The sequence below is a fragment of the Lissotriton vulgaris genome, unplaced genomic scaffold (genome assembly GCF_964263255.1).
Source record: "Lissotriton vulgaris unplaced genomic scaffold, aLisVul1.2 SCAFFOLD_4263, whole genome shotgun sequence".
Lineage (NCBI taxonomy): Eukaryota > Metazoa > Chordata > Amphibia > Caudata > Salamandridae > Lissotriton > Lissotriton vulgaris.
In genome coordinates this window covers 58,204-130,292 of record NW_028242583.1, presented here as the reverse complement: position 1 = coordinate 130,292, position 72,089 = coordinate 58,204, and the positions used below count along the sequence as shown (strand labels likewise).

At 49.9% G+C, this 72,089-nt stretch overlaps 2 pseudogenes across 1 annotated transcript; both read right to left on the bottom strand.

The window, feature by feature from the left end:
- Positions 1 to 37,546: 37,546 nt before the first annotated feature.
- Positions 37,547 to 69,721, bottom strand: LOC147668901 (lysyl oxidase homolog 3B pseudogene; annotated as a pseudogene). The gene is made up of 3 exons (XR_015303782.1): positions 69,384 to 69,721; positions 41,147 to 41,310; positions 37,547 to 37,762 (listed from the first exon to the last, which is right to left on the bottom strand). The product of XR_015303782.1 is annotated as a lysyl oxidase homolog 3B pseudogene (transcript).
- LOC147668902 (uncharacterized) lies at positions 48,635 to 49,946 on the bottom strand (annotated as a pseudogene).
- Positions 69,722 to 72,089: the final 2,368 nt, after the last annotated feature.

The following is a 72,089-nucleotide window of genomic DNA, read 5'->3' as shown; positions in this document are numbered from 1 at the left end:
ATATTCCGGGTTCTCAGGGTATAAACTAAACAGAGATAAGTCAGAATGCAAACCACTAAATATTCACTGCACAAGAGACATCCTGGGGGTGTCGGGCCTAGCCTGGCAAGTAGGCTACATCAAATACCTAGGTATACATTTTGGTAGCGACTTAATTGACACGCTACATCAGAATGACAAACTACTACTAGAAAAGATTAAGAAACTTCTGGACTCCTGTGGGCCGATTCACAGAACTAACTTAAGACAAAATCCTAAACTTACTACTTTTGGTATTCACAGAAGTTAGGATTTTGTCTTAAGTTTGTCTTAAGACAGACTTAAGAGAGACTTAAGACAAAATCCTAACTTAAGTCTGTCTTAAGAAAAACTTAAGACAAAATCCTAACTTCTGTGAATACCAAAAGTAGTAAGTTTAGGATTTTGTCTTAAGTTAGTTCTGTGAATCGGGCCTCTGGTCTCCAAAATTCATAACGTGGTGGGGTAGAATTGAAAGTATTAAAATGGTGATCACCCCAATGATGAACTATCTGATCAGTATGCTTCCGCTCCTCCTCACAGGTGAATTCCACCGCAAAGTTGACATGCTGATCTCTAAATTCCTCTGGCGAGGGAAGAAAGCACGGATAAGTATCAAAAAATTAAGACTAGATAAAAACCAAGGAGGGATAAATCTAGCAGACTTCAGAATATTCCAGCTAGCCTGTCTGGCAAAACAAGGCTCATATTGGATATCACCCCATAGCGGCTAAACGCCGGTGTCCTACAGGTAGAGAGGGCCATCCTGAATAGCCTAAGCCCCCTGGCTCTACTAACAGCAAATAGACCATACCCCCACACCTCCAAGTCCATCTTTAAAAATACAAAAATCGCGCTACCGAAGGCAGATAAGAAGCTGGCGAATAGCATCGAAGGTTCTAAAATGGAATCACTCCCGGCCAATAGAAAGATTTTGTATAAAGTGAAAAGCCTAGCCTTCGATACATGGATTGAGAAAGGTATCCACTACCCTTACCAACTAGAAAACAAAACATACCCTATTACATTCACAGACCTCAAGTCAAGATATTATCCAGCTGACATTGAATTCTATAATTTTTTGAAAATCAGACCGGCCCTGTCAAAAGCCAAATCATATGCCTCGCAGCCCTCAATCTCCCGATTTGTGTCGAACATTAATAAATTGGGGCACCAGGTCTCACAGCTCTACAAACTCCTCCGCCCAAAATCCTCTAAACTTAATGACAAGACTGTTGCCTATTGGGCTAAACAAGTAAAAGCCACACATAAAGAACAAGAAGGCTCCACCCTATGGGGCTCGGCCTCACGTAATAAGATCTCCCCGTGCTCTCACAAACAAAATGCTGGCTGCGACACAAGGCTGTTTGGACCCCGGCCCGTTCATTCTCATGAGACCTCAGGGATGGCGAGCTATGTTGGAACGGTAACAAGGAAACAGGGGATTTCGCACATCTGATCTTTCATTGCCCAATACTCAAAACATTCTGGGAGAAAATGTTTGTTTTTATAAATGGTTTGTTTGACTGTACGCTACCAAAAGAATTTTCCACCCTAACCATGGCATTTATGTGCACAGACTTGAGATCTGAACCCGATAAAGACCTACTAGACCTGCTTCTGACAGCAGCAGTGAGAATGGTCCTCGCCATTTGGAAAGACACAAGTAAGACTTCTTACAAAGGCTGGATCAACTGGATCGCCCATCTCAGAGGAGTGGACAACATCGCACTGCAGAACTCACCCTGGAAACCGGCATCCAGAAGGATGTGGACACCTCTTGACACGTACCTTACGAACCTCCATGAAAATAAGATATACCGGCGGTACACAACCTGGTACCCCCCTATGGACGCACCACAGAGATTGTACTTAACTGGTCGCAACCAATGTCGCCCTCTCGGGCCTGCCGCAAGGGGGAACCCTACCAACAACGGCCTACATGAGTGCCAACATCCCACAGAATGTCAGATGTCATTGACAAGAAATGTAACTCTTCTTGCCTGTCTCCTGCCTCTTCTTTCCCCCTTTGTTTTCTGCCTTTTTCTGCCTGTCTATCGTCATGTGGGGTTAGCTAAACAAACATGACATCATTTTTCAATACACTGATGTACAAGCTGCACATGGTACAACCTATACTAACCCTGTAACAGAACTGCTAATGTGTTCTAGTATAAAAAATAAATTAAATATGTTGAAATTGTCATGGACATGACACTACTGTACAGGATGGACTGTGCACTGGTACTGGTGAACATTCAATGCTGTGCACCCTGAAGTGAGCTGAGGGTACACACACCTTGACCTGCTCTGGGGTGAATTTAAAGCACAGTAGTACAGACAGCACACACACGAGATAGGGACATCTGCTTGCTGTATGCACCCCAGATTAGCATAATCAGACATTTGTACACCCACAGCAGTATGCACAACGCCTGCAGTGCACGGATCAGGGGAGTTAACAACATCAGTTTATCGCTGCACTGTGTACAATCCCCCATATCAGTGTCTGGACACCCCACGGGTGATAAGTCGCGCTCTACAAATCCATATAACATAACCCAAGCATCACATCTCGATGCAACAACTCTCACGGCACCACTGTGTGTCACACGATATCGGCTCCCTTCTCACAGTCACCCAGGATCACACGGCACTACCGAATATCATAAGATATTGGCTCCCTTCAATCAATCAATGAATCAACCAATCAATCAGGGGTTTATAGAGCGTACTACTCACCTGTGAGGGTCTCAAGGCGCTGATGGGGAGTTTGGGAAGCTATGGGGTCATCCAAAAAGCCAGGTCTTGAGGTCCTTTCTGAACCGATGCAGTCTAAGACTTCGTCTGATGCTGAGGGGGAGTTTGTTCCAGGTCTTGGCCGTGATGTAGGAGAAGGATCTTCTCCCGTTCTGGCTCTGTGGATGCGGCGAACCGAGGCTAGGTCAGCAGAGCGGCGGTTTCTCTTGGGGGCGTGGAAGGAGATTCTTTCATTGAGGTAATGGGGTCTGGTATATGAAGGACATTGTAGGCGTGTGTGAGCAGTTTGGTTATTCTCTTTTCGACGGGGAGCCAGTGGAAGTCACGGAGGTGCTGGGTTACGTGGTCATGTGGAGGTATGCTGAGGACAAGTCTGGCTGCAGCGTTCTGAACGGTCTGGAGTTTGCGAAGGAGTGTTTTGTTGATTCCGCCATAGTCCAGCCTGCTGGTGATGTGTGCGGGGATGATGGTCTTCCTGGAGTCGGGGGATCCGTTTGAAGGTCTTGAGGAGTATGCAGAGGGTGTTGAAGCACGTGGAGGACACAGCGTTGATCTGGCAGTTGATGGTGGGTGAGGAGTCAAGTATGATGCCAAGGTTGTGGGTGTGGTCCCTGAGATTGCGTGGATTTCCGAGGGCAGGGGGCCACCAGGTGTTGTCTCATGCGGAGGAGGAGGATCCGAGGATGAGGACTTCCATTTTCTCTGAGTCAGGCTTCAGGCGCTGCTGCTCATCCTGGATGCAACGTCCTTCATTCCTTCCAGGAAGCTGTGTCTGGTGATGTTGGGTTCGTTGGTGAGGGAGAGGATGAGCTGGGTGTCGTCGGCTAGGATGCTATGCTGAGTCCGTGTTTTCTGATGATGGTTGCGAGGAGGGCCATGCAGATGTTGAAGAGCGTGGGGCAGAGTGAGGATCCTTGGGGTACTCTGCGTCAAATCTCGGTGGGTTCGGAGAGAAATGGCGGGAGTCTTATTCTTTGTGTTCTGCCTGGGAGGAAAGATCGAATCCAGTCTAAAGTCTTTCCTTGGATGCCGGCGTCGTGGAGTCTGGCGGCTAGTGTGCCCAGAGCTTCCGGAATCCGCCACCACGGGTGAGCCACTGTGACCATGGTAAAGATGTGTGCTGCCAGGACATGTCGTGAGACTCCTGCAGCCTGCCAGAACTCCCAGAATCTTTCACTACAGGTGTGGCAGTGTGACCAAGGTGAAGATGTGTGCTGCCACGATGTGTGGTAAGACACCTGCCTCCTGCCCAGAGCTCCCGGAATCTGCCACTACATGTGGGCCACTGACTGTGATTTGTAAGAAAGGTGGTCGAGAGTGACCCCAAGAGACAGATTCACTTAGAAAATTCCTCTGATTGGTGCTGCACAAGAAATGCCACCTCGTTGAATGGTTGAATTAATGTCAGCCACAGGTAATAATTACTCGGGCCGCATCCCAATCCATTGTTATTCTGGACAGCATGCCACCTTTGGACCCAGCCTTATGCAAATAACTCTAGATCATCTGTAATAGGAACAGTCCAGCCCGAACTGACAAGCGAGGCTCTCCCTGACCGGAACACTAAACTAAAATACCATGATGATGATGAGCAAAACAATGATGGGTTGGGTTGCTACTGTGGGCGAGAGTAAAAACAACAGTTGATGGACAGAATGCAGAACAATGTCATACATTCACCCCAGTACAGAGATCTGGGCCGAAATCCATCGTTCTTTTGCTCACCATGCCATTCCAGTTTGAACACAGCCATATGCAAATCAGTCTGACCCTGTGCCTCATGGGAACAGTCCAGTCCGAGCTGCCAAGCCAGGTCCTCCCTGGACTGGAAACAAGCTTCCAAGGACCAGTTTCGGGGTTTCACCCCCTCCAGCCAGGCTAGCTTGACTCCAATGGCAAAGTGAGCAAGGGATCCACGTCTGGGCATTTCCGTCCTACTCGGGGTGACAAATGCAAAAACCACAGGTGATGGACAGAATGCAGAACAATGTCATACATTCACCCCAGTACAGAGATCTGTACTGGGGTGAACAAATCCATTGTTTTTTTGCTCGCCATGCCATTCCAGTTTGGACCCAGCCATATGCAAATTAGTCTTGACCCTGCTTGGGAGGGAGGACCTGGCTTGGCAGTTCGGGCTAGACTGTTCCCATGAGGCACAGGGTCAAGACTGATTTGCATATGGCTGGGTCCAAACTGGGGTGATGTGGTGAGCAAAAGAATGATGGATTAAACCCAGATCTGTGTGACCGGGGGTGAGTGTTTGCATTGTCCAGCATTCCGTCCATCAATTGTTTCTTTTGCATATGTCGCCCTAAGTCGGAAGGGTATGCCCAGACATGGGTCTCGTGCTCACTACACCACTGGATTCAAGATAGCCTGGCTGAAGAGGGGTGTTACCCCGAAACCGGCCCTGTTTCAGTCCGGGGAGGACCTGGCCTGGCAGCGGGGCTGGGCTGATCCACAAGGAACAGGGTCAAACTGTGGTGGTGTGGCGAGGAAAAGAATGTGGATTAAACCCAGATCTTTGTGAATGTGGTGAATGTTTGCATTGACCGGCATTGCGGGCGATTGCCAGTTGCTGGACACATTTCAAGAAGTCTTTCCATCGCCTTTTGTGTGTTCCATGTGAGTGGCACTTGCGCCGCCATTTAAGTGCTGTAGATATTCTGTGTGTGGGTGAAGTTCCCGTGCTTGTGCTGACCCTGTCTCTTCGTGTGTGTGAAGCTGTCACTGCTGCCGCGTGTCACACCTCTATCCTGTGATGCAACAGTGCACGGCGGGTGTCAGAGCTCTGCCTGTTCTGTGCACAGTGATGACGTGGCCTGGTCGTGCGTGTTTTGGTTTTGAGTGCAGGCCAGGGTACTGCAGTCATTGAAGTGTGAGTGTAAGGCACTGGAAGGGTTCCCGGGGATACACACACCCCATAATCCAAGGCAGGGCCAAAGGTGTCCAGAGGTGTCCACAGATACAAGTCTGATCTCAGTTCTCGCTCTTACGCCCGGTGTGATCCTGGGCACATTTCCTGACTCTCCCACGCTTTGGCCTCCGCAGCCGCCCCTGGATCCGTGCTGGCCGGCGGCAGCTCAGGGCTCCATGAAAGGAGGATACCCCCCTGGGGTGGGGTGGGGGGGGGGGCGTCCGTTCTTGGTCTGAAGCACAACTGACAAGACACTGTCAAAATCAACATCCCCTGAGCGTGCGAGGTCACCCCAGTTCACCCCAGGCCCTGACGTCAGCACCTGCCCTGGGGGCGAGCACCACGTGGGGGTCTGTCTGCCGGGCCTTGGCTGCCCTCCCCCTCCCTAACCCCCCCCCCCCCCCCCCACCTCGGCAAACACCAGAGTCTGTGCTCCCTGCTCTGCACAGGCCTCAGCCATCCTGTCCTACCAAGATTGAGGGTGTGTGTGTGGGGGGGAGTGATGTTTATTTTATTTAATTTTTTTATTTTTATTAAATGGGCTTTTATATAGCGCGGACTTTACCCGAAGGCGTCAGAGGCTTCACAACAGGAACAGTAATGATACAAGAGATTCTGTTGCCGACCCTGCATGAAGCACCTCTCACCTGAGTGAGGAAGCCAGTGACCTTGCTGCAGCCGCTACCCCTCGCCGGACCCGCTGCGCGGGTCCCGCTTCGCGGCGTGCAGCACTTTCTCCAGTCAGCGAAGGGGCATCGTTCCAGAGCAACCGGCAGGGCTACGAGCACAGCGGTGGACTCCGAGGACCAGGAGTCCCCGCGAGCCCCTACTCCAGCTGGGCTGCTCTCCCTGCCGGCCACGCCCCCTGGTAGCTGGTTGGATACCTACATAAAGGAACCATCACTCCCGCCGCGCGGGAGCGCGCGGGAGAAGCCCGGGACAAGGGCGGGACCGTCTGTGGCCGTCCGGGGACGCCCGAGGACGGGATAGGCCACCCCTCTATCATCTTCAGTCCCAGAGCGTAAGGTAGGCCCTCTTCCATGGCGGCTAACTTTGAGAACTCTGGCACAGCAGGAACTAGTAAAAGGACACTTGACAATTACTTTACTAGGGGTGTTGTGGATTCGGAGAAGGATGACTCACTATCCGAACGCAGGATTGAACGACGCCGCTCCATTGAGTCATTAAAAAATAGACCTTTAATTGACTTGGCCTCCCCACCTATTTTGCCTACCACTATTACTGATACACCACTGGATGATCCTCTGTCACTGGACGGATTTCCACTATTGCTTAGAAGCACTCCACTATCAACGGTTCATCTCTCAACTGCTCCTCCACTTACTCCCATAGCTTTGCTTCCACCCGCCTCTAGTTCGTCCCCAAATGTGGTCAATGTATCTTGTAAACTACCCAAGGAGCAGCCGAAAAGGCAATGTAGACCATGCGTTACCCCTAAAACATTCGGCCCTCCGCCCACAAAAAAAAGGAGGGGGTTAGGAGTACCCCAAAGGGGTAAGCTTAGTCATACAGAGTTTGGCAAGACATCTAAACTTAAGACCTCTGGTGTACTTGCACCCAAAATTTCGGCACTGACTGATACAGTACCTATAGTGGTACCAACCCCAGACTCTGCCAGTTTACATCTTGGTAATACTCGAGGGAAGCAAGTAGAGGCCGTTACTACTTCAAGCCTAGTGACTATTCCCCCCATTATCACGGAGCAGAATACAGTCGAGCAGTTGCTTAGGTCCTTTATGCTCCCCATTTTGGATATTCTAAAAAGGGTTGAGCACCGACTAGGCAACTTGGAGGCTCTGTTTAATGCCAAATTAAGTGCTCCTATCACCTCTTTAATACCTACCCCTGTGCCGACTATTCTACCACAGCCTATAGCAGCTTCTGTATCTAATACTTTGGCCCCAAACGCTTCCAATAGTGGCAACAACAGAGCTGTTAAAGATCTTGCTAGTAAAAAACAGGTTATTGTAGATATGCCAACGATTTCTGCTCAGACAACTACTGTAATCAGTAAGTCCTTGAACAATAACCAGCAGAAAAACTTGGCTTCTCAACAGGCCCAGGTTCCTAGTCAAATAGTAACAAAATCCGCTGACCAGGTTCCAATAGAAGCGCAGATGAGAAAGGCTACTCCTAGTACTAAGACCAAGTACCCGAACAGGGGGAGGTTTTTAAGGCCCACTAACGGTACTCCCTATGGACCCAATGTAGAATTGCCCCCAGAGTCGCTACCTTTTGTAGTTGTACTTACAGGTGTCCCCCCACTAGAGGCGGGCAGGAAGGAGGGCCATCCCCAACTTAAGAACAAGATCCTACATTGGTTGGGGCAAAATAGACCACTCCCATACTACATCGATGGGGAGATTGTCCACGTTAGACGCCTGCCTTGGCTGGGCTCAAGGGAAAAGAACATTGAGGGTGATATAGTTGTTGTTAATTTTAGGAACCCAGTAGCTGTTGGGGCTATATTAACAGGCCCCCCCTATGAATTCGAACACCGCTATCGTCCCATACGACCTAACTTACTTCTATCCAAGGTCGCATGTGACTCCTGCTCTTTTCTCAGGGGGGGTCCCAGATCCCAATGGCATTAGGAACATCCATTTGCCTCCAAACAACAACTACACGTGCCACCCGCAGATGCCTCTCCCTCCTAGGAATAATTTAGCGTGGAATTTAGTCCCTTCCAACGGACGCAACCAACATCCTGTGGGGCATGAGTTTTTCCAGCGGAATAGAAATATGGACCACTTGATTCCTTTTACTCCTCTGGAAACCTCGAATAGATATGGAGCCATCTCTGGCCTTGATGGCTGCGATTGACTCCCAGCAAAGGTACCTGCCAAAGATTCCAGTGTTGGGGGTGGGGGTCTATTGGAGGAGAATGCACAGAGTAGGATGAGCTGCACATTTACAGTTCCTCAATGTGGTGGTTCTCCCTCTAGTACAGATGATGATAATTGCGCTGTAACCAACTATGTGATCCCGAAGAAACAGATGAGTCTAGAAGTGGGTGATTCCAATGTGGAACTTGTTATACCTTCAGGCAAGCCAGCTGATCAACTGTGTTCCAATAATGAAAATTTGTCATTGTTATCTTGGAATGTGGCGGGGTTGGTGGTGAAACTAGAGAACCTGGAGTGGTGCGAGTATGTGGACAATCATGGTATTTGTTTATTTCAAGAGACATGGGCTAGGACTATTCAGCACGGGCTGGGCTTTGTAACTTATGCCGAGCCCGCAACCAAAGGCCCTAGGGGCAGACCATCCGGTGGATTGACCATATGGGTGGCTGTTCATCTTGGGTTCTTGGCCAAAAGAATTAACACCAATTCTTGTGATATTCTGTGTATTCTTTTGACCCGTAGAAACACACCCAAAATAGCGATTATTAACATCTATTTACGTCCGGTTTTGGGTGGTACAGTTTCTCATGTCCTAGAGTCCTTAACTGCCCTACTAAATAGCTTTTCAACTGATACCAAGGTGATAATAGGCGGGGATTTTAATTGCCATTTCGAACCACTCATGGGTGTCCCACAGCTAACAGCAGACGAGGATGACGCCTGCCGGATTCCACCCCCAAACATCTATCCAGTTAAAAACTGGACTTCAATGGCCATGCAGCTCACCTCACTGACATATACCTTCTCACTTAGAGCTTGCAACGGCCGCTTTCCGGGGGATAGCCCTGGCAAAAGTACCTATAATGGAATGGGTCACTCGTCAACAATAGATTATTTGTTGGTTAGTATGTCTGTATGGCATCTGATTCGATGTTTCCACATCTCGGATCGCGTCGAAAGCGATCACTATCCATTGGTTGCGGAATTGGATGTCCCAAATTATGATGGGGAGCAACAAGCGGCTAATTTGGTCTCTGGTGCGATTAGGATCACACAGGGCGGTAAAAAAATCCGTTGGTCTTCTATTAAGTCGTCCCCAGATAACCTGGCATCACTGTATAAAAGCGTAATTCCCCAGTTTGAGCATCTAAATTTATTGTATGAAAATGCTTCCAATCCTGACAATGATGTTAAATGTCTAGCTATACATAAAGAACTGATGCTGACCCTAGCAGCTAGTTTTTCTAAACCTGTAAAATGTATTAATGGACAGGCACGTACCACAAATTCCTGGTACAATCAGTCTTGCAGGAAGGCGAAGACCACCCTAGTTTCTGCCATCAAATCAGGCCATAGGGCTAATATTTTGGCCGCAAGGAATTTTTATAAGAATCTCCTTTCTCATGCAAAATCTGAATGGGAAGCAGAGAAATGGAAGGCCATTAAACAAGCGTTAATAGCGAAAGACGCCCGAACCTTTTGGAACTTGGTCCATACAGGGAAAGCAGAAGGGAAGGTAAAACTTGATCCCAATATAGCCGAGGAAGCTTGGTGTGCATATTTTGGTGATCTCTATTCTAACACCGCTTCCGCCCATAATCTGTCCCCTATAACGCTTTTGAGACCGAGTCTAGAATGCCCCACCCCTCCCTTTACTATGTCGGAAGTGACCCTTGCAGTTCAAGGGTTAAAAAGTAATAAGGCCCCTGGGCTGGACAAGATCCCTGGTGATCTTTTTAGAGATGAGCCGAAGATCTGGGTTCCCTACTTGACCGTCATATTTAATGCCATTCTTGACGGCCAAGAGCTTCCTAGCACATGGCTGGGGGCCGAAATAATTCCGATTTACAAAAAGGGTTCTCCGCTGGCCCCGTCAAATTATAGACCAATTAGTCTAATTGACGTTACTCAAAAAATCTATGCCAAACTGCTTTTGCAACGCTTGCAAGATTGGATTAGTGAGAACAACATCCTCTCCCACTTGCAAGCAGGGTTCCGTGCCAAAACCTCGACCATTGACCAACTACTACGGCTCCAGGTTCTTTACTGGAAGCATGTGGTGATGGAAGGGGGGAGCCTCTACCTGACATTTGTGGACTTAAAATCCGCATTTGATATGGTGGACAGAAATCAACTTTGGAGCATATTAACAACAATGGGGTACCACCCTATCTATGTCTCCAATTCAAAAGACTCCATGACGGCACCTATGCAAAAGTTCGCTATGGCAAAAATGGCCAGCTAACAAGAGATTTTCCCATTGAGAAGGGAGTTAGGCAGGGATGTGTACTGGCCCCTACGCTATTTTCCCTCTTTTTAAATGGCCTTGTTGATGACTTAACTAGTGTCCAAAACAGTGATGCTCCTAACTTAGCTGGTGGTAAATTTCCTGCACTGATGTTTGCAGACGACACCCTGCTACTCTCAAAAACACCTATGGGGATGCAGCGGGTGTTAGATCAATTTACCAAATTCTGTAGGGACAGGAATCTGGTAATAAACATAGACAAAACTAAGTACATGGTGTTTAATGGCATTACAACTAATTGCCCTTGTCCAACTATGGATGGACGAGCCCTGGAAAGGGTAAACCATTTTACCTATCTAGGACTGACATTAAATGATAGAATGAGTTGGGAAACCCAAATGACTAAGGCTAATCTGACCCTCTCTCAGTCTATGGGGGGTATCCTTAAAGTGCAGAAATCTTGTGTTCACAAGCTGGTCAGTGTACCGCTGGAAATATACAAGGTACAAACCAGATCTTCTACCCTTTATGGGGCAGAACTCTGGGGCCATTGTCCAGCGAACGAGATTAGTATAACAGAGAACAAATTCCTTAGACAACTGCTCTCCTTACCCACTAACACCCCCCTAGTTCCACTAAGGCTGGATACAAATCTGAGGCCAATTGCAGAAGTAATTGCCTCACGCCCGCTTCTTTACTGGCGTAGACTGTGGAGTGTCCCGGAGCTTGAGTGTTATAGAGAAGAACTAAAAATAGTCATGGCTCGCCCGGGTGTGGGGAGGATAAAGTGGTTATCTTTTATAAGGGGGCATGCGTCCAAGATCGGCATGGAGAATCTCTGGTCTAATCCGGAGGACACATGCAAATCTATCTCAAAGAGAACCCTGGCTGAGTCTATAAAACATCATAACCTTGAAGAGGTCTTTCGAACAGCCAGGCCATCTAGTCTCACCGACAGTTTCTTGCACTTTAAGAATGTTTACAGTTTTGAGAAAGAGTTAGATGCTATAGAACCTGTCTTAGCAAAAAAATTGTTTCTACAATTCAGATATGGTACATTACCCCTCTATTCCTATTCTGATAAATGGAAATTGGGTTTAGCTCGTCCTTGTCCAGGTTGTAATGATCCGAATGAATCTCTAATCCATGTAATTTTGTTTTGTCCTGCTTATTCTGTCAGCAGGAAAAAATGGATTATACAGTTATGTGTTAACCTAGGACTGAGGAACTATATAGACTATTTTAGAATTTTAAAAACTGATACTGATGCATTGATAGTTACTGCTATTTCCAAATTCTTGTTCTCGATGTGGTTAACTAGACGAAGACTGATCCATGTGTAGTAACCCGCTTATTGTGGGTGGATGCCTCTGTCTTAGTAATAATTAGCTTTTTATCTGTTTTAAAGGAAATTTCTTAGTTTTTGTATCCTATTGTTATGTTCTTATTGTTATATTATAACCGCACGTCAACCGATTACTGTAAATATGCTAATTGAGATCTACAATGCATTGGATGAGTTGTAAATGTATTCCTTTTTTTTAACTGTTATGTACTTTTATGGTTCATTAACAAACCGAAATAAAGTTGACTTGATGATGATGATACAAGAGAACATTACAAGTGAACAAATTACAAAAGCAAACGTTACGTTACATGAGGCAAAAGTGACAATCGTGAGCAAACAAATACAAGAGGAGCAAACGGTGCATTACAGGAGGAAAAAGTGACAAGTGTGCAGGTTACAAAAGCGTACAAAGTATAAGTAGAGGTTTAATGCTCCAATAAATGGAGGACACTCAAACACAAGAACAAACGTTACATTGGCAATGGTGGCACTTGTGCAAGTATCGAAAGCAAACGAAATGTAAGAGGAGCAAACAGTTTGTTACAAGAGAAAAGTGACGTGTGCATGTTACAAAACAGTACCAAACACAGGTACACTGATAATACTGCAATAAATGGCAAACACTCCAACCACAAGAACACACTGGGAAGGCACTTCCATAGACATGGAGAATAGAGTTTTCAATAATGGGAGGTCTTCCTTCAGATAATAGAGAGGGCGTGAAATTACTTTTGGAGGTGTCTTTGGAGGAGGAGAACTTTGAGGTCCATTTTGAAGGCCTGGGAGGAGGCGGTGGTCCGGAGCTGAGGCGGAAGTGAGTTCCAGATTCTCACTGCGTTGGGTGAAAAGGATTGGGCCTTCGATCTTTCCTTCTTGAAAGTGGGAGGTTCAAGCAGTAAATTTTCCGCATTTCGTGATGGTCTAGAGCCTCCAGAGAGTTTCAGTTTATTCGCCAGGTAGCGCGGAGAGGAGGAGTGCAAGGCTTTGTGGGTGATACAAGCAGTCTTGTAGATGGCTCTAGCCTCGATGGGAAGCCAGCGGAGGGTGGATAACATCGGTGTGATGTGATCGCTTCTTTTGGCCCCATAAATGAAACGAGCTGCTGAATGGAGAACAGATCTAAGGGGGACAAGTGGGATTTGGGGAGGCCAGTAAGAAGAGAGTTGCAGTAGTCCAGTCTGGAGAGGACCAGCGATTGGACCAGGGTTTTAAGGTCATGCTCCGGGAAGAAGCGACGAATCCCCCCAAGAAGGCGCAATTGGTAACGAGCAGACTTTGCAATGGAATTGATGTGGGAGATTAGATTGAGTTTTTTGTTGAGTATGACACCCAGGGATTTTGCGCTGTCGACAATGATGGGTTTATTGTTAAGAAGATTCAACTGATCCATCCATGATTGAACCGGGGGAGGAGAGAGTGGGGAAGAGAGGAGGAGGAATTCGGTTTTGGAGGGATTCAGAATCAGTTGATGAGTTGACATCCAGTTGAGCTAAGGATAGCGAGATCATGGGTGGAGGCAACCTTGAGGTAAATTTGAGTGTCATCTGCATAGAGATGATAGTGAATCCCGGATTTGCTTAGGAGGTTTCCCAGTGGTTCTAAATAGAGATTGAACAATGTGGGTGCAAGTATAGAGCCTTGAGGAACACCTTGACCTACCGCCGAAGGAGATGAAAGACTGTTCGCTATTTTGATCATTTGGGATCTATCAGAGAGAAAGGAAGCAAACAATTTAAGCACAGTGCCCTCCATGCCCATTCACTGTTGAAGAGTGTTAACGAGAGTGTTGTGATTGACAGTGTCAAAGGCTGCAGAAAGGCCAAGGAGAATTAGAAGACAAGACCCTCCCGAATCGAGGATCCTCAGCACGTCATCAATCACTTGCAGCAGGGCTGTTTCAGTGCTGCAGTGTGGGGGTATGTGTGTGTGGGTATGTATGTGTGTTTGGGGGTATGTGTGTGGGGGGTATGAGTGTGTGTGTGGGGGTATGTGTTGGTAGGGGTTATGTATGTGTGTATGGGGGTATGCGTGTGTGTGGGGGTATGTTTGTGTGTGGGGTATGTGTGTGGGGGTATGTGTGTGTGGGTATGTATGTGTGTTTGTGGGTATGTGTGTGGGGGTATGTGTGTGGGGGTGTGTGTGTGTGGGGGGTATGTGTGTGTGGGGGTATGTGTGTGTGTGTGGGGGGTACGTGTGTGGGGGTATGTGTGTGGGGGTATGTGTGTTTCGGTGGGGTATGTGTGTGTGGGAGGTATGAGTGTGGGAGGTATGTGTGTGGGGGGTATGTGTGTGTGGGGTTTGTGTGTGGGGGTATGTGTGTGTGGGTATGTATGTGTGTTTGGGGGGATATGTGTGTGGGGGTATGAGTGTGTGTGTGGGGGTATGTGTTAGTAGGGGGTATGCATGTGTATATGGGGGTATGTGTGTGTGGGGGGGTATGTGTGTGTGTATGGGGTATGTGTGTGTGTGGGGGAGGTTGGTCAACACGTTCAATATTCATTCCTCTGAGTCCATGCTTCCTTCCCTCACCAGGGGTCCCAGTCCCCCCTCTACCCCAACAACTGGCTGTTGAAGGCGGGCTCACCCCAGCAAGTCATAGACCCCCTTCTGACAACTGCAAACCTCATGACACTGCTGGGGTTCACTGCATCAAAGCCAGTCTGGATGCTGTGCAGCCCCCCACACGAGTACCCTCCCTTCAGCACCAACCCCCAGAGTCGAGAGTTTGGGATATTCGTGTTTCAGCCTTTGGCCTGGATTTCAGTTTAGATAACTCTGAGGCTGCTGGGACTGGTCTCTTAGGGCCGATTCACAGAACTAACTTACGACAAAATACTAAACTTACTACTTTTGGTATTCACAGAAGGCATTAGTAGTCTTAAATTAGGATTTTGTCTTAAATTAGGATTTTGTCCTGAATTAGGATTTTGTTTTAAGGTAGGATTTTGTCTTAAGTTAAACTTACCAATCAAGCTGCCACTTCTGCAGGATCGACAGCCACAGCAGGAGGGCAGGGTCCTGCATCTGCGCGCGCAGAGATTGAGGGGTGTCTGTTGATTTCACATGAACTTCGTCCTGAAGCTGCTGTTGTCATCTTGGCAGCCAGGCCTCCTTCTGCACTGGGACTCATCTGTGGCTTGGTTCAGGACCCGCCAGATAGACCAGACCCTCTGCAAGCCAATGTCTGAGATGTTATTGTTTGTTTTGTCTCTGGTGTAACAAAAGCCCCCGCAGCTCCCATGGTGAGGGGGCCGAGATCTGGGGGGCCCCTTTGCTCTGGCCGGTCCCTGGCCTGAGAACTCTAAGCTGGATCCGGAGCGGCAGGGCCCCTCTGCATGTACTTTGCAGAGGGGGCCCTAATGTTTCTTATGCCACTGGTCTCTGGCCCCGCGTGGAGGTGCGCTGGGCGCCATTAAAGTCTATTTCTCTGCTCTTTCTTCTTTTTTGGGGTTGATGGATGTTAGACGGGAAACCTGAGGGTCGGCCGAGCAAGGGGGGAGAGGCCTCCTGGCGAGGGTCCTCTCCTTAGATCGTACGGACGAGCAACCACCCCCCCCCACAGATGGACACCACACAGAGATAGGTTCTTAACTCTTTTATCAGTATTCTTTGGCAGGTTATCGTAACGATACAGTAGAAATGGGATTCTAGGATCCCCTTGAACTTAGTCTTTGTGGGAAGGGAGTAGCGGGACAGTCTTGGTACCGGTCTGGTACAGGGATATCTTGCGGACAGCTCTCAATCCTCGAGCTGGAGGGTTCTCTGGTAGGGGCCGCGGCAGCGCCAGCAGGACCCCAAGATGGTTCACGAAGATGAGCCGCGGCAGCGCCAGCAGGACTCCAAGGATGGTTCACGAAGATGAGCCGGGCAGCGCCAGCAGGACTCCAAGGATGGTTCACGAATATGAGCCGTGGCAGCGCCAGCAGGACTCCAAGGATGAGTTCGTCTCGGTGTCTCTCGACTCCAGGATACACCTGCCTTCCTGCTCCGGAGCTGCCCCAGTTATGGGTCTGGTGCCCTTTGATGTCCGGACCCTCGCACTTGGAGGTCGGGGGGTCCGGGATGTACGAGTCCAGACACCCAGCAGGGGGGTGGAGCCAGCGCCCAGGGAGGCTGTGGGCGATCGAAACTAGGCGGATGGGGGACCATCGAAACTCCTTCCCCCATTGACTCGCCAAGTGGTCTCTTTACCCCCTGGTCGGATCGTGGTGCCTCGATGTCGGGGCTTTGCTGGGCCTGCGGCTGGGGTCGGGCCGAGGCCATGAGGCCTGGTCGTGGAGGGTCCAAGATGGCGGCTGGGCCGGAGACAATGTTTCGGGAAATGGTCCGGGCCAGCCGGGAGAGTTGAGGAGAGGAGGGCGAGTTCCGTCGGGGGAGAGCTGGGGGTGGCCCGGAGGGGCGGCACTCGTGGAAGGTGGAAGGTGCCGCTCTTGGTCGTAGAACAGGGGTCGAGGTAGTCCGGGACCCGCCATGCGGGAGGAGTGGGGCCACGCCACGAGTCCCTGTCCAACAATGGATCAGACTTCTTTGTTTAAATTACCTGCTGTGATGAGATTTTTGAAAGGGTGAAACACTCTGTTCCACCAAAGCCCTTCGTGATGCCGCATTGGGACTTGAATTTGGTTCGTACCTTTATAATGTGTACATCTTTTGAGTCAATGCACAGCTGTCCATTGGACCCGTTGACCTTGCAAACAGCCCTTCTGATTGCCATCACGTCAGCTCGGTGTGTGTGCGAGCTGCGGGCTCTTTCTGTACTTTATACAACATTCTCCCCAGATAAGCTGGCGTTGAGGGCCTGAGCTTCCCTTTCTGATGACAGTGGTAGCAGCCTTTCACCCGGGCAGGCTATCGCCTTTCCGGCATTCTTTGCACTATCCCATACATTGGACGAGGAGGGGAGACTCCATCGTTTGGATCCCATGAGAGAGCTCTGTTTCTACATTGATCGCACCTAGGAGCATCAGGTGTTTTTTTTAAAGAGCTATTTGTTGGATCCACAACGTCCACAGCATCAGCCAGGACGTTCTCCGTCCCCTGGTGTGCAGCGGAGGAGCATCGGGACGGACGGCTTTCGGGGAGAGACAAGGCATCATGAAGACACCGTCCTGCACCTGGCATGTCACTGACGGGCATCACAAGGGGAGAGCACGGGTAAGTCATGTGGGTTACAGAGAAGAATGCAAGTAAGCACTGGAAACCAAGATATCCACCTCCAGGGAGGACTAGACAAATAACTAAATAAAAAAATACAGAAAAATATGTTCCATGACATCAGCAAGAGAGGCGAGTCCCTAGCCAATGAAAAGCAAGCTTAAAGAAGCTATCCTCCAGGGAAGAGACCAGAGTGGAAAGCCAGCAGGGATCAGAAGGAAAAATACTCTATCATCGTCAGATTTAATTTCCCAACACCATTCTTACCAGCTCCCGGCTCCACCCCCTAATACTTTGCACATAGATAACACTCAGAAATTGTCCTTTATCCAACCCATCCCTTCCAATACCTCTAGAGCTACTAGACACATTTGCAGCGGTATTGTTGAAAACGAGGCCTGTTTACTAATCCTGCTTGACCTATCCTCAGCCTTTGACACAGTCAAACACGACAATTTACTTGACCTCTTGAAACACAGAATGGGACTATCGGGAACAGTTCTGAACTGGTTCACTTCCTTCCTTCAAAATATAACCCAAAGATTCCAGATCAATCAATCTCTATCCAAGTCCACCCCAGTCTCTTTGGGAATACCTCAGGGATCCTCTGTCTCCCCGACACTCTTCAATCTGTTTATGGAACCACTCACAGAGATTCTTAACTCCTCAAACGTCCACTACCACATGTACGCTGACAACACTTAACCATACATTAAGGGCCACTCACTTGAGGACATCAAATCCCTCAACTCAACGCTACAAAAAACGCAGACCTGGCTGGCCAAAAACCACTTAAAACTCAACACTCTCAAGACTGAATTTCTCCTAATCGCCCCCCCCAACCAAACTACCATCATACGTGAGTGGATGAAGCATCTAACAGGACTCGACGGTCAGCCTCTCATTATTGACTGCAAAATCACTAGGGATTACTCTAGACAGTAAGCTTAACATGCAAAATCACATCAGCGCTGCAACTAAAGGAGCCAATTTCCAGAGGAACACCCTGAGACGAATGAAACCCTTCATACCCGCAAATGACTTCAAACAGGCAGTTCAAGCTCTAGTAACCCCCAGAGTGGATTTTGGGAGTGTCGCTCTCTGCGGCCTTCCCAGATCGACAACGGCCCTTCTAAGAGCCTCAATCAATGCAGCCGCCAGACTCATCACAGGTTCTAAAAGGAACTCTCACATCTCTCTGGACCTTCGTGCCCTCAACTGGCTTCCTTTTGCGGCCAGAATCCATCTGAAAATCGCCTGTATGACACACAAGGCATTCCATCACAATACCCCGAGATACCTAGCGGAGAAATTAGAACTATCGGGTGGCAGCAGAACCACTAGCAGCTCCTCCGGTCTTCCACTGAAACCTCAACGATTTACTAAGAAGAAAACTTCCAACAGTACCTTCTCAGGAATGGCTCCGAGGATTTGGAATGCCTTACCCGTAGAAACGAGACAGAACCCATCCACGGCATTCTTCAAAAAGAAGTGAAAGTGATTTTCATGGCCAACTTCACTTGAACTCTTCACAGAGACTCGTACATATTTGTCAGCTTGCAAATTATAGTATTCTCATGTATATGTTTTATCTTATAACCCACACTCAAATTTTTCTTTTAAATAGTTGCATATAAATCTGCCATCCTGTAACTGCATCATAATAGTTTCCAATTATGTACTAGTACACCTTATATGATTTCTTTGTTTATATCCATCACCTACAATTTCCTTGTAAAGCGCTCTGATACCCGCAAGGGTCTTGTTCGTGCTATACAAAACCTTCAAAATAAATAAATAAAGTCATAAGCAGGGAACCGAGATTGACAAGAAAGGCATCGAATCATGAGCAGGGGTTGACTGCGTGCGGTATCGTATACAATACTGCCCCTGACAGGCTTCTGGGGTATCTGTAGCGAGACCACAATAAAGATGGCCGCAACACGCGCTGAGTCTACATCAGCAAACCACTTTCCTGTTTTTGTTGAATTCTTTGTTCATTCTTCTTATGTTTTTGTCAATTGTACGACTTTTGTTTTAAAATTATGTTTTTATTTTTGAGGCCCATAATTGTATCACTAACCCAAATGATTTTTTGATAAAAATCTTAACAACTTTGTGGAAAGGAATTATCCTTAATTAACGGTTTCTCGAAAAAGTTTTTCATAAGAATGGGACTGTCAGTCTGAGGTTTTCCATCTTGGAGTTTTCGCAAAAGTATGTAGCTGCATTTTGCACAAAAGAACTGGGGACACAGAACACGCAAACAGGGGCGTAGCTTCAGGGGGGTGTTCGGGAGTTACACCCCACAAAAAAAATTCTTTTATAATAAATAGTTGGGTACAAGTGCTTTCAGACAGGTATGGTGAGGTGTCTGTCGGATTTCAGCAGAGATTTTTACATCCACACAAAGGCGCGCACATACTCTCTTACTTGAAATCCTTAACAAATGTTGGTTATTTTTTACAAAATCTTGTGTTTTCTTGCATTTATTAACCCTACCAATCCACAATCCTCTCTCTTTCCACTGCCCCATAAGTCACTCTCATGTACCCTCCTGGTCATGTAATGTATGTTAACATCATATGCCAGCGTGATTGTCAGAAACCTTGAGGCTCGCCCCCACATCCCCCCCAATCTCAATGACCAGGCCCCACCCCAGCAGCCGCATGCAGAATTATTGAAGTGACAATAAAAACAATAAAAAAACCTAGCCCGCAGACTTCCGAACATCACCCGTCTAGCAGATTTCAAACACCAGTGAGATTAGTGAAAAAACTAGTTGACACCATCAGCTCTCCAGTGGGAGAGGATGTGGCTTTAAGGCCAGAGCTGCCGACTTTGGAACTGGGGAACCAGGCTTGAGTCTCTGCATCAGCTCAACATCCAATGATTCTGGGAAAATCACTTTGCCCAGATTTGCAAAGCTGTTGTCTCGCCGCATGAGGCACGACAACACCAGGGCTTCAGGGAGATTTACGAAGCCCACGGGTCTTGCCGCGTGGCGCACGACAACACCAGGGCTTCAGTGAGTGTTATGTAGCCCTTGTCTCGCCACGTGGCACACGGCACAAGGGCTTCAGTTAGATTTACGAAGTCCATGTCTCGCCGCGTGGCACATGGCACAAGGGCTTCAGTGAGATTTACGAAGCCCATGTCTCTCCATTGCATGACGCATGGCACAAGGGCTTCAGTGAGATTTACGAAGCCCATGTCTCTCCATTGCATGACGCATGGCACAAGGGCTTCAGTGAGATTTACGAAGCCCATGTCTCTCCATTGCATGACGCATGGCACAAGGGCTTCAGTGAGATTTACGAAGCCCATGTCTCGCCGCGTGGCACATGGCACAAGGGCTTCAGTGAGATTTACGAAGCCCATGTCTCGCCGCGTGGCACACGGCACAAGGGCTTCAGTGAGATTTACGAAGCCCATGTCTCGCCGCGTGGCACATGGCACAAGGGCTTCAGTGAGATTTACGAAGCCCATGTCTCGCCGCGTGGCACACGGCAAAAGGGCTTCAGTGAGATTTACGAAGCCCATGTCTCGCCGCGTGGCACATGGCACAAGGGCTTCAGTGAGATTTACGAAGCCCATGTCTTGCCGCGTGGCACACAGCACAAGGGCTTCAGTGAGATTTACGAAGCCCATGTCTCGCCGCGTGGCACATGGCACAAGGGCTTCAGTGAGATTTACGAAGCCCATGTCTCGCCGCGTGGCACACGGCACAAGGGCTTCAGTGAGATTTACAAAGCTCTCGTCTCGCCGCAAGAGGCACGACAACACCAGGGTTTCAGTGACATTTACGAAGCCCTCGTCTCGCCATGTGACGCACGGCAAAACCAGGGCTTCAGTGAGATTTACGAAGCCCTAGTCTCGCCGCGTGGCACACGGCACAAGGGCTTCAGTGAGATTTACGTAGCCCATGTCTCGCCGCAAGAGGCACGACAACACCAGGGTTTCAGTGAAATTTACGTAGCTCTTGTCTCGCCGCGTGGCACACGGCACAAGGGCTTCAGTGAGATTTACGAAGTCTAGTCTCGCCGCGTGGCACACGGCATAAGGGCTTCAGTGAGATTTACGTAGCCCATGTCTCGCCGCGTGGCGCACGACAACACCAGGGTTTCAGTGAGATTTACGAAGCCCTTATCTCGCCGCGTGGCGCACGACAACACCAGGGTTTCAGTGAGATTTACGAAGCCCTCGTCTCGCCGCGTGGCACACGCCACAAGGGCTTCAGTGAGATTTACGAAGCCCTTGTCTTGCCGCGTGGCACACAGCACAAGGGCTTCAGTAAGATTTACGAAGCCCTCGTCTCGCTGCATGGCACACGGCACAAGGGCTTTAGTGAGATTTACGAAGCCACCTTGTGGTCTGCGCGGCCTTGGTCACATGGCCCAGGTCATTTGAAGTGGGGTAAGTCACTGCCTTGCGTTTCTCTGCCCTGAGGAGGCGTCCCGTGGGCGCTCCCACACCTTGGTTTTTGGTGCACTCTCAGATTTACTAACAGTAGTAAACCTTCGAATGCATCAAAACGTGAGGTGCGGCGTGACGAGAAGTACGATGTTTATTTCTCCTCGTTACTCCCTCATTCTAGGCTCGCTGCATTCTGCGCACAAATACAGGAAAACACCTTAGAGGACTATTTTTGTGGAGGAAAGTCCCCCTACCTGCAGAAAATCAATCCTGTTGTAACGCAGATGCCCTTGCACCTCGGTGTAGGGGGCCTGCGTTGGCCCTGGGGTGCACTCAGCAGGAGTGTGTAATATCTTAGTACATCTGGCGCATTCCTGCTCTCTCCTGTCACACCAAGTTGCGCATTACGTTTTCGTGCTGCATTGCGTGACTTTTTAGTAAATCTGACCCTAACCCCTCTGGGGGAGATTTTTTAAAAAGTGGTGTAATGTAGCGCAGTCCCCCCGCGAGGCTGCGCCGCGTTGCGTGACAGGAAGGGAGCAGGAGAGTGCTATATCTTCAGAGATACGGGGCTGCGCCGCCTTGCGTGACAGGGAGGGAGCAGGAGAGTGCTATATCTTCAGAGATACGAGGCTGCGCCGCGTCGCGTGACAGGGAGGGAGCAGGAGAGTGCTATATCTTCAGAGATACGAGGCTGCGCCGCGTTGATTGACAGGGAGGGAGCAGGAGAGTGCTATATCTTCAGAGATACGAGGCTGCGCCGCGTTGCGTGACAGGGAGGGAGCAGGAGAGCGCTATATCTTCAGAGATACGAGGCTGCGCCGCGTTGCGTGACAGGAAGGGAGCAGGAGAGTGCTATATCTTCAGAGATACGGGGCTGCGCCGCCTTGCGTGACAGGGAGAGAGCAGGAGAGTGCTATATCTTCAGAGATACGAGGCTGCGCCGCGTCGCGTGACAGGGAGGGAGCAGGAGAGTGCTATATCTTCAGAGATACGAGGCTGCGCCGCGTTGATTGACAGGGAGGGAGCAGGAGAGTGCTATATCTTCAGAGATACGAGGCTGCGCCGCGTTGCGTGACAGGGAGGGAGCAGGAGAGTGCTATATCTTCAGAGATACGAGGCTGCGCCGCGTCGCGTGACAGGGAGGGAGCAGGAGAGTGCTATATCTTCAGAGATACGAGGCTGCGCCGCGTTGCGTGACAGGGAGGGAGCAGGAGAGTGCTATATCTTCAGAGATACGAGGCTGCGCCGCGTTGCGGGACAGGGAGGGAGCAGGAGAGTGCTATATCTTCAGAGATACGAGGCTGCGCCCCGTTGCGTGACAGGGAGGGAGCAGGAGAGCGCTATATCTTCAGAGATACGAGGCTGCGCCGCGTCGTGTGACAGGGAGGGAGCAGGAGAGTGCTATATCTTCAGAGATACGAGGCTGTGCCGCGTCGCGTGACAGGGAGGGAGCAGGAGAGTGCTATATCTTCAGAGATACGAGGCTGCGCAGCGTCGCGTGACAGGGAGGGAGCAGGAGAGTGCTATATCTTCAGAGATACGAGGCTGCGCGCGTTGCGTGACAGGGAGGGAGCAGGAGAGTGCTATATCTTCAGAGATACGAGGCTGCGCCGCGTTGCATGACAGGGAGGGAGCAGGAGAGTGCTATATCTTCAGAGATACGAGGCTGCGCCTCGTTGCGTGACAGGGAGGGAGCAGGAGAGTGCTATATCTTCAGAGATACGAGGCTGCGCCGCGTTGCGTGACAGGGAGGGAGCAGGAGAGTGCTATATCTTCAGAGATATGAGGCTGCGCCGCGTTGCGGGACAGGGAGGGAGCAGGAGAGTGCTATATCTTCAGAGATACGAGGCTGCGCCCCGTTGCGTGACAGGGAGGGAGCAGGAGAGCGCTATATCTTCAGAGATACGAGGCTGCGCCGCGTCGCGTGACAGGGAGGGAGCAGGAGAGTGCTATGTCTTCAGAGATATGAGGCTGCGCCGCGTTGCATGACAGGGAGGGAGCAGGAGAGTGCTATATCTTCAGTGATACGAGGCTGTGCCGCATTGCGTGACAGGGAGGGAGCAGAAGAGTGCTATATCTTCAGAGATACGAGGCTGCGCCGCGTTGCGTGACAGGGAGGGAGCAGGTGAGCGCTATATCTTCAGAGATACGAGGCTGTGCCGCGTTGCGTGACAGGGAGGGAGCAGGAGAGTGCTATATCTGCAGAGATACGAGGCTGCGCCGCGTTGCATGACAGGGAGGGAGCAGGAGAGTGCTATATCTTCAGAGATGTGGCACTCTCCTCCCCTTTCCCTTGCGGCAGCGCTGATTTCAGCGGCTGTGCACCATGGACACACCTTAGCGCCGCAGTGCTCGGGTGTGTGCATGAGTGTAGCATAAGGTACCCTTCCTGTACAAAACTCTATGCAAGGCACAATGCAAAGATTTTCCCACTTTGCATACATGCTGCACCGTGCAGCACGAATGGAAAGTCGGTAAAGCACATAGAAATGAAAGCATTTCTCCTGTTAGCACCGCCTTTGTAACGCCCACTTGGTGCAAAGTAACGCAAGGCAGTGCTTCACGCTACAAAACAAGTTTTGCGATGGAAAGAAAATAGCAACAACATAAAAAATTGCTAAACCAGTGCAAAAGTTTTGAAAATCTCCCCCTCTGTGTCTAAAAACAAAAACATGAATGTTACCTTATGTAAGGTAAGTGGTGCTCATGCAAAGTGCGCTAATACCTGCGGCTCGAGTTTGTGCCACACAAAACTGCAAAACAAAGTTGCATTATTGAAGCGAAGTTGCCCCTAGGAGTTATAAAAGGGCGCAGAGAGTGGGACACAGACCCAACAGAAACTCTGTTCCTACAGGTTTAAAAACACGTGCCCAGTACCACAATCATGGGGGTGGGGAGGGACTGAAACAGGTGGGTAGTTGTCCCAGTGGCTAAATCTTGAGAAGTGCCTATTTCCGTTCTATCGCCGCATAGACGAGGAAGAGCAACAGTGCATAACATCCGGTAACTGAAAGAACCAGCGTCAGACTGATTTACACCCTCTACCATCGTTTGTTCCACAGCGAGCTGCTGCACCCTTGTTGGTACGAAAACCAGTCACTTGATCAATAAGAACCACGTGAGCCAACCAATGGCGATTCAAGAACGGTCACCATCATCTGTTGCGTGCTTATCTAGGTTCCTGATCGATACTGTGACCTTATGCCCCTATTCGGCTATAAATCCATTTATTCCCTATATTGGCATAACCGTTCAAGTGCGATTTTCTGAAAAGTCATCTCTGGCCTCACACGAACAGAGCCACATTCCAGCATGACTCTCTGCTACTTCCTTTGCGACCAATTAGTGCAATGACAGAGCAGTAGTCACTATCTGATATTCCTAGATAACACTCCGAGTTCTTCAACAAGATAAAAACTTAGCAAACCTGGAAATCCCCGCTTGCTATGTTTTGATTAGTAATGGAACTCTAATGAGCAACTGATAACTGTCACTTCCTAGTGACATCTTTAATTGACGTCTTATGTCCAGCAAACTTGCGTCAAACCCGGCACCTGTCAGGTATAAATATTACCAACGTTGCCTTAAGCAATGGAGCGAACCTGTTGCTGATGCCAGCTGCCTGCATGACCCTGTGTTGGTAAAAACTAGCACTCTGTCGCTGCAGCCTGCTATCCTGTGGTGGTGAAGCTGCTGATTACCATTATCGCCGCTACAGCGCGAACTATGGTGCAGTACGCTTAAGGAGCTGAACAGCCGTCCTCTGCGAAGACATCCAGCCCAGCTGCCCGCGGACGCTGTCACCCCTCCTTCCTCGACGCGCTGAGAGAAGCCGCTGCCTTTCTCGTGCAGAGAAATCCAGTCCCGGCGCTTCTGGTTTACCCTCGCGGGTGACTGGGATATCGAGAGAGACCCCTGAAGGAGATACCAATCCTCCATCATTCTATTCAGAGGTATGGTGTTGACTAAACCCTTAGACGAGAATTCTTGAAACAAACCTTGGCAAAACCAACTTAACTTAAGCTACTTACTTACTCCCCTTCTCACGTGTTAGGCTTAGGTCAGGCACACTGGGGTAGGCTTAGTTAGAAGCACCAGTTGAGTATGTTAGCCTAATGTATATATGACTGTATATATGCTTTATTACTTTTAAACCATTGTATGGCTAAGAAACCATATCAATGCTTTTACAGTTCTATTTCGCAATACTTATCTTACTGTACGTACTTTTTATAATAACAGTTATTGCAATTGTGGCAATACATTTCTCTTGTACGAGAAGAAAGACTGTTCAATAAATGTTAACCCTTTATTGATAAACGCCCGTCTCTCTATTCTCTACATACTGTGAAAGTAAACTGCACTAGACTGACTGAGTGAAATCTATGTCTATTGTTTCACACGACCCTAGAGATCGACTCTTGATCTGAGGAGCAAAGTTGTCATGTTGCACGGTTGTTGGAAAACTGAATCCCTTCTTGTCTGTGCCAAGGAAGCTGATCACTTCCTATGCAGAGAAGAAAGTTTCCAGTGACCTCTGAGCTAGTTGGTAACACAACCCAATTAAGTTTAGCATAGTCAGTGGAGGCCTGGAATATAAGCAGTTCCACGTCGATACTACTGTTTATGTTATTCCAATGTGCAGGGCCTAGTGGGAAACTAGGAACTACACTACATGGCGCCCTAACGTTTGGTAAGGCGATAAACTAACGTAAGACTTATAGAGTAACTCAGTCGTGCATATTTCACACCCCTTTCTCCCGTAAATACTCCAATAGACGTCTGGAGTGGGTGAAAGGTTAAAATCCGCCCGACCTTAGTAGGAAGAGATTCCTATGTAAAGCTCTGGTTTATTCAACGTTGAAGGATACAGTGTTCCAAAATATTGTGCATCTAATCTTTGTCCTACTCTGCAAACCTCGCATTTTTTACAATGCCAGGAGAAAACGGAGCCCCTGGGGCCGCAGCAGATGCGACTCAGCAAGGTCCCGAATACACAGACCCGGGTGCTATTATCATCCCGGTCCAGTTAAGAAGATCTATAACTTTAAAACTTATAGAAAACGGACTGCCACCTCAAGGTGGTACAGTAATTTTCGTGATAGAGGCTCACGAGTATCGGCAGACAGAGGTATTCTATTCATGGATAAACTTTCCAGCGGTAAACGCTATAACACAAGAGTTTCACTATTACAAAATAGAGGAACCTCCGGATGAGTACGCCCCTTTCGAGGAGGTTGAAATTCCACTTAAATTTCAAGAGCACCTGCTCTGGTTTAATGGCGCCCTAAAACACAATGATCACATAACTAGGCTCGGTCCACTAGGTAGACCAGGAGCCACGTGGCCGGTTCTAGTCAGCTACACACCACATCCTGACATTGCAAAGATGTCTAGAGAAGAGCTGTTAGCACAGCTAAACACATTAATAAAAATACATAGGCAATTAGTCCAATATGTAATACGGACTGCAACAGTCCAGCCAGCTGTTAATACGCCACAGCTGACCCCTCATCAGGGGAACACAAATAAAATTACACCACAGAACATACAGTCATGTCTTGGTAAAACACCCGTAAAACGGGAACAAATTCCTTTCTGGTTAGCCCAGAAAATCACTCAAATAGAGGCAGTATTTCCTGATACTACCCCTATTGAGAAACACAGAATCTTGACCATCTGCCTTCCTATGGGAATCACAACACACGTGGAGGACTGTGACACTTGGGGTACAGTCTTTGCTTCCATTTACACAAAAACACACGGTGTTCCGTCTATGGCGGTAATACCAGAAGTGCTAAAACAGATTCAAAATGAATTCGGTCCAGAACCCGCTTTAAATCTAGGTATGAAATTACTGAAAGATTTCAAGCAGGTCACGGCTATATTATTAGCCAACGTAAAGGGAGAAGCAGCATCTGTGGCGATTCGCCAGAAGTTGAAGGAAACAGATATAAAAGATCCTGTTGAGCTAGCAAAAATCATAGAGAAATGCTATGAAGAATTAGGTAGAGACAGCTTGGGTGGAAAACCAGTTAAGCCCCAACTGCTCGAAAATCCTGAAAAATTATTTATTAAAAATAATTTAAATACTCCTAAAAAGAGCTGGGATGGAAATAAACAATCCACTCCCAAGGAAAAAGTTTTCCAGTCCAGAGGAAGGTCTCCTCGACGGAGGGAAAGAACTCCGACTCGAGAACGCCAGTCTCCCCAACGGGAACCCTCTGAGAAAAGATATAACCTTAGAAATAGGGATAATCTGAAAAAACCTGATAGATATCAAAGTATTGATACACGTCCCTCTCGATCTCTTCCACAGAATTCGGAAAGAAGAGGACGGTCAGACCCAGGAGAGCACACCAAGTCCAAAGACAAGGAACCTGCTCAAAATAAGAAATCTCAATTTCAGAAAAAGAAGGTAGCCAGTATTAGAGTAATCAACCATGCCGAAAATACTGAGGACACAGTTGAGAAACGGGGAGTGGGCATTGACAATGCTGGACAGTGCAGCAGAAATCAGTATAGCGCGCAAGATCTTGATGAGTCATCTGGAGACAGTGGACACGAATGAATACATTCAGGTTGAAACTGCCGACGCCAGACTTAGCGAGCCCCATAAAATATACGAAATAACATTGCGTATAGAGGGTGATAAGACTAGGAAAATTAAGGGTCTATTTTGGGATAAGCTCTCAAAAGGCTATGATATTCTGTTAGCTGAAAAAGATTGGCCCCCAGAGTTTGTCAGGGAGTGCCCTCGTGGCGAAGAAGTGATTATGCCTGCCTTCTCGAATCACATACCGATTCACAAAAAATATACATATGCAAGGAAATGGGCAGTGGCCCAGGCACCTGCATTGTATAAAAATCATGTAGGATGGGATGAGGATTCACCGCCTCACAAAATCCAACTAAAAAGTGAACCAACTGCCCAACGGCAGTATCCCATAAAGCAAGAAGCTAAAAAACAAGTCAGGGAGATCTTAGATCAACTTGAATACCAGGGGGTGATTGAAACATGCACCTCTCAAATGAACAATCCTTTGTTTCCTGTCTCCAAGCCAGACAATTCATATCGTCTACTTTTGGACTACAGACACCTTAATACATGTTGCAAAACTTTTGCAGTACAAAACTCGCATAGTGCAGCCCTAATGAATAACATAGTTAGGAAAAAATATAAAACGACATTAGACATATCTAATGGTTTCTTTTGTCAAAACATTGCACCAGAAAGCAGATATTTGACCGCTTTCTCCGCATTTGGGTCACAGAAAAAATTCTGTCGACTCCCACAGGGGTTCAAGAACAGCCCAGGACTATTCTCAGCTAGGGTAACAGAGTTACTACAAATCTATGATGATGAAGCATTGTCTTACGTAGATGATATTTATCTCACAGACGACGACTTGGATACTCACTTGAAAAGAGTGAACACCATTATACTTGGGTTCGCAGCAGAGGGTTACAAATTCAACTTTAAAAAGTCCCGAATTGCCCATCTGACAGTACTATTTTTAGGGTACGAATTATCAAGTGAAGGGAAAAGCCTAGCGGACAACTTCTTAGAGAAGTGCGCTGTACTCCAAGCTCCAAAAACGCTGAAGAATTTACAATCCATACTAGGTTTTCTGAATTTCGGAAGAACTTACATACTAAATTACGCAGAGAGGGTTAAACCTCTCTACGAACTAATAAAACCTGATTTAAAACAAATCAATTGGACTCAAAAACACACAGAAATTTTGAGATCACTGCAAACAGACATGTTAGCAAAAACTAAATTAGATACACGTGACAACACACGTGATCTTGTAATCCGAGTCATCCCAGGAAGATGCGGATTCACGTACCTAACCTCTAATGAGGGAGAAAAGGTACCAATAGCTTACAAATCACATTTGTACACAAAGGCTGAAATAAAATTCAGTTCAACTGAGAAAATTCTAACTGCGGTTCAGACTGCTGTAGCGAAAGAAAGGCCCCTAGCACAAGGTAAACGAATAATAATCGTAACACCAATTCCGGCTTTAGAAGCGGTAACTAAAGCAAGCATTCCTAATGCTAAAGCTTTGCATCCGAGATGGATTCAGTGGGTTAATTCTCTTGCTGCAACAGACGTAGTTTACGAATTTGATCCTAACTTAAAAACACAGGAATTTTTACAATATGAATACGAATGTCCTCTGCCAATTGAAATCCTGCCTCTCGAAGAATACGGAAGTATTATATATACTGACGGATCAGCACAACCCGCAGTTGGGGGTAAGCAAGCTTACAGTGCTGCGTGCGCGATTGTTAAAGGTCGCTGGCACAAAGGAAAATTTAGACCATTGGTCACTAAAACACAATCTCTAGGAGATTGCTCGGCTCAACGAGCTGAATTAGTAGCATTTAAGATGGCGCTAGAAAATACAGATCGCGAATTCCCCACACTAATAGTGTGCGATTCATTTTATTGCGTACAATCTTATAATGAATACTTGCAGAATTGGGTGGAAAATGGTTTCAAAGATGCAAAAGGTGGCACAATAAAGCATAAAATGCTTTGGGAACAGGTAGTTCTTTTACAAAAAGAACTACAAAAGACTCACGTGATACATACACTGAGTCATCAACGTGATGGCGTTCACGTTGCAGGGAATTCATTGGCTGATGAAGCCGCGAAGGCAGCTGTGCAAACGGCTTCCGTAGCTGCGATAACTCGGTCACAAACAAAAATAGACAGCGATATTCTACAAGCTGTCAGTACGTCAGTAAAAGATGATAAGAAAACACTCCCAAAAGGCTTTCCTAAAAAGTACTTGTACTTAACGGATACAAATAATGTTCCTTTTGCTCGAATCCCTGGAGTGGGGGATAGAGTAATTCCAAACAGGGAACACAGACTAGGACTAATAAAAGCGGCACACGAAGGGCTTGCTTCTGCACACGCTGGCGTTTCCGCAACAATATCACTATTAAAACAGAGATATTGGTGGCCTCGCTTGAGAATACAAACTAAAAAGTATGTATTAGAATGCGACATATGCCAAAGGATAAAAGTATCAACAGTGAAACGACCAGCGCAGACACCCCTTCTCATCTCGGATAAACCATTTGCATGCGTTTACCTGGACCACTGTGGTCCCCTACAAAGGGACGGCAACTATAGATATATCATGGTAGCAGTGGATTCCTGTACGAGGTTCATATGGATGTGGCCCCAGCGCTCGGCTGACGCTAGAACGGTTATAAAAGATTTGCGAGTCTTTATCGGCACATACGCAATTACCACGTTCCATTCTGACCAGGGTCCTGCTTTCAGCTCTCGAGCCTATAAGGAGGCCATGGCCAGCATGGGAATTGGGTTGCGGTATTCTTGTCCGTCGCATCCCGAAGGGAATAGTGTGGTAGAAAGAAAAAACCGGGACATAAAGCAATCTATAACAGCGAAGGTATTAGGTTCAGGCGCTGGGTGGGTCAAACATTTAATAAGTGTCCAGACTAGTCTTAACAACATGCCAAGAAATTCTCTAAAAGGTTTCAGCCCATACGAACTATTGTTCGGAATTAGAATGAACGTTCAGGACCTCGATAGTCAAATGTCAGTGGTACAAGAAGAAACAAAGCAGTTTGAAGTAAAAGACCGTTTGGCTGTTTTACAGGAACTGAATGAAACAAGAAAATCATTAAGCAACATAAAGTTAAAGCAACAGCCAAGTACCACTGACGAGGCACCACCCGCAACAGCACCAGCAAGGCCTGTCTGGATTCCAAAGATTGGGGATCTAGTCAGAGAAAAGATCGCGGTTAAGAAGGAATTTGGGCCTTCTTACAGAAAAGCAGTACCTGTCTTAGCAGTCACCGGAACAAGATCAGTTGTGCTACCGCCCCTTGCTGGTAAAAAGGAGAACAGAGTCGTGTCTATCGATCTGGTAAAACCACAAGCATGTGGCCTATAATCAACAGTAGGCCCAGTGGACTCCCAAGAAACAACAGAATACCCAAACTTGCAACAATCCAAGAGGTTCAAACTGAAAGACTAATCACATTCGATCAGCCTGCAGTGCACAATGAAGGACTATGCAATAATGCCATGGAACTCGTGCCTCTTGAAACACAGCTTGAAACAGTTCGTCAAGAAACAACACCAGTCTACACTAATGTGGCATCAGAAAGTGCTACCGAGAGACAGATTGAAAGAACAATCCCATCAATTGACAGAACTGCCTCTGGTTATTTCATCAACTTCGACAACTTCTCTGAAGATCAAAACGACCCCGAAGTGATGCCAGAAACAAAAAAGTCTTGTAAAGAAAAAGCAACGGAACTCTTTCATCAACTGAAGGAAATCTACCTAATTTCCCCTTGGCTAGAGTTCTGGTTCGGTCTAGGTATATTTTTCCTCCTGCTTTGGCTCATCATGGTACTGTGTTTGGGAAAATTCATTGAAGGAAAATATATTACAATGGACACAGCAAGTCAGAACATCAACCTAGTCCTGAAACCACACAGATCATCCCACGTGAAGAAAAGAGAACTGTCAACAGTAAATGTCACAGCAATTCCAATACCTGGTGGGGTAGTATGGGAGAAAACAGACTATGAGATCTATGGTCCGGTCGAAATCCTGAAGTATCCTCATCAACTAAAGGTTTCCTTAAGTGACTTTGTGACACCAAGTACATTCTCTGATGATTGGGACTTTAACAGTATTAATGACATGATGTCTGATTTAGTAATGTCAGCTAGATTCACAGATCATGATTATTTACAAGGTTCATCTAGTTATGAGCAGTTATTCTGTTACACCCACTATGGGGATCATTACCTGCATAAATCTGCACAGCCTAGAAATGTTTTTATGTATAATCAATGGGAACATTGTTCTACACCACCTAAAAGCAGTTCTAAAGCATTTTTTGAGAAATTCAAATACTTCTCAGGGTTTAACACCAGTGATGCAGAAACGTTTTATTACAAACTGTTAGATAAAACAGGAATGAAAACAATGCTGACAAATTCTAAATTGATATATTCAGAAGCATTTTATGACAAAATGATGACATTTGGTTTTGATTATTGGAAAAATAATATTGAAACGAAAACGATTTGGGGTACAAAAGATTGGCAGGTGCAAGGCATTGAAGCACTTTTTAGAACCTGCATGATACCTGAACAAATGTTATTTTTAAATGACACTGTACACCAAACATCTTGTCTTGGCCTAGCTAAGATCAAAGACCTTAAAACACCGTCTATACCAAAGCCAATACCTGAAAATACAACAGCTGATATTGAGTTAGACGTGTCACAAATTTTACATTTCAACAGAACACATCCTGATTGGAAAAAGTGGTTAATCTGGCCTACAGACACAAATAGCTGTCAAGATAGGTTCCTGAATAAAACACAGGGGTTAAAAATGACCAGATTAGACCCTAGATACTCCCAGAGACAACATCCAGGGATTATAACAACATACAGTGTAGGGAAACTCTGCCTAGAATGGCTAACTTCGTCCACACTGGCTGAAATTAAGCAACACTTGTCTTTATTAAAAGATGGTGCTGATTTGCGCGATTTCATTCTTGGACCACGCAAACAGCGTCAAAAGCGTTTCATAGCGACCAGTATCTATGCTGCTTACAACGAGGCTTGGAAAGTAAAGCAAATTGAAACTGCTGAAAAAATACGAGAAATTGATCGTATTAATTTGGAGAAATCACTTTCTGTGGTAGACAATGGGTTAACGACTCTGTCTTCCAGAATATATTCATTGGACAATATTGTATCCTCTGCCTTTGATGTGATAGACAGAGATTTGCTAATGTTACAACATGGCCAGTCTCAATTACGCTCTATTATAGAATTAGGCTGGACGCTGCAAAATCTTCGTTCAGGCTATGTGCCTTGGCGTTTAATCAACACAACGTCATTATTTTCCATTTTTAACCTTACTAATAAACAGATCAGTTTGGCACAGAAAGGAGCAGACTATACAATCCTGAGCATCGAAAAACTCGAGAGATTACCATTGACAATGTCAGAGAGTCCTGTCATTGAATGGATAATACACGGAATTATCACAATTCCGATAACAACTTTCCGATTTCATAAATGCCTTGAGTACATACCTGCTGGCCAATATGAACAATTGGGTAAGGGATATGTAAAATCCGAATGGAAATTACCATACACTCATTCTTGCTATAGTGACAGTGACAAAAATGTATTTCTTAGTGGTGACAACTGTAAACACTCACTAAGCGGTATACTTTTGTGTCAGGGTATTAATTTACACGGAGCATGTGATGGAAATTCAAACAACCTTTCATGCCACCAGCTAGTCACACCTGCAACTCAGATAGAGCCCTTCTTTATGCAACTCGCAAACGGGAGTTACATTCTTAGAACGGATCACAGGTGCTGTGGCCTGACGCCCGGGAAAAGTTATCTAATACAAGTAACGTCCATGGTCAAATGTTGTATGCAAGCATTGTTTCCGAGCGGGCCTCCAGACATAGTGACTCCTCTCTGGCCTCGTCTGAATCTCTATTCTATACGAATTGATACATTAAGCAAAATGAAATCTGTGCTTTTACAGACAACAGTGCCTATAACGTCATCTAAAGAGACGTATGATCTTCTAGTCGCAAGGACGGCTACTGAAGTCCATGACCTTTTATCAACAAATTGCCCCGTGCATTTCGTAGAAATGTTCAGCCAACTCCTTAACATGTCTAGTGCAACAAGCATCCCAGGCATATTTAAGACAGTCTTTACGGGACTGCTAACACCCTTCCAGGCAATTTTGGGAATCTTTCCTAATTTTGTGCACTCCATCTTTGGCGGCATTCCACTATTTTTGGGACTCATCGCAGGGATTCTATTTTTGACCATCCTGCTACGTTATGGCAAGCCTCGGCTCAGACATAGCTCCCATGGGAATGGAAGAGACAATCCTAGCAATGCGCTACAGGGACAGGATAACTAACGTCCTCGGATTGGCCAGGCTGAGAGATCTAAACATGACCTGGTTCCTTTCATTCAGACCGATATGGCAAAATTGCATTTTACCTGTGCTACGGTGTATGCTTTGCGGCGAGGAATGCGTGTTGGACATCTGTCTTTCACTTCCATCAGCAGTACCAATGGACGTCGATACTTTGCTAAGTCCGATAACGGCTCACGCATTGTGTTGTCCCCAGCGGCTACCAATCCTGATGACGGCATTCGTGGAGACTCCTGTACTACAGCCAAGTGGTAACAGTGGAGCGAGTGACAAAAGCAACATCATCCAGGTACAACGTTCTGTGAGCATTGCTGGTCCTGCCTTCGATGACAGCAATCATTCTCACACCTGCCAAGTTACAGCGCTATCTAATTTGGTTGAACTATCACCTGATTTTGTAGACCAATTCTTTGCGAGCCTGTCTGATACGATGTTCTCACCCATAGAGAAACAATAACTTTTGAGAAGCTTTCCGACACACAGCGTTCCCATGAACTCTGAATTCGGCCTTCAGTTTTGATCAACAAAAACTGCCAAGAGCTTTGGGAAATCTATTTTCTTTGAATTGGACATTTTTTTAAAAAATATTGACCCTCTCTTTTTGGCACGAACAATTCTTTGCTTAACGTAAAAACTATTCTTAGAGAACAGAAGCTTCACACTTCTATTTCTAAGCACATCTAGAGACATAACAACATAACACCAGCCTCTAGCACACATGTTATTACAATGCATTTTTATGTGATGATTTATCTCGCCTTTCTTCTGTCAGAGATACTTCATGTGTAATTCTTTTTGCATAATCGTTCATTGATTTCATATGCAATACCTTTTGAATGATTACTATGCTTTAAAAAAACGTACAGTACCTAAATTCCATGTATTACAAGTACGCCTATTTCGAATGCATTTATGTATTTTGGGGTGGGCAATGTTACACATGCATCTAATTGCTTAGTTTTAGTGATTTTGATGGACATGAAAACGTGGAGTGGGTGTTGCGTGCTTATCTAGGTTCCTGATCGATACTGTGACCTTATGCCCCTATTCGGCTATAAATCCATTTATTCCCTATATTGGCATAACCGTTCAAGTGCGATTTTCTGAAAAGTCATCTCTGGCCTCACACGAACAGAGCCACATTCCAGCATGACTCTCTGCTACTTCCTTTGCGACCAATTAGTGCAATGACAGAGCAGTAGTCACTATCTGATATTCCTAGATAACACTCCGAGTTCTTCAACAAGATAAAAACTTAGCAAACCTGGAAATCCCCGCTTGCTATGTTTTGATTAGTAATGGAACTCTAATGAGCAACTGATAACTGTCACTTCCTAGTGACATCTTTAATTGACGTCTTATGTCCAGCAAACTTGCGTCAAACCCGGCACCTGTCAGGTATAAATATTACCAACGTTGCCTTAAGCAATGGAGCGAACCTGTTGCTGATGCCAGCTGCCTGCATGACCCTGTGTTGGTAAAAACTAGCACTCTGTCGCTGCAGCCTGCTATCCTGTGGTGGTGAAGCTGCTGATTACCATTATCGCCGCTACAGCGCGAACTATGGTGCAGTACGCTTAAGGAGCTGAACAGCCGTCCTCTGCGAAGACATCCAGCCCAGCTGCCCGCGGACGCTGTCACCCCTCCTTCCTCGACGCGCTGAGAGAAGCCGCTGCCTTTCTCGTGCAGAGAAATCCAGTCCCGGCGCTTCCGGTTTACCCTCGCGGGTGACTGGGATATCGAGAGAGACCCCTGAAGGAGATACCAATCCTCCATCATTCTATTCAGAGGTATGGTGTTGACTAAACCCTTAGACGAGAATTCTTGAAACAAACCTTGGCAAAACCAACTTAACTTAAGCTACTTACTTACTCCCCTTCTCACGTGTTAGGCTTAGGTCAGGCACACTGGGGTAGGCTTAGTTAGAAGCACCAGTTGAGTATGTTAGCCTAATGTATATATGACTGTATATATGTTTTATTACTTTTAAACCATTGTATGGCTAAGAAACCATATCAATGCTTTTACAGTTCTATTTCGCAATACTTATCTTACTGTACGTACTTTTTATAATAACAGTTATTGCAATTGTGGCAATACATTTCTCTTGTACGAGAAGAAAGACTGTTCAATAAATGTTAACCCTTTATTGATAAACGCCCGTCTCTCTATTCTCTACATACTGTGAAAGTAAACTGCACTAGACTGACTGAGTGAAATCTATGTCTATTGTTTCACACGACCCTAGAGATCGACTCTTGATCTGAGGAGCAAAGTTGTCATGTTGCACGGTTGTTGGAAAGCTGTATCCCTTCTTGTCTGTGCCAAGGAAGCTGATCACTTCCTATGCAGAGAAGAAAGTTTCCAGTGACCTCTGAGCTAGTTGGTAACACAACCCAATTAAGTTTAGCATAGTCAGTGGAGGCCTGGAATATCTGCAGTTCCACGTCGATACTACTGTTTATGTTATTCCAATGCGCAGGGCCTAGTGGGAAACTAGGAACTACACTACACATCCAAGAGGCGGACACCGACCCTCCTGCATCCAGCTGAGGAGGTCTGCAAGTCCCAGAGAAGGTGTAGTTGTGATGAGGTGCACGGAGCACACCTGGTTCTGGTGGAGGGACATGCGTCTCACGCTTGCGGCATTGCCTGGACACCACAGACCCGCGAGGCCCTGCACCCTTAGACCTGCCATATGCCCAGCTGAGACCCCCAGCTTCAGAGGGGGCTGGATTCATGGTGAGCGGGCAGGTGAGACCCTGCACCCCTTGCAACCTGTGCCCCCCCCCACAGCTTGAGACAAACCCAGGCCTTACTTGTAGAAGTTCTTGTTGACCTTCCGCTCGGAGGGGAAGCCCATCATGCCACAGATCACTCGGCTGTTCTTGTGGTTCCAGCCCTCATCGCAGATCTGCGCCCAGCCATCTTTGTAGCGCACCTCCACGATGCCCTCGGTGACGGGTAGCCTCTTCTTGGCGCTGGCGACCACCGGCCGCAGCCGCACCTCCTCCACCTGGTTCACTTCAGTCTGCAACAAGAAGGGGGGGTCATGAGCAATGCTTGGACAGTCCTTCTCACCCCCCCACCTGATTGGACCAGTGGAAGACCCAGTGAGTGCGGTGGTGTCCTATCCCTGAGACCGCCCTTGTGACCTCACCCGCTTCCACCCTAGGGCCGGATCACAGACCCTCCTCAAGGCAGCTCCACCAAGACTGAAGATCTCAACGCCTGAGGAGTCGAGAACAGCAGGGAAAGGCAGCTCAGCCAACACCCCAACGCCCTGATGACTAGCGTTTGCTTAGACTTTTTAAAGAGATTTAAAAAAAAATGTTTTGTGTGAGATGTTTGAACCTCCTCATTCGGACCCAGATCCTGAGCTCACTAGAAGCCGTCTATTAATGAACTGGAGAGAGCCCCTCTGACCTCGCATCTCCTCCCCCTGACACTGGACTCGTGAGCGGCACGAGCTCCAGGGCAGAATAAACCCACTTCCCCACTGATCAGTGAGTCCGAGCTGACTCGTGTAAGTTACAGACGGTGTTTAATTGTAAAAATGAGTAACAACCACCAGTTGTGCACCCTGGGCAAGGACAAAAGTTGTGTGTTGTGACCAGCGGTGGCCTGCTCCGGCTTCTTCAGGTCCTTCTCGAGTGGGCTGATGTCTAAACATGGAACGTACTTGAGCAACTTGACTAGCTGAGACCTACTTTCACTCCTTGGGAACCTACTCATGGTATGGGATCTGGCTGTTTGACCAGCTGTGATCTACTCACACTCTTAGGGATCCTATTCATGGGCTGGGATATGGCCAGTTGTGTCCTTGACTTGCACCCTTTCAATCAAGTGAAGCTGTGCATAGTCGACCGAAGCCAAGAATAACCGAGCGAAACCAAGCATAGGCGAGCAAAGCCAAGTATAGGCTAGAATAGCCAGGCATAGTCAAGGGAAGCCAAGCATAGTCAAGCGAAGCCGAGCATAGGCGAGTAAAGCCGAGCATAGTCAAGCGAAGCCGAGTGTGGACGAGTGAAGCTAAGCATAGGTAAGCGAAGCCAAGCATAGGTGAGCAAAGCCAAGCGTAGTTGAGTGAAGCCCAGCATTGTCGAGCGAAGCCAAGCATAGAGGAGTGAAGCCAAGCTTAGGTGAGCTAAGCCAAGCATGAGTGAGCAAAGCCAAGCATGGGTGAGTGAAACCAAGCATAGGTGAGCGAAGCCAAGCATAGTTGAGCGAAGCCAAGCATAGTTGAGCGAAGCCAAGCATAGTTGAGCGAAGCCAAGCATAGTTGAGCGAAGCCAAGCATAGAGGAGTGAAGCCAAGCTTAGGTGAGCTGAGCCAAGCATAGGAGAGCGAAGCCAAGCATAGTTGAGCGAAGCCAAGCTATTGTAATTTGGCAGCGATTGGGTTAGCATTAGCAGAAGCCATCCTGTATTTAGAGGCTATCTTATCCATTTTGTGGAAACCATTTTGTATTCCTGACCGCCATCTTGTATCCCATGATCTACTACGTGCGTGCCATGTGCTCTGTCCTACCTTTCTGTTGTTTGCTCTTGTATTCTGCCTAGTGACAAGGTATATTTAACCTCTTCTGCTCCGCACATGCTCAGTTGAGCTTGCAGCTGTCTTTGCAGCTGCCACTAGTCTGTAACTGTCAGGATGTGTTCACCAGAATTTGCCACTGTTAGCTCCTCCCACTTGTTGATTGTACATTTTCTGTATGACCTTATATGTACCTAAAACCTTCTTCTTGTACTTGTACCGCCTTCTTTTGAGCCCTTATGTGGGTATAAAAGGGCCATGATCCTTCTGTTCAGTGTGCTACTTCATACATTACCGAAGGGTGTTGCGTGAATGTAGTTAAACCTCATGGGGTTTAATAGAATGTGTATTTTCTATTACAGTTTCCGTGCCAACTTCTATTCTATTAGTCTGAGGACTTGTTCAGAGAAGGGCGAACCCCTTGCACTGGTAGGCCTAGCTGAGGCCCACCACGACAAAGCATAGTTGAGCAAAGCCAAGCATAGAGGAGCGCCGCCAAGCATAATCGAGCAAAGCCAAGCATGTGCGAGTGAAGCCAAGCATAGAGGAGTGAAGCCAAGCATAGGCGAGTGAAGCCAAGCATGTGCGAGTGAAGCCAAGCATAGAGGAGTGAAGCCAAGCATTGGCGAGTGAAGCCAAGCATAGAGGAGTGAAGCCAAGCATAGGCGAGTGAAGCCAAGCATGTGCAAGTGAAGCCAAGCATAGAGGAGTGAAGCCAAGCATAACCGAGCGAAGCCAAGTATAGGAGAGTGAAGCCAAGCATAAGTGAGCGAAGCCAAGCATAGAGGAGTGAAGCCAAGCATAAGTGAGTGAAGCCAAGCATAGGCGAGTGAAGCCAAGCATGTGCGAGTGAAGCCAAGCATAGAGGAGTGAAGCCAAGCATAAGTGAGCGAAGCCAAGCATAGGCGAGTGAAGCCAAGCATAGGCGAGTGAAGCCAAGCATAGGCGAGTGAAGTCAAGCATAGGCGAGTGAAGCCAAGCATAGGCGAGTGAAGCCAAGCATAGAGGAGTGAAGCCAAGCATAAGTGAGCGAAGCCAAGCATAGGCGAGTGAAGCCAAGCATAGTTGAGTGAAGCCAAGTATAGGTGAGCGAAGCCAAGCATAGGCGAGTGAAGCCAAGCATAGGCGAGTGAAGCCAAGCATAGGCGAGTGAAGCCAAGCATAGGCGAGTGAAGCCAAGCATAGGCGAGTGAAGCCAAGCATAGAGGAGTGAAGCCAAGCATAAGTGAGCGAAGCCAAGCATAGGCGAGTGAAGCCAAGCATAGGCGAGTGAAGCCAAGCATAGAGGAGTGAAGCCAAGCATAAGTGAGCGAAGCCAAGCAAAGGCGAGTGAAGCCAAGCGTAGTTGAGTGAAGCCAATTATAGGTGAGCGAAGCCAAGCATAGGCGAGTGAAGCCAAGCATAGTTGAGTGAAGCCAAGTATAGGTGAGCGAAGCCAAGCATAGGCGAGTGAAGCCAAGCATAGGCGAGTGAAGCCAAGCATAGGCGGGTGAAGCCAAGCATAGGCGAGTGAAGCCAAGCATAGGCGAGTGAAGCCAAGCATAGAGGAGTGAAGCCAAGCATAAGTGAGCGAAGCCAAGCATAGGCGAGTGAAGCCAAGCATAGGCGAGTGAAGCCAAGCATAGAGGAGTGAAGCCAAGCATAAGTGAGCGAAGCCAAGCAAAGGCGAGTGAAGCCAAGCGTAGTTGAGTGAAGCCAATTATAGGTGAGCGAAGCCAAGCATAGGCGAGTGAAGCCAAGGTAGTTAAGTGAAGCCAAGCATAGAGGAGTGAAGCCAAGCATAGAGGAGTGAAGCCAAGCAAAGGTGAGCAAAGCCAAGCATAGGTGAGCAAAGCCAAGCATAGTCGAGCTAAGTCAAGCATAGTCGAGCACTTCTTACCTCAATGGTGTTTGGCTCCACAAAGCCCTGGATCCGCTCGTCCTTGCAGACCACCCCAGCATCCTCCTCGTGCGTGCAGTCGCTGTTGCCCCAACCGCGGGAGTTGCAGTCCATAATGCTCTTCTCGCTGCCACCACATATGATGTTGTCCAACCAGATCCTCCCTAGAGATAAAACAGCATGGGGTAAGCAGGGTAAGCAGGCAGCGGGGCTCAAGCAGGAGACAGTACAAGTCAAGCAGTCTGGGCTTCCACCGTCTGGAGATCCTGTGAGACGGATGACCACTGAGGCAAGGTATGCGCAGACAGGCTTTTGATATTCTTTATTTCAATGTAGTGATCTGAAGTTGTGACGTTTTCTTCACACATTAGCCACAGGGTTATGGTGATTAGTGCGCAACTATGTAGGTTTTGAATTACAAATGAATTGGTGAGCCTTCGAATTCTCCAGGATTCGTGTAACGGCAGCGGTATCGGCACCATATATTTAGACTTGAGGCTACTAATCTCGACGTATTGGTATTTTATTTAACTGCTGCCCTTGAGAATGAGATATTATTGTCCATTTGGCGACACAACTTCATTACATTTGACTGTGTACTTAGCGATTACAGATCTGTGACTGGGGGTGAGTGTCTGAAAGGTTTCAGTGCTCCGTTCATCATCTCCTTGTGTTTGCATTGCTTTCATGTCACCACAAATGGATTTTGGCTACGCAGCAATTTTTATGTTAGCCCACAATTTAGATTTGCGTCCTTTCGAATGTGTTGGTTCTTTACTCTTTGCGTTCTTCTGCGCTTACTCCATTTATTTATGGTTTACCGTAATTCCTGACTCAACCTTGGTGGCTGGAAGGTGAGTCCCGACTGTAGCGTGCTGGCTCGGTCCTTGTGGGGTGAAATGCTAAGCTTATTTATTTATTTATTAAGTTTTGTATAGTGAGAACATGACCCCGAAGGGTATCAGAGCGCGTCACATTTTTGGAAGGGTAGGAAATAGTTAAGGGGAAATGGCAAAGGGGTAACAAAGAATATCATATTTAGGTAATACCGTAGCGTACTCGGAGGAGAACAAATATTACTCAATAGGGTGTATCAGACAACCCCGAGCTTCACAGTTGTTAGACCAATAAAGAACGTAGTCAGGGCGGCATACCAAAACAGACAAGCCATGACTATTTAAGGCAAGAACTTGTTCATTAGGATTATTTTTATTTCCGTTTGAAGGCAGCCGTGGAGGAGATTCTACGGACTTCCGCTGGGAGAGAGTTCAAGATCTTCGGGCCGAGCCAGAGAAAACTCTGTGCCTCGTTCTCTTTTTGCTAAAAGTACAAGGTTTCAAGAGGAGAGAGTTTGCACTTCCTGATGGTCCACCCCCTCCAGACAGTTCTAGTTTTTGAGCTCGGCAACTGGGGTTTTGAAATCTAGGGCTTTGTGAGCCAAGCAGGCAATCTCTAGCTGTATTCTTGCTTTGTAGGGCAACAAATGTTGAGATCTTAGGGCTGGGGATATGTGTGCATTTCTTTTTGTAGCCGTAATCAATCTGGCAGCGGCATTCATGGAAGCCCTAAGTGGGGCCAGGGTATATTTGGGGAGGCCACAAAGCATAGCGCTACCATAGTCTAGCCTCAGCAGGAGAAGCGCTTGAACCTCCTGCTTGAAGTCATCTTGTGGATGGAATGGTTTGAGATTTCTAAGAATCCTCCTTTGGTGGTTAGCACCCTTGCACACCTTACTAATATGTTTCTTCATGTTCCAGTGCATGTCCAGGGTGATTCCGAGAGATTTCGCTGAATCAAGGATGGGAGGAGAGCAGTTGAAGGCAGTGAGGTGTTTCATCCAGAGGTCTATCTTGGGGGTGTGATTAGGAGGAGATATGAGAAGGAATTCTGTTTTGGCGGGGTTGAGCAGGAGGTGGTTCTCAGTTAGCCAGTTTGGTGTATTCGTCAGGGTAGAGTTAAGTGAGGTGAAGTCTTCAGATGAGGTGATTTTCAGGTTAAGTTGCGTGTTGTCGGCATACATATGAAAAAGAATGTTCATGGAGTTTAGCGCATTCGCCTGCGGTTCTAAGAATATATTAAAGAGTGTGGGAGACAGGGCAGACCCTTGTAGGACCCCATTGAGACTGGAGAGGGCTGGGATAGGGATTGATTCACGCTGTCTCTTTGGGATCTATTGTGAAGGAAAGATGAGAACCATTGCAATACCAGAGAGGAAAGGCCCGTCCTGTGTTCCAGAATCGATAAGAGGTTGTCGTGACTTACAGTGTTGAATGCAGAACAAAGGTCAAGGAGGATTAGGAGACAGGATTCGTTTAGGTCGAGCATAATGTTAGTGAGCGCCGATTCAGTTCTGTGACCACTCCAAAAACCAGACTGATGTTGATCCAGGAGTTGGAAATTCTCAATGTGCGTGTAAAGTTGCAATTGTACGCATTTTTCTAGGAGCTTAGCCAGAGTGGGGATGTTGGAGATGGAGAAAAAGTTGTTGAGATCAGTTCGGTCTGCATTAGGCTCTTTAAGAATGGGTGAGCCCTGGGCTGCTTTTAGGCATTCGGGGATCGTGCCTTGCGACAATGAAGCGTTGACAATCTTTGTCCAACGGGGGATGAAGGCATCCTTGATTTCTTTGAAGACAGTCGGTGGCAGCGGGTCTCTGAAGTAATTAGATGGGTCGATACTAAGAAGGATTTTGTAAATGTCTCACTGAGGGAAGTAAAAGTACACCACATGGCCTTGTTCTTGGTGCTAATGGCTCGAGCCTCTCAGAGAGAGCAGGAGGAGACACAATCTCGTATGATGGAAGAAGGGCCTTCTTAGATTCAAGGGAAATACTGATGAGTTTTGTTTTCTCCATAAAGAATGCATCCAGATCGTCACATGAAGGAGAGCCGTCTCCTGAGTCAAGGTTGTTGGGTGCTTTAGCTGATTGACAATGTCTAAAGATTTCTTGGGGCGAGTACCCCCTCGAGACCCCCAAACGGGTGAGATGTTCTCCTCTGAGGCTGACACTTTTGTGCACCTGGTTAGGAAGTCCTGTGAGGGTGGTATAATCTATTATTTATTTTAAGTTTGTAAATAAATCCATCGGATGCATTTAATCCGGGATAATGGGAATGTTGCTGTAATGCATTTACCAGCCGCGTGAGTCTGATGCGGTAATACGGGAAGTTTACTTTGAGAATTACATACTGGTATTGGCGCCAGAATAGTACACAGTGGACTCTGATGAAGTGAGCGTTGGTTACTAATCACTCATACCGATTTCTATGGAGCGCGTTTCTGATCAGCCCTTACAGTACGTGGCGTGAGTGCTAGTTTTTCGGTCTTTGCTTGTAGTTTTCCCCTATTCCAAGATAGCGTGACTGTGGGGCGCTGGCTCGTTTTTTGTTGCATACATTGGGGCATATGTACAAGCCCCTATCGCCACCCCCACGTCACTTTTACCGATGTCGTGGTGACGATAAGGGCTGCTTAATGCTGCCTTGTACATAAGGCCACCTTTCATGCTATGGTTAGCGTGAAAGGGGCATTGGGTGGGTGTTGTGGTAGGAGTTCCACCGCAACACCCATTGTATTTGACGCTGCCCCCTATGTACAAGGGTGGCGTATATAGGAGCAGCTACAAAATTAAGACCAGGAAAACCCTGGTCTTAAGTTGGCGAAATGAGAAGAAATGCATAATTTCTCTCAGTTTTTGCTTTTTCCATGAAAGTGACAGAATGCTATTTTAGGATTGCTTATGTGCAGGAAGGGACACCTTCCTACACATAAACAATCCTGCCTTGCACGTAGACAGCCTTGCACTCTGGTACAAGGATGCCTTCTTTAGCGCTAAGTTGCTAAATTTAATGCCATTGCAGAGGGAAATGCAGGGCTGCACCACATTCTCGTAAATATGGTGCAGGTCTGCCAAGGAGGCTAACGACACGCTCCGCCACGTCCTTGTACATATCCCCCATTGTTTGGTGGCGCGTGTCTACCTTGGGATTAATCCTGTTTGGGAAGATCTGGTTTATCTGAGCTCTCTTGGGTTTGGTATCAGAATCGTCTGCTGCGGACGGGACTGCGTTCGCACTGGGGAATGGTTATTGTGTCAAGCGGTGCCGCACAATGTGATGTTACATCACATTAGGTCGATTGGGCTCACATATTACAGTTTTCAAGTGCAGCGCTGTGAGGGGTCGTACGGTGAGGAGTATCTTGTGTCCACAGTGGTTCTCAGCCGAGCCTTATGAAAGCTATCAGAATATATGGGACATATGGGTAACTGGTTCGATGTTGTGAGTCGGCTACAGGAGGACGGTGCAATGCTCAGATGGACCCATAGTTACTTTATACTTTACAGACCTCGACATATATACTCAGGCGAGGTGTTAGCTTTGACTTTCTCGACAGCATGCTGCTCGGTGACCCCAAAACGTCATAACTTACTCCTGACACGTTCGTGGTTGATGGGGTTCTTTTCTTTTTTCTTCTTTCTTTACTTTTTTTATATTTTTATTTTATTGATGGGTGTCAATCTCTGCCTGAGCACTTACTCAACATGTATAACCATTATTTATGCTCTCACTTTGAAGTACTCACAAGTCACTGACTCCTAGTACTGTGATCTCTGGTAATCCTTCACTATGCCTCCCTCTTCCTTTTCTAGTTCTATTTGGATTCTACCCACTTGTGCCAGCCTGACCTGGGTCCCAACTCAACTTGTACTAACTATGATGTCATTAAAACTTATATAACTTGTCATTATAGCCCTGATGAAGTCTGCTGGCGTATTAACCGTATAAGACGAAACACGTATCGGCTAATGTTTGGAGAAAGCGCCAAGACTTCAGACCACTATATGCAAATGAAGGATTTCAGAAGATTGAATACAAGGCGCTTCGGGTGGATTGTTTGGGACCGCTTACGATTCTCCTTTAGGTTTTGGACTTTGTTCCCACTGAAGAAGGCCTGGTGGCTTTTATTCATCTCCGAGCACCCGAATATATTGCAATTAACTCATTGTTTTGCCTTGCCCAATTTTGTCTGCCAAGTGTGTGTGTGTCCATATCACCCAGCCGCCTTTGTTTCTAAAAATATCGAACAGACAGTGTCCGGGACAGAAGGGCAGGATGCTAGGAAAGTGCAAGAGAAGAAGGGATCAAAGTGCCAATTGAGCAAGGTTTTTATCTTTATAATTGTAACAATGCTCTATCTTTGGCACAGGTGAGGTGTTAGTTCCCTGCAGAAGGTGGAAGGCCCTCAGAATGAAAGAAGGAGGGTCCGAATCGAAGGAAACATGGCCACAAGCTCCCCACAGCCAGTCCACTTGACGCTCAATGCCGTGTACCCCAGAGAGGGTCTAGAAACTTCAAAGAGAGTAGGGCAGTGGGAAGAGTGGAGGGATGCAGGGGAGTGGGTGGACTGTGAGTACTGCATGGCCAGAGAGTACGGCCCGCCTTGGTACCATTTATATGGAGTGACGGGACGTCCTCCATGTTTGCACCATTACATGTTAGAACATGCCCTGGAGGGCCATGGGAAACCCTGTTGAGCGATGTGTGACACCGGTTATATACAAAAGTTGAGCCGTTGACACCGGTACACAGAAATCACAGCTGAAGAAAGATATGTGTGAGGAGCAAAGGTATGGATTCTTTATAATTTGGAATAGTGCTCTTTCCTCAAGCAGTACCTTTGTGTCTCCTGTGCTTTACCTTCATTTTGGTCGCCCGTGCCATTATTTTCTCATCATACACGAGCTTCCTCTACTCTTACTTCCTCATATGATGGTAATAGGTGAAGTTATTTGGAGTACTACCTCCGGAACATTGGGAGTTTATTTTTTATGCTTATCTACTCCTTTTGAATAATTGTTTTTTTTTTTTAGTGAATGGTGAGGATCGTGAAGTATACATGTATTCCCTGCCTCCTTAAGTGCGCTTCTACTGCTGCCAGGCATTTTGTGAAGACCCTTGGTGCAGATTTGAGTCAGAATACCAGCACTGTGAACTGGTAGTGAGTTTTGTTGATCATAAACCTTAGTATATGTTTGTGTTTGCTGTTGATGGGGATGTGCAAGTAGGCGTTCTTTAAGTCGATGGTTGCCATATAATCTCCTTCTTGTAGCTGTGGTATGACCTCTTGGAGCGATGTCATCTTGAACCTTTGAGTTTTTATGAACCTGTTTAAGAATCTTAGGTCTAGAATTGGACGCCAGGTTCCGTCTACCTTTGGTGTGAGGAAGTAGGTGGAGTAGACCCCCTTGTTCCATTGTATGTGTGGTACTATTTCTATGGCTCTTTTCCTTAGCAGTTCTTTTGCTTCCTGCAGCAAATGTGTATGCCCCTTTGCTGAGACTACTCTGCCTCTTGGCTTTCTGTTGGAGGTACCTTTTCCAGGTCTATACAGTACCCGTATTGTATGAGGTTTAGTATCCATTTGTCTGATGTTATTTCCCTCCACTCCTGGAGGAAGTGTTTTATTCTGCCTCCCACTGGTGTTTTGTGTTGGAGGAACTGTTGTAGATCTGGATTCGTTCTAAGGGCCAGTTGTAGGAGATCAAATACCGGTCGAATCGGCCGTTACCAACCAGTATTTGGGTTTTGTAATGTAGGGCTTCTTTGATTTACAGAATCAGTAAATTTACAGATTCTGTAAATTTACAGAATCGGTAAAATACCGAATTGGTAAATTTACCGATTTAATACATTTACAGAATCTGTAAAATACTGAATCGGTAAATTTACCGATTCAATAAATTTACAGAATCGGTAAAATACTGAATCGGTAAATTTACCGATTCTGTACTCAATATGTAGGTGGCACTGCAAACAGTGCAACAGGCCCCTCAGAATTCGTTATTTACCATATAATACTATTGCATGGTAAATAACGAATTCCTGTGTACATGCACATCTGTGCATGTACACTTGTGCCATGTGGCACACAGACATGCCCTGAGGGCATGTCTATGTGCCACATGGCACACAAGCCAGAAACAGGGGTGCTACAGGGTGTCAAAGTGACACCCTGTCCCCCTTGGCAATTCGGTATTTTTACCGATTCGGTAATTACTGAATCGGTATTTGCCATTGATTCCTATGGGCTATATTCCTATAGGAATCAATGGCAAATACCGATTCGGTAATTACCGAATCGGTAAATACCGAATCCTACCGATTCGGTATTTGTTACCAAATAATTACCTACATCAGATTTACCGATTCATGAATACCGAATCGGTAAAATTTGGTATTTATGAATCGGTAAATCTGATTTACCTACATCTAGCCCTTAGTCTTTGTGTTGAAATATTTCCGCACCACTTGAGATCTTGGCTGGGTGTGAGTTGGTCCTGCTGAGGAGTCACTTGGATGAGGGTGGCTGGCTCCCTCTCTGCCCGTTACCCCTTCCTCAGCCGCACCCTCAAAAGGATTGTCCTTGGGGCTGGTACTGCCAGTTTTGTTGCTGCTGTCCCTGCTGATGTCCCTGGTTACCTCTTTGTTAACCTTGTTGGAAGGTTTGGTGTGATGCCACAGGTTGGTGGGTCCCCCTACCTGTTGACCTCCTAGATGGTGTCCCTCTTCTCATACCTCTGACCTCTGAACTGCAGCAACCCATTGACCTTGCTGTTTCCTTGTCCTTCTTTAGTTGGTTCAGTTTGTCATCAACTGGTGCGCCCAACAGTTGTTCCCCATTGAAGGGTGTGTTGAGGATGTTGTTCTGAACTTCATTCTTGAAGCCTGATATCCTTAGCCAGGCATGCCTCCTTTCTGTGATGCCCAGCATCATTTGCCTGCTTGATGTCTCGGCTGCGTCCAGGGCAGACTTCAGACATGTATTTGCCATGTTTTTCCCTTCTTCTACCAGGTGGCTCGCCCTTCTCTGGTATTGCTCCGATTCGTGCTTTAGGAGTTCGCCCACTTCTTCCCAGTGCTGGTATGCGTGTCTGTTGATGAGCGCATTGGAATTGGCGATGCGCCATTGTATCGCCGCCCTTCTTTCCATTATTCTACCCATTAGGTCCATCCTCTTGCTCTCTATGTCTGGTGGTGGGCCAGTATATGTGGGTATATTTGCCCTCTTTCTAGCCGTGGATGTGATGATTGAGTCGGCTGGTACTGAACCCCCTAATGTACATGGGGTCCTTTGAAGAATGTTTATATTTCTTTGCTCGTGGAGTTACTGCGTTACACATAGCAGGCTTCTTGAAGGCCTCCTTCCCCTGGTCCAGTACACTTGGTAGCATGGGCAGGAACTGGCTTCTAGTCTGAGATGGCAATAATGTCTCCAAGAGGAAGCAAGATTGAGGTTTTTCTTCCTCTAGCTGCACTCCATATGTGCCTGCAGCTCTTTTGATGGCTTGATTGTAGATTCCTATGTCGTCCGGTGGCGAAGGCCTCAACGGGTAGGATTCTACACCCTCTTCCGGTGATGCGGCGTCGAGATCCTGCCACTGCAAGTCCTGAGCCTCCAAGGATGTCGAGTCCTGGTAAGTTTGCTCATCTTTCTCCCCTTCGGCGTCCCCGTAGTACAGCTCTTCCTCTTCCCGTTCCTCTCCAGGTTCAGGTGTGGTCGGTGGTACAAATTCCTCGATGCACCTTTCGGCTTCGGCCGTGGTTTTTGACCGAATGCTGTAAAATTTCATCTTTTCATCGAAGTCTTTCTTGCGTTGCAATATGCTTGCCATTTCGGCCTCAAGCCTTTTCTTCTTTTCCATCTCAGCCGCGTGTTTGGTTTCAAGGGTTTCGGCTTTTCTCTTCGCGGTTGTCGACGTCGAAGTCGTAACCGCTTTCAGGCCTTCGTTTTTCGACATTGAGGCCTCTTTTTCATGGCTGCTTTTCGACGCCTTTCCTTTGTCTTGAGATTTTGCTGTCTAGGAGTCCTTTTCAAAGGAACCAACGGGCTGCTTGTCCTTGGATGCAGTTGTCGATGTCGAGTGCTTCAATGGCAATGCTCCCTTCAAGGACTTTGACTCGCTTCTGTGAGTATCAGTGGAGTGTTTGACGACTCTCTTACCTCCTTCTACGTTTTCTTTTCGACCTCAACGACTAAGGCGTCCACCAGTCCTTCTGCGATGTTGTCTTCCTCTCCACTGGAGAGTCCCAAATCTCAGAGCGATGGAGGTGTCCCCTGCCCCTGCATGTTGTAATTTGCTCTTCTTTGCCTCTCCTTTACTCTGAGGGTCTTCGGGGTGAACGCTGCGCAGGCGTTGCAGTCCTCGCTTCGATGGTCAAGTGGCAGGCAGAGATTGCAAACAGGGCGTTTGCTATTTTTGTCCATTCTTGTGGTGGCAGTTTGCACAGAATTTAAATGGAGTTTTGTCCTTCACCACGCCCAGGGAGCCCCCTGCATGCGCGTTCTCTGTAGAAACATCGAATTCTTCAATGTTCTCTCCTCCTTCGTCGACTTCTGTCTTTAGTTGTAATCCGGTGTTTTCTCCGGTAATATTTTCGATGTGTTTGTAGATTTTTCGTTGATTCTTCTCTCCAAAGTTTTGGAGCTCCTTCACTATTGATCCAGACCCATCGACGGAAAAAAGAATCTCAAGATGGCGACCAAAGGAGGGAGCTTCCGGGGGAAGCACGTTGACATCACGAAGGACAAAAAATGGTGGTATGTCGACGCTCACCTGGGCCACAAAAAAAAAGTAAGTGAAGAAATACTACAATTCCGGACCCAACCACTAGATGGCGGGATAATGCTCAGCATAGTGAATCCAGAAAGATTCACGCTGCAAAAATTTAATTTCCTATAGCATCTGATGTGGAAATTGGTTGTCATCCTTATATGAATGTATGTACCTATTAATATGAGTTTCCTCTTTTTCCCTTAGAGGAATATTCTCCTACAAAGTTCTTCCTGAGTTGAGGGATTCAAGAAATCCACCTTGAGTGAGCGGCAGAATAGACCAAAGAACCCTTTCCTTGTCCCCCCCATCTTTCCACTTTTCCCAGGGTGTTTTACCACTCACAGCTGTCTTACTTACTGATCGTGGAGGTTAAACACTCCGCAGAAGAAGGATTATCGCCATTCCTGGTTTCAGTTGAGTGGACCTGGCAACATTTGCATTAGGACCCATGGCGCCCTTGCTACGCTGCTGTGTCTGCATTAGGAACCATGACACCCTTGCTACGCTGCAGTGTCTGCATTAGGACCCCTGGCACCCTTGCTACGCTGCTGTGTCTGCATTAGGAACCATGACGCCCTTGCTACGCTGCTGTGTCTGCATTAGGAACCATGACACTCTTGCTATGTTGCAGTGTCTGCATTAGGACCCCTGGCACCCTTGCTACGCTGCTGTGTCTGCATTAGGAACCATGACGCCCTTGCTACGCTGCTGTGTCTGCATTAGGAACCATGACACCCTTGCTACGCTGCAGTGTCTGCATTAGGACCCCTGGCACCCTTGCTACGCTGCTGTTCTTGCATTAGGAACCATGACGCCCTTGCTACGCTGCTGTGTCTGCATTAGGACCCATGACGCCCTTGCTACGCTGCTGTGTCTGCATTAGGACCCATGACGCCCTTGCACAGCTGTGTCTGCATTAGGACCCATGACGCCCTTGCACAGCTGTGTCTGCAGTAGGAACCATGACACCCTTGCTACACTGCAGTGTCTGCATTAGGAACCATGACACCCTTGCTACGCTGCTGTGTCTGCATTAGGAACCATGACACCCTTGCTACGCTGCTGTGTCTGCATTAGGAACCATGACACCCTTGCTACGCTGCAGTGTCTGCATTAGGACCCCTGGCACCCTTGCTACGCTGCTGTGTCTGCATTAGGAACCATGACGCCCTTGCTACGCTGCTGTGTCTGCATTAGGAACCATGACGCCCTTGCTACGCTGCAGTGTCTGCATTAGGACCCCAGGCACCCTTGCTACGCTGCTGTTCTTGCATTAGGAACCATGACGCCCTTGCTACGCTGCTGTGTCTGCATTAGGACCCATGACGCCCTCGCTATGCTGCTGTGTCTGCATTAGGACCCATGACGCCCTTGCACAGCTGTGTCTGCATTAGGACCCATGACGCCCTTGCACAGCTGTGTCTGCATTAGGAACCATGACACCCTTGCTACACTGCAGTGTCTGCATTAGGAACCATGACACCCTTGCTACGCTGCTGTGTCTGCATTAGGAACCATGACACCCTTGCTACGCTGCAGTGTCTGCATTAGGACCCCTGGCACCCTTGCTACGCTGCTGTGTCTGCATTAGGAACCATGACGCCCTTGCTACGCTGCTGTGTCTGCATTAGGAACCATGACACCCTTGCTACGCTGCAGTGTCTGCATTAGGACCCCTAGCACCCTTGCTACGCTGCTGTGTCTGCATTATGAACCATGACGCCCTTGCTACGCTGCTGTGTCTGCATTAGGAACCATGACACCCTTGCTACGCTGCAGTGTCTGCATTAGGACCCCTGGCACCCTTGCTACGCTGCTGTTCTTGCATTAGGAACCATGACGCCCTTGCTACGCTGCTGTGTCTGCATTAGGACCCATGACACCCTTGCTACGCTGCTGTGTCTGCATTAGGACCCATGATGCCCTTGCACAGCTGTGTCTGCATTAGGACCCCTGGCACCCTTGCCATGCTGCTGTGTCTGCATTAGGACCCCTGGCACCCTTGCTACGCTGCTGTGTCTGCATTAGGACCCCTGGCACCCTTGCTACGCTGCTGTGTCTGCATTAGGAACCATGACGCCCTTGCTACGCTGCAGTGTCTGCATTAGGAACCATGACGCCTTTTCTACACTGCAGTGTCTGCATTAGGAACCATGACGCCCTTGCTACGCTGCTGTGTCTGCATTAGGAACCATGACGCCTTTTCTACACTGCAGTGTCTGCATTAGGAACCATGACGCCCTTGCTACGCTGCTGTGTCTGCATTAGGAACCATGACGCCCTTGCTACGCTGCTGTGTCTGCATTAGGACCCATGACGCCCTTGCACAGCTGTGTCTGCATTAGGAACCATGACACCCTTGCTACACTGCAGTGTCTGCATTAGGAACCATGACACCCTTGCTACACTGCTGTGTCTGCATTAGGAACCATGACACCCTTGCTACGCTGCAGTGTCTGCATTAGGACCCCTGGCACCCTTGCTACGCTGCTGTGTCCGCATTAGGAACCATGACGCCCTTGCTACGCTGCTGTGTCTGCATTAGGAACCATGACACCCTTGCTACGCTGCAGTGTCTGCATTAGGACCCCTGGCACCCTTGCTACGCTGCTGTGTCTGCATTAGGACCCCTGGCACCCTTGCTACGCTGCTGTGTCTGCATTAGAAACCATGACGCCCTTGCTACGCTGCTGTGTCTTCATTAGGAGCCCTGGCACCCTTGCTACGCTGCTGTGTCTGCATTAGGACCCCTGGCACCCTTGCTACGCTGCTGTGTCTGCATTAGGACCCATGACGCCCTTGCTACGCTGCTGTGTCTGCATTAGAAACCATGACACCCTTGCTACGCTGCTGTGTCTGCATTAGGAACCATGACACCCTTGCTACGCTGCTGTGTCTGCATTAGAAACCATGACACCCTTGCTACGCTGCTGTGTCTGCATTAGGACCCATGGCGCCCTTGCTACGCTGCTGTGTCTGCATTAGGAACCCTGGCACCCTTGCTAAGCTGCAGTGTCTGCATTAGGAACCATGACACCCTTGCTACGCTGCTGTGTCTGCATTAGGACCCCTGGCACCCTTGCTACGCTGCTGTGTCTGCATTCGGAACCATGACGCCCTTGCTACGCTGCTGTGTCTGCATTAGGACCCCTGGCACCCTTGCTACGCTGCTGTGTCTGCATTAGGACCCCTGGCACCCTTGCTACGCTGCTGTGTCTGCATTAGGAACCATGACACCCTTGCTACGCTGCAGTGTCTGCATTAGGACCCATGACGCCCTTGCTACTCTGCTGTGTCTGCATTAGGACCCATGACGCCCTTGCACAGCTGTGTCTGCATTAGGAACCATGACACCCTTGTTACGCTGCAGTGTCTGCATTAGGAACCATGACACCCTTGCTACGGTGCAGTGTCTGCATTAGGAACCATGACGCTCTTGCTACTCTGCTGTGTCTGCATTAGGACCCCTGGCACCCTTGCTACGCTGCTGTGTCTGCATTAGGAACCATGACGCCCTTGCTACGCTGCTGTGTCTGCATTAGGACCCCTGGCACCCTTGCTACGCTGCTGTGTCTGCATTAGGAACCATGACGTCCTTGCTACGCTGCTGTGTCTGCATTAGGACCCCTGGCACCCTTGCTACGCTGCTGTGTCTGCATTAGGAACCACAATGCCGTTGCTACCCTGCAGTGTCTGCATTAGGACCCATGACGCCCTTGCTACGCTGCTGTGTCTGCATTAGGACCCATGACGCCCTTGCACAGCTGTGTCTGCATTAGGAACCATGACACCCTTGCCATGGTGCTGTCTCTGCATTAGGAACCATGACACCCTTGCTACGCTGCAGTGTCTGCATTAGGAACCATGACGCCCTTGCTACGCTGCTGTGTCTGCATTAGGACCCCTGGCACCCTTGCTACGCTGTTGTGTCTGCATTAGGACCCATGACGCCCTTGCTACGCTGCTGTGTCTGCATTAGGACCCCTGGCACCCTTGCTACGCTGCTGTGTCTGCATTAGGAACCATGACGTCCTTGCTACGCTGCTGTGTCAGCATTAGGACCCCTGGCACCCTTGCTACGCTGCTGTGTCTGCATTAGGAACCATGACGCCCTTGCTACGCTGCAGTGTCTGCATTAGGACCTCTGGCGCCCTTGCTACGCTGCTGTGTCTGCATTAGGAACCATGACGCACTTGCTACGCTGCTGTGTCTGCATTAGGACCGCTGGCACCCTTGCTACGCTGCTGTGTCTGCATTAGGAACCATGACACCCTTGCTACGCTGCAGTGTCTGCATTAGGAACCATGATGCCCTTGCTACGCTGCTGTGTCTGCATTAGGACCCCTGGCACCCTTGCTACGCTGCTGTGTCTGCATTAGGAACCATGACACCCTTGCTACACTGCTGTGTCTGCATTAGGACCCCTGGCACCCTTGCTACGCTGCTGTGTCTGCATTAGGAACCATGACGTCCTTGCTACGCTGCTGTGTCAGCATTAGGACCCATGGCACCCTTGCTACGCTGCTGTGTCTGCATTAGGAACCATGACGCCCTTGCTACGCTGCAGTGTCTGCATTAGGACCCCTGGCACCCTTGCTACGCTGCTGTGTCTGCATTAGGAACCATGACGCCCTTGCTACGCTGCTGTGTCTGCATTAGGACCCCTGGCACCCTTGCTACGCTGCTGTGTCTGCATTAGGAACCATGACACCCTTGCTACGCTGCAGTGTCTGCATTAGGAACCATGATGCCCTTGCTACGCTGCTGTGTCTGCATTAGGACCCCTGGCACCCTTGCTACGCTGCTGTGTCTGCATTAGGAACCATGACACGCTTGCTATGCTGCAGTGTCTGCATTAGGAACCATGATGCACTTGCTATGCTGCTGTGTCTGCATTAGGACCCCTGGCACCCTTGCTACGCTGCTGTGTCTGCATTAGGAACCATGACGCCCTTGCTACGCTGCTGTGTCTGCATTAGAACCCATGGCGCCCTTGCTACGCTGCTGTGTCTGCATTAGGAACCATGACACCCTTGCTACGCTGCAGTGTCTGCATTAGGAACCATGATGCCCTTGCTACGCTGCTGTGTCTGCATTAGGACCCCTGGCACCCTTGCTACGCTGCTGTGTCTGCATTAGGAACCATGACACGCTTGCTATGCTGCAGTGTCTGCATTAGGAACCATGATGCACTTGCTATGCTGCTGTGTCTGCATTAGGACCCCTGGCACCCTTGCTACGCTGCTGTGTCTGCATTAGGAACCATGACGCCCTTGCTACGCTGCTGTGTCTGCATTAGAACCCATGGCGCCCTTGCTACGCTGCTGTGTCTGCATTAGGAACCCTGGCACCCTTGCTAAGCTGCAGTGTCTGCATTAGGAACCATGACACCCTTGCTACGCTGCTGTGTCTGCATTAGGAACCATGACACCCTTGCTACGCTGCAGTGTATGCATTAGGACCCCTGGCACCCTTGCTACGCTGCTGTGTCTGCATTAGGAACCATGACGCCCTTGGTACGCTGCTGTGTCTGCATTAGGACCCCTGGCACCCTTGCTACGCTGCTGTGTCTGCATTAGGACCCACGGCACCCTTGCTACGCTGCTGTGACTGCATTAGAACCCCTGGCACCCTTGCTTCGCTGCTGTGTCTGCATTAGGACCCATGACGCCCTTGCTAAGCTGCAGTGTCTGCATTAGGAACCATGACACCCTTGCTACGCTGCTGTGTCTGCATTAGGAACCATGACACCCTTGCTACGCTGCAGTGTCTGCATTAGGACCCCTGGCACCCTTGCTTCGCTGCTGTGTCTGCATTCGGAACCATGACGCCCTTGCTACGCTGCTGTGTCTGCATTAGGACCCCTGGCACCCTTGCTACGCTGCTGTGTCTGCATTAGGACCCCTGGCACCCTTGCTACGCTGCTGTGTCTGCATTAGGACCCATGACGCCCTTGCTACGCTGCTGTGTCTGCATTAGAAACCATGACACCCTTGCTACGCTGCTGTGTCTGCATTAGGACCCATGGCGCCCTTGCTACGCTGCTGTGTCTGCATTAGGAACCCTGGCACCCTTGCTACGCTGCTGTCTCTGCATTAGGACCCCTGGCACCCTTGCTACGCTGCTGTGTCTGCATTAGGAACCATGACACCCTTGCTACGCTGCTGTGTCTGCATTAGGACCCATGGCGCCCTTGCTACGCTGCTGTGTCTGCATTAGGACCCCTGGCACCCTTGCTACGCTGTTGTGTCTGCATTAGGAACCATGACACCCTTGCTACGCTGCTGTGTCTGCATTAGGACCCATGACGCCCTTGCTACGCTGCTGTGTCTGCATTAGGACCCCTGGCACCCTTGCTACGCTGCTGTGTCTGCATTAGGACCCATGACGCCCTTGCTACGCTGCTGTGTCTGCATTAGAAACAATGACACCCTTGCTACGCTGCTGTGTCTGCATTAGGAACCATGACACCCTTGCTACGCTGCTGTGTCTGCATTAGGAACCATGAAGCCCTTGCTGCGCTGCAGTGTCTGCATTAGGACCCCTGGCACCCTTGCTACGCTGCTGTGTCTGCATTAGGAACAATCACTCCCTTGCTACGCTGCTGTGTCTGCATTAGGACCCATGGCACCCTTGCTACGCTGCTGTGTCTGCATTAGGAACCATGATGCCCTTGCTACGCTGCTGTGTCTGCATTAGGACCCCTGGCACCCTTGCTACGCTGCTGTGTCTGCATTAGGACCCATGACGCCCTTGCTACGCTGCTGTGTCTTCATTAGGACCCCTTGCACCCTTGCTACGCTGCTGTGTCTGCATTAGGACCCCTGGCACCCTTGCTACGCTGCTGTGTCTGCATTAGGACCCATGACGCCCTTGCTACGCTGCTGTGTCTGCATTAGGACCCATGACGCCCTTGCTACGCTGCTGTGTCTGCATTAGGACCCCTGGCACCCTTGCTACGCTGCTGTGTCTGCATTAGGAACCATGACGCCCTTGCTACGCTGCTGTGTCTGCATTAGGACCCCTGGCACCCTTGCTACGCTGCTGTGTCTGCATTAGGAACCATGACTCCCTTGCTACGCTGCTGTGTCTGCATTAGGACCCATGGCACCCTTGCTACGCTGCTGTGTCTGCATTAGGACCCATGACGCCCTTGCTACGCTGCTGTGTCTGCATTAGGACCCCTGGCGCCCTTGCTACGCTGCTGTGTCTGCATTAGGACCCCTGGCACCCTTGCTACGCTGCTGTGTCTGCATTAGGACCCATGACGCCCTTGCTATGCTGCTGTGTCTGCATTAGGACCCCTGGCGCCCTTGCTACGCTGCTGTGTCTGCATTTGGACCCCTTGTACCCTTGTTGCGCTGCTGTGTCTGCATTAGGAACCATGACGCCCTTGCTACGCTGCAGTGTCTGCATTAGGAACCATGACGCCCTTGCTACGCTGCTGTGTCTGCATTAGGAACCATGACGCCCTTGCTACGCTGCTATGTCTGCCTTAGGAACCATGACGCCCTTGCTACTCTGCAGTGTCTGCATTAGGAACCATGACGCCCTTGCTACGCTGCAGTGTCTGCATTAGGATCCCTGGCGCCCTTGCTACGCTGCTGTGTCTGCATTAGGACCCAGGGCGCCCTTGCTACGCTGCTGTGTCTGCATTAGGATCCCTGGCGCCCTTGCTACGCTGCAGTGTCTGCATTAGGACCCCTGGCACCCTTGCTACGCTGCTGTGTCTGCATTAGGATCCCTGGCGCCCTTGCTACGCTGCTGTGTCTGCATTAGGACCCATGGCGCCCTTGCTACGCTGCTGTGTCTGCATTAGGATCCCTGGCGCCCTTGCTACGCTGCAGTGTCTGCATTAGGACCCCTGGCACCCTTGCTACGCTGCTGTGTCTGCATTAGGATCCCTGGCGCCCTTGCTACGCTGCTGTGTCTGCATTAGGACCCATGACGCCCTTGCACAGCTGTGTCTGCATTAGGATCCCTGGCACCCTTGCTACGCTGCTGTGTCTGCATTAGGAACCATGACGTCCTTGCTACGCTGCTGTGTTAGCATTAGGACCCCTGGCACCCTTGCTACGCTGCTGTGTCTGCATTAGGAACCATGACGCCCATGCTACGCTGCAGTGTCTGCATTAGGACCCCTGGCGCCCTTGCTACGCTGCTGTGTCTGCATTAGGACCCATGGCGCCCTTGCTATGCTGCTGTGTCTGCATTAGGACCCATGGCGCCCTTGCTACGCTGCTGTGTCTGCATTAGGATCCCTGGCGCCCTTGCTACGCTGCAGTGTCTGCATTAGGACCCCTGGCACCCTTGCTACGCTGCTGTGTCTGCATTAGGATCCCTGGCGCCCTTGCTACGCTGCTGTGTCTGCATTAGGACCCATGACGCCCTTGCACAGCTGTGTCTGCATTAGGATCCCTGGCACCCTTGCTACGCTGCTGTGTCTGCATTAGGAACCATGACGTCCTTGCTACGCTGCTGTGTCAGCATTAGGACCCCTGGCACCCTTGCTACGCTGCTGTGTCTGCATTAGGAACCATGGCGCCCTTGCTACGCTGCTGTGTCTGCATTAGGACCCATGGCGCCCTTGCTACGCTGCTGTGTCTGCATTAGGACCCATGGCGCCCTTGCTACGCTGCTGTGTCTGCATTAGGATCCCTGGCGCCCTTGCTACGCTGCAGTGTCTGCATTAGGACCCCTGGCACCCTTGCTACGCTGCTGTGTCTGCATTAGGATCCCTGGCGCCCTTGCTACGCTGCTTTGTCTGCATTAGGACCCATGACGCCCTTGCACAGCTGTGTCTGCATTAGGATCCCTGGCACCCTTGCTACGCTGCTGTGTCTGCATTAGGAACCATGACGTCCTTGCTACGCTGCTGTGTCAGCATTAGAACCCCTGGCACCCTTGCTACGCTGCTGTGTCTGCATTAGGAACCATGACGCCCTTGCTACGCTGCTATGTCTGCCTTAGGAACCATGACGCCCTTGCTACTCTGCAGTGTCTGCATTAGGAACCATGACGCCCTTGCTACGCTGCAGTGTCTGCATTAGGATCCCTGGCGCCCTTGCTACGCTGCTGTGTCTGCATTAGGACCCATGGCGCCCTTGCTACGCTGCTGTGTCTGCATTAGGATCCCTGGCGCCCTTGCTACGCTGCAGTGTCTGCATTAGGACCCCTGGCACCCTTGCTACGCTGCTGTGTCTGCATTAGGATCCCTGGCGCCCTTGCTACGCTGCTGTGTCTGCATTAGGACCCATGGCGCCCTTGCTACGCTGCTGTGTCTGCATTAGGATCCCTGGCGCCCTTGCTACGCTGCTGTGTCTGCATTAGGACCCCTGGCACCCTTGCTACGCTGCTGTGTCTGCATTAGGATCCCTGGCGCCCTTGCTATGCTGCTGTGTCTGCATTAGGATCCCTGGCGCCCTTGCTACGCTGCTGTGTCTGCATTAGGACCCATGACGCCCTTGCACAGCTGTGTCTGCATTAGGATCCCTGGCGCCCTTGCTACGCTGCTGTGTCTGCATTAGGATCCCTGGCGCCCTTGCTACGCTGCTGTGTCAGCATTAGGACCCATGGCGCCCTTGCTACGCTGCTGTGTCAGCATTAGGACCCATGGCACCCTTGCTACGCTGCTGTGTCTGCATTAGGACCCATGACGCCCTTGCTACGCTGCTGTGTCTGCATTAGGACCCCTGGCACCCTTGCTACGCTGCTGTGTCTGCATTAGGAACCATGACGCCCTTGCTACGCTGCAGTGTCTGCATTAGGACCCCTGGCGCCCTTGCTACGCTGCTGTGTCTGCATTAGGACCCATGGCGCCCTTGCTACGCTGCTGTGTCTGCATTAGGATCCCTGGCGCCCTTGCTACGCTGCAGTGTCTGCATTAGGCCCCCTGGCACCCTTGCTACGCTGCAGTGTCTGCATTAGGACCCCTGGCGCCCTTGCTACGCTGCTGTGTCTGCATTAGGACCCATGGCGCCCTTGCTACGCTGCTGTGTCTGCATTAGGATCCTTGGCGCCCTTGCTACGCTGCAGTGTCTGCATTAGGACCCCTGGCACCCTTGCTACGCTGCTGTGTCTGCATTAGGATCCCTGGTGCCCTTGCTACGCTGCTGTGTCTGCATTAGGACCCATGACGCCCTTGCACAGCTGTGTCTGCATTAGGATCCCTGGCACCCTTGCTACGCTGCTGTGTCTGCATTAGGAACCATGACGTCCTTGCTACGCTGCTGTGTCAGCATTAGGACCCCTGGCACCCTTGCTACGCTGCTGTGTCTGCATTAGGAACCATGACGCCCTTGCTACGCTGCTATGTCTGCCTTAGGAACCATGACGCCCTTGCTACTCTGCAGTGTCTGCATTAGGAACCATGACGCCCTTGCTACGCTGCAGTGTCTGCATTAGGATCCCTGGCGCCCTTGCTACGCTGCTGTGTCTGCATTAGGACCCATGGCACCCTTGCTACGCTGCTGTGTCTGCATTAGGATCCCTGGCGCCCTTGCTACGCTGCAGTGTCTGCATTAGGACCCCTGGCACCCTTGCTACGCTGCTGTGTCTGCATTAGGATCCCTGGCGCCCTTGCTACGCTGCTGTGTCTGCATTAGGACCCATGGCGCCCTTGCTACGCTGCTGTGTCTGCATTAGGATCCCTGGCGCCCTTGCTACGCTGCTGTGTCTGCATTCGGACCCCTGGCACCCTTGCTACGCTGCTGTGTCTGCATTAGGATCCCTGGCGCCCTTGCTACGCTGCTGTGTCTGCATTAGGATCCCTGGCGCCCTTGCTACGCTGCTGTGTCTGCATTAGGACCCATGACGCCCTTGCACAGCTGTGTCTGCATTAGGATCCCTGGCGCCCTTGCTACGCTGCTGTGTCTGCATTAGGATCCCTGGCGCCCTTGCTACGCTGCTGTGTCAGCATTAGGACCCATGGCGCCCTTGCTACGCTGCTGTGTCAGCATTAGGACCCATGGCGCCCTTGCTACGCTGCTGTGTCTGCATTAGTACCCATGACGACCTTGCTACGCTGCTGTGTCTGCATTAGGACCCCTGGCACCCTTGCTACGCTGCTGTGTCTGCATTAGGATCCCTGGCGCCCTTGCTACGCTGCTGTGTCTGCATTAGGACCCATGGCGCCCTTGCTACGCTGCTGTGTCTGCATTAGGAACCATGACGTCCTTGCTACGCTGCTGTGTCAGCATTAGGACCCCCGGCACCCTTGCTACGCTGCTGTGTCTGCATTAGGAACCATGGCGCCCTTGCTACGCTGCTATGTCTGCCTTAGGAACCATGACGCCCTTGCTACTCTGCAGTGTCTGCATTAGGAACCATGACGCCCTTGCTACGCTGCAGTGTCTGCATTAGGATCCCTGGCGCCCTTGCTACGCTGCTGTGTCTGCATTAGGATCCATGGCGCCCTTGCTACACTGCTGTGTCTGCATTAGGATCCCTGGCGCCCTTGCTACGCTGCAGTGTCTGCATTAGGACCCTGGCACCCTTGCTACGCTGCTGTGTCTGCATTAGGATCCCTGGCGCCCTTGCTACGCTGCTGTGTCTGCATTAGGACCCATGGCGCCCTTGCTACGCTGCTGTGTCTGCATTAGGATCCCTGACGCCCTTGCTACGCTGCTGTGTCTGCATTAGGACCCCTGGCACCCTTGCTACGCTGCTGTGTCTGCATTAGGATCCCTGGCGCCCTTGCTACGCTGCTGTGTCTGCATTAGGATCCCTGGCGCCCTTGCTACGCTGCTGTGTCTGCATTAGGACCCATGACGCCCTTGCACAGCTGTGTCTGCATTAGGATCCCTGGCGCCCTTGCTACGCTGCTGTGTCTGCATTAGGATCCCTGGCGCCCTTGCTACGCTGCTGTGTCAGCATTAGGACCCATGGCGCCCTTGCTACGCTGCTGTGTCAGCATTAGGACCCATGGCGCCCTTGCTACGCTGCTGTGTCTGCATTAGGACCCATGACGCCCTTGCTACGCTGCTGTGTCTGCATTAGGATCCCTGGCGCCCTTGCTACGCTGCTGTGTCTGCATTAGGACCCATGGCGCCCTTGCTACGCTGCTGTGTCTGCATTAGGATCCCTGGCGCCCTTGCTACGCTGCAGTGTCTGCATTAGGACCCCTGGCACCCTTGCTACGCTGCTGTGTCTGCATTAGGATCCCTGGCGCCCTTGCTACGCTGCTGTGTCTGCATTAGGACCCATGGCGCCCTTGCTACGCTGCTGTGTCTGCATTAGGATCCCTGGCGCCCTTGCTACTCTGCAGTGTCTGCATTAGGAACCATGACGCCCTTGCTACGCTGCAGTGTCTGCATTAGGATCCCTGGCGCCCTTGCTACGCTGCTGTGTCTGCATTAGGACCCATGGCGCCCTTGCTACGCTGCTGTGTCTGCATTAGGACATCAGAGCAGATTCAATGTCCGGTCGTTTTTTGGAGACAAAAATTTTACCTGTCCTAGAAAACTATTGGGATAACATCACGGTACCATTGGACAGGAAACTCATTTTCCAGTTAAGGTCAGGATCTATCCCCCTTAGGAAATTGACATCTGGTTGGCACAGACCCACTAATAGCCTATGTCCTTTATGTGAAAATGCCGAGGAGAGCATAGGACATTTTCTCTTTTCATGTGAAGCCTATGCGAATCCAAGGAGGAAATGGCTCTCGCCGGTATGCAAAAATCTGGGGACACGCGATAGTTCCGTGGCCTTAAGAATCCTATGTACAACCAATCATGATTCGATTGTCATGGGTGTCGCCAAATACATGGGTTGGGCTTGGGCGATAAGACGACGGTCTTTAGGGGATCGCAGGTAATTTAGTTATTCCTTTTAATAAACTTTTATTGGTATAAATTGTTTTATCTGTAATTGTATGAGCTGCACTGTGTTTAATGTATTTTTATCCTGTAATATGTATTTTGTGTAATTGTTCTGATTTTATGTGCTTTTATGAGAATTGTCTCGAATAAAGCTTATACAACAACAACATTAGGATCCCTGGCGCCCTTGCTACGCTGCAGTGTCTGCATTAGGACCCCTGGCACCCTTGCTACGCTGCTGTGTCTGCATTAGGATCCCTGGCGCCCTTGCTACGCTGCTGTGTCTGCATTAGGACCCATGGCGCCCTTGCTACGCTGCTGTGTCTGCATTAGGATCCCTGGCGCCCTTGCTACGCTGCTGTGTCTGCATTAGGACCCCTGGCACCCTTGCTACGCTGCTGTGTCTGCATTAGGATCCCTGGCGTCCTTGCTACGCTGCTGTGTCTGCATTAGGATCCCTGGCGCCCTTGCTACGCTGCTGTGTCTGCATTAGGACCCATGACGCCCTTGCACAGCTGTGTCTGCATTAGGATCCCTGGCGCCCTTGCTACGCTGCTGTGTCAGCATTAGGACCCATGGCGCCCTTGCTACGCTGCTGTGTCAGCATTAGGACCCATGGCGCCATTGCTACGCTGCTGTGTCTGCATTAGGACCCATGGCGCCCTTGCTACGCTGCTGTGTCAGCATTAGGACCCATGGCACCCTTGCTACGCTGCTGTGTCTGCATTAGGACCCCTGGCACCCTTGCTACGCTGCTGTGTCAGCATTAGGACCCATGGCGCCCTTGCTACGCTGCTGTGTCTGCATTAGGACCCATGGCGCCCTTGCTACGCTGCTGTGTCTGCATTAGGATCCCTGGCGCCCTTGCTACGCTGCTGTGTCTGCATTAGGACCCATGACGCCCTTGCACAGCTGTGTCTGCATTAGGATCCCTGGCGCCCTTGCTACGCTGCTGTGTCTGCATTAGGATCCCTGGCGCCCTTGCTACGCTGCTGTGTCTGCATTAGGACCCATGACGCCCTTGCACAGCTGTGTCTGCATTAGGATCCCTGGCGCCCTTGCTACGCTGCTGTGTCTGCATTAGGATCCCTGGCGCCCTTGCTACGCTGCTGTGTCAGCATTAGGACCCATGGCGCCCTTGCTACGCTGCTGTGTCTGCATTAGGACCCATGACGCCCTTGCTACGCTGCTGTGTCTGCATTAGGATCCCTGGCGCCCTTGCTACGCTGCTGTGTCTGCATTAGGACCCATGGCGCCCTTGCTACGCTGCTGTGTCAGCATTAGGACCCATGGCGCCCTTGCTACGCTGCTGTGTCTGCATTAGGACCCATGACGCCCTTGCTACGCTGCTGTGTCTGCATTAGGACCCCTGGCACCCTTGCTACTCTGCTGTTCTTGCATTCAGACCTCCTGAGGAGGACAGGAACCCTGCACATATTCAATTTTTGTTTTCTTTCTAAACATCCGGGATCATTGACAGGAAATGCCATGAGTTCAGTGTGATGTTGGAGCCAGAGCAGTCTTTTCTGGCTCACACCTTGGGAAGCGTCACCAGAAGCTGGAGCTGGCTTCCGGCAGGGCCCGGCAGAGTGGATCAAAGCGTTCCCCTGCATCTGATATCAATGAAGCACGTCACTCTGAAAGGATACCATCTGTGCTTCACTTCACACCCAGAGGAGCGTTTGATGCATCAGACGGCCAACATTTAGGTCATCTCTGTGAGATCTTGGAAGACACAGGTTTATTCCTCAAATACTGAAAGGAGGAAACAGACCCCATTCCAATGAGGAGGTCCCACCTCACCGCAGCGCGTCAGAAGCTGTGTACACGCCCCTTTTTATTTAAAGGGGCCAGGCAGTCAAAGATGTCCCATTATGTCTCAAAGCCCAACTTTCATTAGAAAAAGTAATAGCATAGAGAGTGCATTGTTGGTGATTGTTGACGATGCAGGGCTGTGTAAAGAGAACTGGTTCTCACCTCTGGATGACCACGCCCATGTTTAATGGAGCCCAGTAAACTCATTCCTGCGCGGTGCCTGCCACGATGTACTGGCATATGCAGGGGGGGTACCATAGGTGCCGCATGTGCACCCCCCATCCCCCAGAATCCCTAAGGGCCCACTACAGGCCCCCAATGCTGGGAACCGCATGCCTTTCCGTGGCGGCATTGCCGCCACGGAAAGTTATGACCCCGCATCTATGCTAATATGGATGGCAGTGTCTACCAGACACCGCCACCAAATTAAGAGCTTTTCCGCCTGGTAGGCAATCGGGCAGATTGCCTACATGGAAAACCGGCGGAGGGTCTTTCCGTCCGCCAGGGTCCCTCCCCCCATAGTAATATGGCGAGGGTAATTGGCCTGCGGGCGGCGCTAATGTCGGGCGGATCTGCACCACCATGCGGGCGGTGGCGATCCACCCGACATGCTAATGGGCCCCGAAGTCTTCAGCCTCTTGAAGACTTCAAGAAGTGAGCAGGAGGCTTTTATATGTAGCGCCAGGTCGTTCCTTACTTTAGGAACGATGTAGGAGAAGGCTCGACCACCGGGCCTGGTTGTCTGTATGTGTGGGATTTGTGCAAGTGTGAGTCGAGATGAGCGGAAGTGTCTAAAAGATTTGTGATGCGATGGTTGAGGTACGCTGGGCCAGTGTTATGTAGTGCCTTGAAAGTGTGGGTGAGGAGTATGAATTTTGCTCAGTTGTGAATGGAAAGCCGGTGGCATCTTCTTCGGGTGTGGTGTGATGTGAGTGCGGCATGGGAGATTGAGAGTGAGTCTGGCTGGAGAGTTCTGCGTAGTCTGCAGCCTTCTTGCCTGTGACAAAGACGTGCATGATGGTTTTCTGGGTGCTGTTTGGGAGGCGTTTGAAAATCTTCCTCAGTATGTTCAGGGCATTGATAAGCGACACTTCAATGAAAATAATGCCCCACTCAGCTTGAAGAGCGCTCGTTGTGTCATTGTACAGTTTTACCTTTTTGCCCCTTTGACACAAGGAGACACAATCTATCAGAGAATACAAACAGTTTGCAACCTTGAAGAATGCATTGATCCTATTGGTGGCAGCTGAAACATGTCGACATCTTTATGCATTCAGTAGCAGACATGTAAGTTGTGGGAGAGGTAAACATTACAGTTGTATATACATGTCTTTAACCTTTTATTGTGTGTTGTTCTGTTTTACTTGATGGGTGTTCATTGTCATCAACAGTATATGTGTAAATGCTGATTAAGAAATTATAAATAAAATCAACTAATATAGTCTGTAGTAGGCTTTGAACTTACTTGCTTGAAATGTGTGCATTGGGCAAAAATAATAAATCATTTTGATTATTGAAAAAGGATTTGATTGTTGCATCCATTCATTTCATGGCCTCCAAGGGGGCTATAAGGGGGGCTGTGGCATTGAGGCTTCCCAGGGAAAGATGATGACTTTGACAAACCAACCCACTCTTCGGTACTGCCTACGTCTCACCTACAAGTAGATGCAACCTTTCTGAACCCCCTCCCCAGCAGACCCCAAGTAAGTGGCACTGTCCGCCATCGTGATGGGGTCCTTCAGCCACTATGCACTGAGTACCTGCTCGGCACCAAAGGACTGATACGTGGCCATCCTTTCTCTGCCGCGGCCTGGCATATCAGGTAACTACACTAAGAGATTCATTTATGGCATTTTGGCATAGGGCATCGCAGCGCTGACCTACAACAAAGTAAACGGGCAGGTATGCACCGTGGTTCAGCAATATGGTGCGCTCCTGTCCGTTCTGCCCGCTCTGGTGCCGGTGCGCTCCTGTCCGTTCTGCCCGCTCTGGAGCCGGTGCGCTCCTGTCCGTTCTGCCCGCTCTGGTGCCGGTGCGCTCCTGTTCGTTCTGCCCGCTCTGGTGCCTGTGCGCTCCTGTCCGTTCTGCCCGCTCTGGTGCCGGTGCACTCCTGTCCGTTCTGCCCGCTCTGGTGCCGGTCTCGCAGCCTAGCGTCTATGTTGGCACCCATGGCGCCTCCATTGCAGGCAGGGTTGTGTTTGTGCAGGAAGGGGCAGCGCGGCTAGGAAGGGAAGAGGCGTGGCGCCGCGGCTAGAGAGGGAAGAGGTGTGGCGCAGCGGCGCCGCGGCTAGAGAGGGAAGAGGTGTGGCGCAGCGGCGCCGCGGCTAGAGAGGGAAGAGGTGTGGCGCCGCGGCTAGGGAAGGAAGAGGCGTGGTGCCGCGGCTAGAGAGGGAAGAGGTGTGGCGCTGCGGCTAGAGAGGGAAGAGGTGTAGCATCCGCGGCTAGGGAAGGAAGAGGCGTGGCGCTGCGGCTAGAGAGGGAAGAGGTATGGCGCCGCGGCTAGAGAGGGAAGAGGTGTGGCGCCGCGGCTAGAGAGGGAAGAGGTATGGCGCCGCGGCTAGAGAGGGAAGAGGTGTGGCACCGTGGCTAGAGAGGGAAGAGGTATGGCGCCGCGGCTAGAGAGGGAAGAGGTGCGGCGCCGCGGCTAGAGAGGGAAGAGGTGTGGCGCCGCGGCTAGAGAAGGAAGAGGCGTGGCGCCGTGGCTAGAGAGGGAAGAGGTGTGGTGCCGCGGCTAGAGAGGGAAGAGGTGTGGCGCCGCGGCTAGGGAGGGAAGAGGTGTGGCGCCGCGGCTAGAGAGGGAAGAGGTGTGGCGCCGCGGCTAGGGAGGGAAGAGGTGTGGTGCCGCGGCTAGGGAAGGAAGAGGCGTGGCACCGCGGCTAGGAGGGAAGAGGTGTGGCGACGCGGCTAGAGAGGGAAGAGGTGTGGCGCCGCGGCTAGGGAGGGAAGAGGTGTGGCGCCGCGGCTTGAGAGGGAAGAGGTGTGGCGCCGCGGCTAGAGAGGGGAGAGGTGTGGCGCCGCAGCTAGGGAGGGAAGAGGTGTGGCACCGCGGCTAGGGAGGGAAGAGGTGTGGAGCCGCGGCTAGAGAGGGAAGAGGTGTAGCGCCGCGGCTAGGGAGGGAAGAGGTGTGGTGCCGCGGCTAGGGAGGGAAGAGGTGTGGCGACGCGGCTAGGGAGGGAAGAGGTGTGGCGCCCCGGCTAGAGAGGGAAGAGGTGTGGCACCGCGGCTAGAGAGGGAAGAGGTGTGGCGCCCGGGCTAGAGAGGGAAGAGGTGTGGCGCCGCGGCTAGGGAGGGAAGAGGTGTGGCGCCCCGGCTAGAGAGGGAAGAGGTGTGGCGCCGCGGCTAGGGAGGAAAGAGGTGTGGCGCTGTGGCTAGAGAGGGAAGAGGTGTGGCGTCGTGGCTAGAGAGGGAAGAGGTGTGGCGCCGCGGCTAGGGAAGGAAGAGGCGTGGCGCCGCGGCTAGGAGGGAAGAGGTGTGGCGTCGTGGCTAGAGAGGGAAGAGGTGTGGCACCGCGGCTAGGGCAGCTTCCTGCACACAAACAGTCCTATGAATAGTTTTCCTTTTTCCGCGTGTGCTGCGGAGTGGAAATAGGAGTAAACGAGGAGAAATGAACATATTTCTCCGTGTTGCGCTTCACATCGGGAGGCGTAGAGATTTTAAGCTTCCCCAGGTTTACATCACATTGTAAATTTGGAGCGGCGTCAAATTCCATGGGTGTTGCGTGGGAAGACCCACCACAACGCCCATGGGAGGCCTTCCCAGGCACTGACTATGGCATTGCAGTCATTTGCGTTGCGTCGCCGTACTCGTGATTTATGAGGCCACTCAAAGCCACGCAGGGTCGCTTTGCGATTCTTTGTAAATCTGATTCAGAGCCCTGCGTCACGCATGTATCGATTTACGTGGTGAAAAGTGAGACAGGGCTCTGTAAACAAGCCCCCTAGACCATACGACCCTACGGGAAGAAGGCCCTTGGCGCCAGACTTACCGACGCCCTTGCCGTACTTGGCGCTGTGCGCCCAGCCGGTGGCGGACACGAAGCCCAGGTGGCGGCACAGCACGTTGGCGTTCTCCAGCGTGAAGTCGTCGTCGCAGATGGTTCCCCACTCGTCCTTGTAGAAGACCTCGATGCGCCCCTCGTTGTGCTTCCGGGGGTAGCCGGCCAGCCGGAACTTCAGCTTGCCGGCCGGGCTCTGGCCTGTGGAGGGCACTGGGGTGGTCTGTTGGGCGTGGCCTAGGGCGATGCAGAGTCCGCAGATGAGGGGCAGGAGGTCCGTCCAGCCTGAGGAGCAGCACAGCTTCATGGCGCTAGAGGTCTGAAGATCCTGTGAATGGAAAGAAGTCATCAGGTGAGGGACAAACCAGAGAGAAGGAACATGTACTAAGTACCAGAGCTTTAAACACCTGCAAAGAGCTGTGGGCCTCCTCTTACAGGGCAGGGGATGCTGTGAGGTGAGAGCAGGGGCAACAGGGGGAGGAGCTTGAGAGAGGGCAGTGAGGCATCAGGGGGAGGAGCTTGAAAGAGGGCAGTGAGGCATCAGAGGGAGGGGCTGGAGTGAAGGCAGTGAGGCATCAGGGAGAGGAGCTTGGGTGAGGGCAGTGAGGCACCAGGGGGAGGAGCTTGAGTGAGGGCAGTAAGGCATCAGAGGGAGGGGCTTGAGTGAAGGCAGTGAGGCATCAGGGGAGGAGCTTGAGTGAGGGCAGTGAGGCATCAGGGGGAGGAGCTTGAGTGAGAGCAGTGAGGCATCAGGGGGAGGAGCTTGAGTGAGAGCAGTGAGGCATAAGGGGAGGAGCTTGAGTGGGGGCAGTGAGGCATAAGGGGAGGAGCTTGAGAGAGGGTAGTGAGGCATCAGGGGGAGGAGCTTGAGTGAGGGCAGTGAGGCATAAGGGGAGGAGCTTGAGTGAGGGCTGTGAGGCATCAGGGGGAGGAGCTTGAGTGAGGGCAGTGAGGCATCCGAGGGAGGAGCTTGAGAGAGGGCAGTGAGGCATCAGGGGGAGGAGCTTGAGTGAGGGCAGTGAGGCATAAGGGGAGGAGCTTGAGAGAGGGCAGTGAGGCATCAGAGGGAGGGGCTGGAGTGAAGGCAGTGAGGCATCAGGGGGAGGAGCTTGAGTGAGGGCAGTGAGGCATCAGGGGGAGGAGCTTGAGTGAGGGCAGTGAGGCATCAGAGGGAGGGGCTTGAGTGAAGGCAGTGAGGCATCAGGGGGAGGAGCTTGAGTGAGAGCAGTGAGGCATAAGGGGAGGAGCTTGAGTGGGGGCAGTGAGGCATAAGGGGAGGAGCTTGAGAGAGGGTAGTGAGGCATCAGGGGGAGGAGCTTGAGTGAGGGCAGTGAGGCATCAGGGGGAGGAGCTTGAGTGGGGGCAGTGAGGCATAAGGGGAGGAGCTTGAGTGAGGGCAGTGAGGCATCAGGGGGAGGAGCTTGAGTGAGGGCAGTGAGGCATCAGGGGAGGAGCTTGAGTGAGAGCAGTAAGGCATCAGGGGGAGGAGCTTGAGTGGGGGCAGTGAGGCATAAGGGGAGGAGCTTGAGTGAGGGCAGTGAGGCATCAGGGGGAGGAGCTTGAGTGAGGGCAGTGAGGCATCAGGGGAGGAGCTTGAGTGAGGGCAGTAAGGCATCAGGGGGAGGAGCTTGAGTGAGAGCAGTGAGGCATCAGGGGGAGGAGCTTGAGTGAGAGCAGTGAGGCATAAGGGGAGGAGCTTGAGTGGGGGCAGTGAGGCATAAGGGGAGGAGCTTGAGAGAGGGTAGTGAGGCATCAGGGGGAGGAGCTTGAGTGAGGGCAGTGAGGCATAAGGGGAGGAGCTTGAGTGAGGGCTGTGAGGCATCAGGGGGAGGAGCTTGAGTGAGGGCAGTGAGGCATCCGAGGGAGGAGCTTGAGAGAGGGCAGTGAGGCATCAGGGGGAGGAGCTTGAGTGAGGGCAGTGAGGCATAAGGGGAGGAGCTTGAGTGAGGGCTGTGAGGCATCAGGGGGAGGAGCTTGAGTGAGGGCAGTGAGGCATCCGAGGGAGGAGCTTGAGAGAGGGCAGTGAGGCATCAGGGGGAGGAGCTTGAGAGAGGGCAGTGAGGCATCAGGGGGAGGAGCTTGAGAGAAGGCAGTGAGGCATCAGGGGGAGGAGCTTGAGAGAGGGCAGTGAGGCATCAGGGGGAGGAGCTTGAGTGAGGGCAGTGAGGCATCAGGGGGAGGAGCTTGAGTGAGGGCAGTGAGGCATCAGAGGGAGGGGCTTGAGTGAGAGCAGTGAGGCATCAGGGGGAGGAGCTTGAGTGAGAGCAGTGAGGCATAAGGGGAGGAGCTTGAGTGGGGGGAGTGAGGCAGTAGAATCAGAGGGGGCTTGAGTGAGAGGATTGAGGCAGTAGAATCAGAGGGAGGGGCTGGAGTGAGGGCAGTGAGTATTAGAATCAGAGGGAGGGGCTGGAGTGAGGGCAGTGAGGCATCAGGGGGAGGAGCTTGAGTGAGGGCAGTGAGGCATCAGGGGGAGGAGCTTGAGTGAGGGCAGTGAGCATTAGAATCAGAGGGAGGGCCTTAAGTGAGGTCAGTGAGGCAGTAGAATCAGAGGGAGGGGCTTAAGTGAGGTCAGTGAGGCAGTAGAATCAGAGGGAGGGGCTGGAGTGAGGGCAGTGAGGCAGTAGAATCAGAGGGAGGGGCTTGAGTGAGGGCAGTGAGGCATCAGGGGAGGAGCTTGAGTGAGGGCAGTGAGGCATC